The 72,089-nt window shown below is 41.2% G+C and overlaps 2 protein-coding genes across 2 annotated transcripts; both read right to left on the bottom strand.

The window, feature by feature from the left end:
- Positions 1–6,253: 6,253 nt before the first annotated feature.
- Positions 6,254–33,568, bottom strand: LOC115170908 (nuclear body protein SP140-like). The gene is made up of 15 exons (XM_029727279.1): positions 33,007–33,568; positions 25,528–25,702; positions 25,097–25,327; positions 24,771–24,890; positions 23,158–23,291; positions 15,027–15,074; positions 14,409–14,457; positions 14,103–14,213; positions 13,239–13,378; positions 12,991–13,059; positions 9,110–9,237; positions 8,791–8,908; positions 8,563–8,637; positions 6,917–7,060; positions 6,254–6,703 (listed from the first exon to the last, which is right to left on the bottom strand). Exons 1-15 carry the CDS (start codon positions 33,148–33,150, stop codon positions 6,590–6,592), a joined length of 1,800 nt encoding a protein of 599 aa, XP_029583139.1. The 5' UTR covers positions 33,151–33,568; the 3' UTR covers positions 6,254–6,589.
- Positions 33,569–50,177: 16,609 nt separating this feature from the next.
- On the bottom strand, positions 50,178–64,393 carry LOC115170909 (membrane-spanning 4-domains subfamily A member 4A). Its single transcript, XM_029727280.1, has 7 exons — positions 64,092–64,393; positions 63,872–63,988; positions 63,391–63,447; positions 62,932–63,093; positions 62,493–62,615; positions 56,443–56,532; positions 50,178–50,859 (listed from the first exon to the last, which is right to left on the bottom strand). Exons 1-7 carry the CDS (start codon positions 64,260–64,262, stop codon positions 50,764–50,766), a joined length of 816 nt encoding a protein of 271 aa, XP_029583140.1. The 5' UTR covers positions 64,263–64,393; the 3' UTR covers positions 50,178–50,763.
- Between the last annotated feature and the right edge of the window lie 7,696 nt (positions 64,394–72,089).

A 72,089-nucleotide genomic window follows, 5' to 3' on the forward strand; every position in this document is an offset into this window, starting at 1 on the left:
AGTATAGTGTGCATCATAAAATAAAGATGAGCATTCAAGTACCCGCTGCATTTTGGTCCACTTCCTACGACGGCCGTTACACTGCCGAATCGAGGCAAAGGTAAGAAGCTCTGGATTAACAATCTAATGTTAGCTAAATGTAGTTTTAAATTGACACAATACATGTTATCAAAGGTGTCAGCTAGAGATGACATGCAGGAACGTACAGGGATTTGTAGTTTTGCATAATGTCTACTTTGATGCCAATTGGAATTTTCGAATCAGAGTAAATAGAGACAAATATATTGATAAGTCACCTTGTCCGAGAGAGATTTACATGGTTATCAAAATGTCATGCCAGGTTAAGCCTACATGAAACACAAGCCTTATTTTAAGTGTTTCTAAAATCCCCAATGGGGAAAAAATGAATGGCGGAAAAACGATTCGACCCCTTTCCCTGTTTGACCGCTAGGTTTTATGGGTATTGTGATATCTTCACTGTGGGGCTCTATAGCCTATGCTCCAAAATGCCATGTGGTTCAAGGAGAAAACTGAAATTTTGCCAAGGCAGAAATGAGTGGCCAACAGCAGTGGAGGCATTAATTCTGCCCTAATGACAATCACCAAATGTCACTACACTTTTAGTTGTTTTTGTGTAACAGATGTCTCTTTCCATTCACCACTTTTTGGAGGCTGGAAGTATGTTGATAGTGGATGAACGTATAAAAAGAGGTAGGCCTACCAGTAGCAGTGCTTGGGTAAAATATAAACTAGTTCATATGCCTTGACACAGTGAGATAAAGGCCTAAGGCCAGGACAATAAGAAGACAGTGGCAGAATCAACTCAACCACACATTTGTTTCATTACAAAATCGGAGAGCACAATCTGTTCAATGAAGTCCACAAAACATATTGCATGCAACAAACAAAATGTTTCGGACTACTAAACAACTACTGATTTAGAACCTCTGAGAGTTACCACAAGTTGCAAAGGAAACAGGAGCTGCTATATGCATGCTGTAAGGCAGTAGTTAACTTGTTCTTTAAAAAATAGCATTGTATTTGTTCAAACACAATTCTCTCCATCAGTTTACTAAGAACAGGTAGCAAACTGATTGGGCTGCTGTTAGAGCCAGCAAAGGGTGCTTTACTATTTGTAGGTAGTTGAATAACTTTAGCTTCTTCCATGCCTGTGGACACACTCATTTAGGTTTTGGTTAAAGATGAGGCAAATAGGGGTGGCAATATAGTCCGCTAGCATTCTCAATAGTTTCCCATCTAGGTTGTCTATACCTGCTGGCTCATCATCATTAACCTCTCTGGGCCAGTGGGACGCTTGCGTCCCACCCTAATCAACAGCCAGTGGAATCGCGTCGCGCAAAACCTCATAAATGCTATAACTTCAATTTCTCAAACATATGACTATTTTACACCGTTTTATAGATACACCTCTCCTGAATCGAACCACGTTGTCCGATTTCAAAAAGGCTTTACAGCAAAAGCAAAACATTAGATTATGTCAGCAGAGTACCCAGCCAGAAATAATCACACAGCCATTTTCAAAGCAACTAGCATGCATCACAAATACCCAAAACACAGCTAAATGCAGCACTAACCTTTGACAACCTTCATCAGATGACTCCTAGGACATCATGTTACACAACACATGCATTTTTTGTTCGATAAAGTTCATATTTATATATAAAAACAGCATTTTACATCGGCGCATGACGTTCAGAAAATCTTTTGCCTCAAATGCTTCCGGTTTATTAGCGCTACAATTTACAAAATTACTATTCGAAAAACATTGTTAAAATGTAATATTGTCATTCAAAGACTTATAGATTAACATGTCTTGAATGCCATCTCTTTGCCAGATTTAAAAATAAATTTACTGGGAAATCACACTTTGCAATAAACGACGTGGTATGCCCAGAAAAAAAGTCTAGGCTATAAATGTTGGAGCCATCTTGGAACGATCAACCATCAAAAATACTATTGTAAATAATCCCTTACCTTTGATTATCTTTATCAGAAGGCACTTCTAGGAATCCCAGGTCCATAACAAATGTAGTTTTGTTCAAAAAAGTTCATAATTTATGTCCCAGTAGTGTTAGCGCGCTATGAAGGCTAGTGAAAATGTACCGTGTGAGTCTGACTTGTCATCAGGAATGAGCAAAAAATATATATTTAAGTTCGTTCAAACATGTCAAATGTTGTATAACATAAATCTTTAGGGGCTTTTTCAACCAGGGCTTCAATAATATTCCATTGGGACGGTTGCATTGTCTTTCAAAACGTTTCGAAAAGGGAGAGTACCCATGGGCGCCGACGTCACAATGGTAATGGCCCATCCCCTGTGACCAAGATAAACAGGCTCTCTTTCAGTCTTTTTTGATAGTAGGAGACTCAAACCACTTTGTAAAGACTGGGGACATCTAGTGGAAGCCATAGGAAGTGCTAAATGATCCACAAGCCCCTGTGTGTTTCAATGGCAAATGTTTGAAGTGATATCCACACATCAGATTTCAGTTTCCTGTCAGGATTTGTCTCAGGGTTTTGCCTGCCAAATGAGTTCTGTTATACTCACAGATACCATTCAAACAGTTTTAGAAACTTTAGGGTGTTTTCTATCCAAAGCCAATAATGATATGCATATTCTAGTTACTGGGCAGGAGTAGTAACCAGATTAAATCGGGTACGTTTTTTTATCCGGCCGTGTCAATACTGCCCCCTAGCCCTAACAGGTTTGAATAACAACCGTGCTTCCCCCTCTTCCACACTAACTTTACCAAATTCAAACAGCAATCCTTCTCTTTCATTATTAATCTTCAATACACAAGTATGATGGTTCACTGGTCAATGTTGTCATTTCACTAATAAGTTTGTCCACTTTACTGGTGAAATGGTCATTGAAATGATTGGCTATATCATAAGATTGTGTTATAAATTACCCATCAACTTCAATGAATGATGGAGAGGAAATGGGTTTTCTGCCCATAAAATAATTTATTTGAACCATAGACATTTTCAATTCAGGGTGCTCTAGCAGATATCACATTATCTGATATAATAATAAAATAATAATAATAATGAGTTATTACCAGGTTATGGCTACTTGGTGATCACTAGCACTGCTCGCCTGGCTACACGTTGTGGTGACTGAAATGGCTGGCGCCTACCCATCAAAAACGCAACATTTTCTGGTCATGGTTGTCAATATTATTTTCAGAAAAAGGTGCAAAACGTAATCAAAGCGCATGTCCCTATCTTTTTTTTCAAGATATGGCGTATTTAAACAGGCGGAAGACAATTTTTTATAAATAACATTTTAGTTTACGATTTTTTTGTAATTTGATATGGGTCAACATCTGTTTGTTCGTAGGCATAAAATTGAGCGAATGGTGCGCAGGTCCACTGAGTTGCAAACCAAGTGGATGGGTCTAGCTCATTACTTAGCAGCTAATGGTGATTTGTAGATCTGACACAGTTGCTACCTCAGATTGAGCCCAGCGAGTGTATTGAAAGAGGTATGCAGTACCTGCAGATGGCCATGGCGAAGAGCAAGAGAGCAAGTTTTTTTTCTTCAGAAAAAACACTAACCCTAACCCAAGGTCTAGCCCTTAAAATAGTTAGGTAAAGTGCATTCGGAAAAGTATTCAAGACCCCTTGACGTTTTCTACATTTTCTTAAGCTACAGCCATATTCTAAAATGGATTAAATACATTCACTGCAGCCACCCTGCCCCCCAGCCCCGCTCACCCCGTTATCCACAACCTCCCATTACACCCCAGGTTCCAGGAACTCCACGACCCTGACCACCCCATCTGCAGCATCCACCCCCAGCCTGATCAGAAGCCCCAGGAAGTGGGCGGGAAGCACCAATGTGACCAGACCATTAGAACTAGACAGGACCTCTGCTATCCAGACCACTGAGAGGGTTGCTACTCTTCTAAGTAGCCTGACAGAGGCCCTTCTGGCTGTGGCTCTCAACACCAGTTCCACACAAAGGTGGTAATCCAGCTGTCTGGTTGGTGGCAGTGCCTCTGCTTCCCCTGGACTCTCCTCATTTTCCTCCTCTGTCTTCCAGTCACAGTGCTGTCCATGCTCCAAGAGAGAAAGAACTCCCAGACTCACCACAATCAGCATGGCCCTTACAAACGCCCTCTGACGTCCCATGAAGCTCCAGCATCTACCTACCCCTCCTCCTCATATGTCCTCCTTGTTTTTTCTCCCCTGGATGGAGAACGATCTGTCTCTGTTTCCTCTGCCATTGCTTATTTTTCATTAGCAATACTTTTTTATTTAATGGCCTAAACTGTACAGTCAATGTGTGAGTTCGAGCTGATCATTTGTCAAGTTGGTGTCCAATGTTGGTCACTACATTTCAAAGTGTGTTGCATTCTGGAGTAAAAAATAACCAAACTTGCGCCAACATGTCCACAGCATAAACCTTACAAAACTCATGTGATCTTAGGTCATGAAGTTTTGACTGCAAGTTTCTGCAGTTGCATTTTACCAACTTCAGCAATCGCCTGCATTGTGGAAGGATCTATATTCTATAATCATTAAGTTGTTTTTGTTTGACCATGCAAATGAGACCAAATACATGAATGTTATATGAGGCGCTCTCACTGATTAATTGTACAATGCAGGTTTACACACACACACACGATTTCAGTTTGTGAGTGTGTGATAATATACTGAACAAAAATATGAATGCAACATATAAAGTGTTGGTTCCATGTTTCATGAGCTGAAATAAAAGTTCCCAGAAATGTTCCATATGCACAAAAAGCTTATTTCTCTCACATTGTGTGCACAACTTTCTTTACATCCCTGTTAGTGAGCATTTCTCCTTTGCCAAGACAATCCATCCACCTGACAGGTGTGGCATATCAAGAAGCTGATCAAACAGCATGATCATTACACAGGTGGACCTTGTGCTGGGAACAATAAAAGGCCACTCTAAAATGTGCAGTTTTGTCATACAACACAATGCCACAGATATCTCAAGTTTTCAGGGAGCATGCATTGGCACGCTGACTGCAGGAATGTCCACCAGAGCTGTTGCCAGAGAATTGAATGTTAATTTCTCTACCATAAGTAGATTTTCGTTCCAGAAAATTTGGTAGTATGTCCAACCGACCTCACAACAGCAGGCCACGTGTAACCACGCCAGCTAAGGACCTCCACATCTGGCTTCTTCACCTGTGGCATTGTCTGAGACAAGCCACCCGGACAGCTGATGAAACTGTGGGTTTGCACAACTAAAGAATTTCTGCACAAACTGTCAGAAACCGTCTCTGCGTGCACGTAGTCCTCACCAGGGTCTTGACCTGACTAGTTCGGCATCGTAACCGACTTTAGAAGACAAACGCTCAGCTTCGATGGCCACTGGCACGCTGGCAAAGTGTGCTCTTTCATTATAGATTGTAATAGTATTTTCCTGTTTCTCCAGTTTTGCCTTTTGCCTCCAGTACCTTCACTAGCAAATCAGCTCTGGGTGTGCGGTAGATTCTGCTATTATCTACTAGTATTTCTAAAGTTATAGTTCCTGTGAGACAAGACTGAAAAATATGCTATCTCTGTCTGATTATACAATACCAACAACTTACACAGTACGATGGGTTTGGTGGTGGTTTTAGTTGCTAGCCGCCCATGCTGTGTTGAATATCCTGCATGGTCCTCTATTGGACCGCCTTCTCCCGGAGAAATATCATGACGAGCTGCAGACTCCGAGGCTCTTTTGCCCGAAAGCAGTGAAGATGATTCGTCTTCTTCGTCAAAGGACTCGGAGTCTTCACTTTTCACAGTGATGTTCAACGACATTACCGCGTCTACCAAGCGCACTGTCTTGGTTATGGAATCGCTCGACCCCGTCTAAATAGGCTGCCTATTTCTCTCCATCATTAAAAGGGAAAAAGTTTTCATCTTTCAATTAGATATAAAGAAATGTCTACAAGCCCAAAATAAGCCACTATTGCAGTATTTGCATTCTCAGATCTGTGACTTTACAACAAGCTGAAGAGAAATGACAGCATTCTTTACCAAGCATGTATGCGCAACACTGCTGCGCAGCTCTGGGCAGGGATTCGCTGCTTGCAATTGTTGTGATGTTACCAGCGTGAGCATGCCCTGTATGAAGGCAGAGACCCAAAGCAGACGCTGACCTAACTGTCCTGAAGACATTGCTGCTGCTCTGTCTGATGACATTCTCCTCAACAGAACCACATTCTGGTAGGCTACACACAGTCAAACAAGTAGACCTATGTTGTACAATGTTTTGGAAATTCATGAGTTTATTTTCGACAGAATCCCTGGACATGAATCTAGTGAGGCCTAACCAAAAGTAAGAACCTAGAAGGTGAGGAATTCTAAGGCTCTTGTATGAGAAGTTAGCAAAGCAACATTTTCTGTGTGAAATGCAATGTTATTATTATCACACACCCATTTTGACTGCTAGAATGAATGAAAGAAATTAATGAAAGGACTAGATGGATAATAATGTACATGCAAATCTGTATGAAGGCTGTATACAAAGACCAGGGCATGGTGAATATTCCCTGTTGTCTCATAGTGAGATAACAGTACAGACTTGATGAAGGCTCTACTGGCTGTTGGATGCAGTTGGATGCTGAAGTTGGATGCTGAATGTACTCTTGAACTCTCTCTCAAATAGAACCTTCAATCTTTCGCCCATCCCACGGAACTCTGCATTATCCTTCATTAAAAAAAGACAGACACATTTCTTTAGAAAACATAATAAACTAGAAATGCAATTAACACAACTCATTTAGCCTAATTTATATTTGTTATGGGTTAAACAAAGATACATTGTTAAAATGTTATACATGCATTAGCACAATTCCAAGATTTGTTTAAAAAAATGTTGCCCTGAGTCTTCACATGGGATACTGCACTAGTACAGTCTTACCCTGTTAAATGTGGCACAGTTGGTGAAGATAAGCAACACATCAGACACAAAGTGTTGCACTGTTTGGTAGAGATTCTGCTGCAGCTTCTCCACAACTATGTCCAGCCATATAGGGGTCTTTATCACACTGGAGTAGTTTCTCACCTGGCAATTGAACATACAGTTGAAGTCGGAAGTTTACATACACATAGGTTGGAGTCATTAATACTCGTTTTTCAACCACTCCACAAATTTCTTGTTATTAACAAACTATAGTTTTGGCAAGTCGGTTAGCACATCTACTTTGTGCATGACAAGTAATTTTTCCAACAATTGTTTACAGACAGATTATTTCACTTATAATTCACTGTATCACAATTCCAGTGGGTCAGAGGTTTACATACACTAAGTTGACTGTGCCTTTAAACAGCTTGGAAAATTCAAAAAAATTATGTAATAACTTTAGAAGCTTCTGATAGGCTAATTGACATTTGAGTCAATTGGAGGTGTACCTGTGGATGTATTTCAAGGCCTACCTTAAAAATCAGTGCCTCTTTGCTTGACATAATAGGAAAATCTAAAGAAATCCCCAAAAAAATTGTAGACCTCCACAAGTCTGGTTCATCCTTGGGAGCAAATTTCCAACTGCCTGAAGGTAACACGTTCATCTGTACAAACAATAGTACGCAAGTATAAACACCATGGGACCATGCAGCCGCCATAACTGTCAGCAAGGAGACGCGTTCTGTCTCCTAGAGATGAACGTACTTTGGTGCGAAAAGTGCAAATCAATCCCAGAACAACAGCAAAGGACCTTGTGTAGATGCTGGAGGAAACCGGTACAAAAGTATCTATATCCACAGTAAAATGAGTCCTATATCGGCATAACCTGAAAGGCCGCTCAGCAAGGAAGAAGCCACTGCTCCATAACCGCCATAAAAAAGCCAGACAACGGTTTGCAACTGCACATGGGGACAAAGATCATACTTTTTGGAGGAATGTTCTCTGGTCTGATGAAACAAAAATAGAACTGTTTGGCCATAATGACCATCGTTATGTTTGGAGAAAAAAGGGGGAAGCTTGCAAGCCGAAGAACACCATCCCAACCGTGAAGCATGGAGTGGCAGGATCATGTTGTGGGGGGTGCTTTGCTGCAGGAGGGACTGGTGCACTTCACAAAATAGATGGCATCATGAGGTAGGAAAATTATGTGGATATATTGAAGCAACATCTCAAGACATTAGTCAGGAAGATAAAGCTTGGTTGCAAATGTGTCTTCCAAATGGATAATGACCCCAAGCATACTTCCAAAGTTGTGGGAAAATTGCTTAAGGACAACAAAGTCAAGGTATTGGAATGGCCATCACAAAGCCATGACCTTAATCCCATAGAAAAATTTAAAAAGCGTGTTTGAGCAAGGAGGCCTACAAACTGACTCAGAAATAAATCATTCTCTACTATTATTCTGACATTTCACATTCTTAAAATAAAGTGGTGATCCTGACTGACCTAAGACAGGGAATTTTTACTTGGACTAAATGTCAAGAATTGTGAAAAACTGAGTTTAAATGGATTTGGCTAAGGTGTATGTAAACTTCCGACTTCAACTGTATATGTGAACTTTGAAACACAGAGAGAGAGTGAGAGAGAGAACCAAGCAAACTTACATGGATGCAAGGATCTGCCACAAAGATTTGGTCCTTGTCCGCATTGTACAGACACAGCAGGAGGTACTGGCATTCCTATCAGAGTAAACACCTTTGTGACTGGTCAAAGATTGTTTACACTTAATTCTGAATAATTATTTAATGTGAAGTATATATTGATGCTTATACTGGACAGGCAATTGGAAGCAGTTGGCCCAATGGTAGAAGTCATTAATTCAGGCTCCTCACCAGTAGGTGGTCAGAGATTCGGCAGGTTAAGGCTTCCTGGTAGGTCATTTGTTTGGGGTAGCGCCACGACTGACTGGCCCTCAGTACACAGAATGTACACACCCACGGACAATCATCCCTGTGATTTTACACACACACACACACACAAACAAACAAACAAACAAACAAACAAACAAACAAACAAACACAAACAAACATTTCAATAGTGCACAAATAAGCTGACAGCTACGTTTACCTACAGTACACAGAACAAGCAGACCTCTCTTGTATCAATCTCTTTCTCTCACTCTGTCTCTCATCAACCCTCAACTCTTCTCACCCCATCATGGCATCATCCACATTAGGAAGATGACATCTCTGATGGAAGGAGCGAGGACACTCATCACAGCATATCAAGTTGCCCTGGCTTCTACAGATGAAGCAGTCGTCATCGTTATCCTGATCATGCTGCCAAGACAGAGAAGAGAGGAAGGTGAGAAGGAATTGGTTAACAATCAAGCACCAACTGTCTGTTTGTGTGTTAACGAATATCGTACGGATTGGTTTCCCAAACCCTTGGGTGTAAAACAAGGACATGCCTTATCACCAACTCTGTTTGCTATGTTTATTTATGATTTGGCAAAAATAAACGAAACAGTTAACTGGAGTAAGATATGATGATGAAATGCTGATTATATTATTTTGATGGCAGAAACTGAACAAAACCTGTGGAAAATGTTACTACGTGCAGTCAATTGGTTTTCAATTTTGTGGTGGTGAAGACATTCTTGAGTTTACTAGCAATTATAAATATTTGGGTCTTATTTTGATTAATATAAGACCTTTCAATACAGCACATCTGCCCTGGCTGACTCAGCATGTAGAGCTTTTGGGGGATTTATAGGAAAAACAAAAACACTCAAAGATATTGGTTATGCCACATATTCCAAACTTTATCAGACGTGTGTCCTGTTGTGGATTATTCAGCAGGAGTGTGAGTTGCTAAGAGGTATCTCAAAGCAGTACTTATTTTGTAGGTGTCCACAAATTTGCGCCTATACTGGCAATAACTGGGGACATGGACTGGGAACCCTGTGAAGTGAGATGGAAGGCGTGCATGGTGAGACTTTGGAATAGACTGTTGGATATGCCTATTGCCGGGAATGTTTTTCAATTGGATCTCTTCACAGGAGGAGCCTGGGAAACCAAAATGTCGGACCTTTTCCAGCAGTCTGACTTTTAACATTTGTACGAAGACCAAATTAAGGGAGATATAGTCACTAAAAACAACTGATTTGCATTTGATAACGCAATATGAAAATAAATGGGTGAGGGAGATTCAGGCTAGGGTCTATTTTTCTCCATTTCCCCCTGACTGACTTGCCCAAAATATACTGCCTGCTGCTCAGGCCCTGAAGCCAGGATATGCATATAATTGGTACCACTGGAAAGAAAACACTCGACGAAGAGGACGCGCACCTGCTAATATCGTTTTCCTATTGAACATACTTCTTTCCGTATGAAATACTATAGTTCATTTACATTTTAGGGTACCTGAGGATTAAATAGAAACGGATTTTGATTTCTTTTAACAAAGCTCAGCGGTAGCTTTTTGGATTCCTTTCTCTGCATGTTGAACGAGTGGATTACTCAAATCGATGGTGCCAACTAAACAGACTTTTTGGGATATAAAGAAGGGTTTTATCTAATAAAAAGACACTACATGTTGAGGCTGGGACCCTTTGGATCACAAATCAGAGGAAGACTTTCAAAAAGTAAGTGAATATTTCATCGCTATTTGTGAATTTCTGAAACCTTTGCTGGTGGAAAAATATTTTGATGTGGGGCACCGTCGGACAGTGTAAATCGGACAGTGCAGTTAGATTAACAAGAATTTAAGCTTTTAACCGATATAAGACACTTATGTTCCTAAATGTTTAATATTCATAATTTTTATGATTATATATTTGAATTCCGCGCCCTCCAGTTTCACCAGAAATTGCCTAGCCTTAAGAAGTTTCATAAACCAATAAACCTTTTATTTGATTGTGTGAGTTTGTGTCTGAGAGATACAGTATATTATGTACAACCTACCTAAAAGCAAGAGATCGTTATGTGTAAGATCAGGGATATTGCCCCTGCGTATTGAAACAGATCGGGATAATGGTAAAATGGATGAGGAAAAACGCTGTAACTATTGTGACCTCAAAGAAATGGAGAATAACATTAATTTGATCATCTATTGCACTTCCTACCCCGATATATACAGTGAAGGGAAAAAAGTATTTGATCCCCTGCTGATTTTGTACGTTTGCCCACTGATCATTTCTTTGTCGGTCTATAATTTTAATGGTAGGTTTATTTGAGCAGTGAGAGACCGAATAACAACAAAAAAATCCAGAAAAGCACATGTCAAAAATGTTATAAATTGATTTGCATTTTAATGAGGGAAATAAGTATTTGACCCCCTCTCAATCAGAAAGATTTCTGGCTCCCAGGTGTCTTTTATACAGGTAACGAGCTGAGATTAGGAGCACACTCTTAAAGGGAGTGCTCCTAATCTCAGTTTGTTACCTGTATAAAAGACGCCTGTCCACAGAAGCAATCAATCAGATTCCAAACTCTCCACCATGGCCAAGACCAAAGAGCTCTCCAAGGATGTCAGGGACAAGATTGTAGACCTACACAAGGCTGGAATGGGCTACAAGACCATCGCCAAGCAGCTTGGTGAGAAGGTGACAACAGTTGGTGCGATTATTCGCAAATGGAAGAAACACAAAAGAACTGTCAATCTCCCTCGGCCTGGGGCTCCACGCAAGATCTCACCTCGTGGAGTTGCAATGATCATGAGAACGGTGAGGAATCAGCCCAGCACTACACTGGAGGATCTTGTCAATGATCTCAAGGCAGCTGGGACCATAGTCACCAAGAAAACAATTGGTAACACACTACGCCGTGAAGGACTGAAATCCTGCAGCGCCCGCAAGGTCCCCCTGCTCAAGAAAGCACATATACATGCCCGTCTGAAGTTTGCCAATGAACATCTGAATGATTCAGAGGACAACTGGGTGAAAGTGTTGTGGTCAGATGAGACCAAAATGGAGCTCTTTGGCATCAACTTAACTTGCCGTGTTTGGAGGAGGAGGAATGCTGCCTATGACCCCAAGAACACCATCTCCACTGTCAAACATGGAGGGGGAAACATTATGCTTTAGGGGTGTTTTTCTGCTAAGGGGACAGGACAACTTCATCGCATCAAAGGGACGATGGACAGGGCCATGTACCGTAAAATCTTGGGTGAGAACCTCCTTCCCTCAGCCAGGGCATTGAAAATGGGTCGTGGATGGGTATTCCAGCATGACGATGACCCAAAACACACGGCCAAGGCAACAAAAGAGTGGCTCAAGAAGAAGCACATTAAGGTCCTGGAGTGACCTAGCCAGTCTCCAGACCTTAATCTCATAAAAAATCTGTGGAGGGAGCTGAAGGCTCGAGTTGCCATACATCAGCCTCGAAACCTTAATGACTTGGAGAAGATTTTTCCCTCACTGTACATTTTTCTTTATTCCAGAAAGCCCACCAGATATACCCTGGCAATATGTGGCTGAGTGATGAGGAGAAACTGAAATGTTTTTTTTGTACATTGTGTATTTCTGTTTGCTGAATTTTTTGATAAAGCCTGGAATAAAAGAAAAGGGCGACCAGTAATTACATTCTGTAAGTATTTAGCTCCTATATAGCAAAGTGCATGTATGAATATAAATTGTTAGACAGCCCTACAGACAATCTTCTCTGATCTCACACAAATCTTCTCTTTGTGCGAGATCAGGTTGAAACACCTTCTGTTGAATTTTTCTGTATTTATTTTTTATTATTTTTACTGTTCTAGGATTATTATTATTATTATTGCTTGGATAACCTTATCTACAATTATGTACTGATTTCTTTTTCATTATTTAGGCGGTGCACACTGCGCAGAACACCAGAAGAATTATCACTGTGAATCATTGTAATGTTTGTTTATGTGTCATTTAATCCTGTAAGGGATGAGTTGCCAACTGATGATTTGACACAAATGTCATTCATTCATTCCCTATACAGTGATGTTAAGAAACATCTTGGAATTTCATTATTACAACTGAAGCATTCGTTTAACCAATGCGATTGGCTGATTGGTAAGTGGGTGCCACCATGTTCCTGAGGATCGAGGGGGAAACTTACCCTGTCTTTGGCCGTGGAGCTGCACAGGTTGCACTTACACAGGAGAGAGTGGATAACCAAGATCTTTCTCTGAAAATGAGAAACAAACAAAGACCTTTTTGAAGAAGAGAAATGTTTTCATCACAGGTCCTTAAAGACCTTGCAGACTATCTTAAACCATTCCTTGTACAGTAGGTTGGTAAGTGCCAAACACACATTCATTTCCCCTCATCTCTCTTCCTCTCTCTCTCTTCTCTTTCCCTCTGTACCTCAATGAGGAGGCTGAGTGGTTTCCCATCCCACTGGATGTCTTTCTTCCAGGAGGGATCTTCCAGAGCTGACTCCCCCTTCACAAACTCCACCGGGGTCATCCAGCGCTGGTCCGTACGGATGCTCTTTCCACACAACCCTGTGTGGAAACAGAGAAGATAGGGGCAGAAGGACAAGCTCAAATGAAACCCTATTATAACCCTAGTATAAATCCAATACGGCGCATTACAGCTGACCAGAGTGACAGGGGGCTATGGTAAAATAACGTAGCATATTATTGATAATAGCTGAAAGTGTGTCATTTACTTTACATTATTACGTTTATTTTCGCAGGGACATTTTCAGTTGAAGTGCTGGTTTTAGCCATTCGGCAAACTTTCTACCGTAGTCCCTGGGCAGTACAGACAATGAGCACATACAGAGCAGAGAGCAACATATGACAACTAACACTTAGTACGCAGACAGAAAGAGCAATAACACAATAAGCAACCACACAAAAGACAGAAAATGAACAAACTATCTACACACCTCAGAAACTACAGACAGGTTGTGTGTTGCACAGTTACGTGTGTCTGAAGGCAGTGAGTTCCAGACGTGGGAGACTCTCAGAGTGAAAGCCGTCTGACTGAAGGTGCTTTTCCTGAAGGGAACTATACAGTCACCTCTCATGGCAGACCTTGTGGATCTGCTGAAATGGGTTTTCTGCTTGATAAAAGCACTACGTGGGGGCAGTATTTGAGGTGCAGCCAGAGAAAGAGGGTTGCCAACATGTAAAAGTGTCTCGAGTACCTTCAATAGTTTCAAAGACATGACAATAGCTATAGAATGTTGTTTATTAAACCTTCTGAGAACAAAATTTGTACCTGATGCAAACCGATTATTATGTAGCATTCCATTTTTGGCTCCACAGGTGACTTTGAAGACTTCCCACTCAGCTTCTTCTTCCTCCTCATCAACGTCATCCTGCTTAGATTCTGAAGTAAAGATAAACAAAGAGGTTTAGGGAAAGATGGTTTATTCTATAAGTGTGAAGGGTCAGGCCTGTGTTATTCACAAAACCTTATAGCAACAAAAACACAGAGTTAGAGAGACAACACCATCCCCTTTACCAGATAGTCATGTCTAAAGGATTGAGAAAGATTCCATTTAGTTGTGATTGGTGTACATACCAGTGATTGAGCCTGCTGATTGATTGGAGGGAAACAGTGCTCTCTTGGCCTAGATAGGAGAAAAGGGACAGACCAGTTTTCCATATACCAGTCACAAAATAGACTCTTCTTTATCTAATATGGTAAGAACATGGACAACCAAAATGATCATTGGTCAAAGTATGATCACGCACAAGAAATATAAATTCATGCCCGTATAAACATCACAAAATCAACGGCTAAGGCTAAGCTGTTGTCAAGTTCAGATGTTGCAATAAAACTGATTCATGACTAACAATCATAAACAACATGTACTCAGATGCTATGACGATGCAGCACTTTCTATGCATTTTCAATGATCCCACATGTTCCTATGCCCAGTATGGTATAAGGTTGTACTTACAGAAACTGAATTACCATGATATGTTACCATTTTATTCATTCGTAAGGGACCTCCGAACAGTTATTCAGTTATTAGAAAGTATTTTTTACATAGAATGATGTGGGTGAACTGTTATATAGATATACAGTATGGTGTAGATGTACTAAGCATTTGAGAGCATTTGTACAACTAAATAGTCAAATGAAGTTTGGCTGTTAATCCAGAGGATGTGGTATATTGAAAGATTGGTCTCCTACCTGTGCACTCTTTCTTCTTTTAAAGTCTGGTGAAGTTAAATGACCTTCCTGAGGTGGGATGGTGATGGGAGGGGGTAGAGAAAGGGGGACAGACATTGGTTTTTATTGTTGAGTGACTGAATGGAACATCAGTGAAATACCTGTACATTTAGTTTCTTTACAGAAAAACAAAAATGTGTAGCTACAGTTTGTTGCTCTGTCTGGCCAAAATGTTCTGGTATATGTAATGATAAACCGATATGCTGTGGTAAGAGTAGGGGAGACCGGGGTTGGTTGCCTCACGGGTTGGTTGTCACAGTGCTAATAACTAGCAACCTAAATGGAGCTGTGTGAATTCTTCTAAATAACTCATCCACCTGGTCACTTCATGTCAGCATGACAAAAAACATTGAGGTGAGGAGAATGTATGTTTTTTATAAGTACAAGTAAAAAAATACATGCGTGATATTTTCTTTGTAAATGTTAATATTATGGGAGTATCCATGAACACGTACGTTTGATGAAAAGAGGAAAATTTAAACATATTTCTGAGTCCCTAGGTCAAGCCACGAGTTAACTAGCATCTTAAAATATTGAGTCATATCCCAGTTTACCTATTTACTTGTGGCCCTGCCTACACCAAATGACTTTTTTTTAAAAAGCATTATATGAGCAAAACATATTCCACTTTATTTGGAATGGCAAGCCAGGCAAAATTAAACAGGCCTATTTATATAATGAATATGAATGATTAAATATTAAAGCCTTGCACATCTCACTAAAGGCTTCAGTCATAAAAAAGTTGAACTGAAATCCGAACTGGTTTTCCAGCAGATTAGTAAGAATGGCTCACCCCATGTAAAAATTTTTTTCCCTTTTTCCCTTTATTCAGATTACAACTTCTCACTTTCGGTTATTTGAAAATAAAATAATCTCCAGAATATCACTATTTTTAAAACAGGCTATAGAAAGCTGGTTGCAATTTCAGTTTTATGCATCAGAAAAGACAGAACAAATATTAGAACAAATATTACGGTTAAACTCAAATATACTAATTGATTTTAAAAATATATATATAATCTTCGTTAATGACATCAGAAATATGACTGTTGGAGTTATGTCACATATGTAGATAACAAAAATATATGGAAATGTCTGCTATATCCAAAATTACAACCAACTGATTGCCACATTACCACAAAAGTGGAAGGGGAAGAAGGTAAGGAACTTGTCTGTCGGACCTATATTAAAGACCAACATTTGTTAAAGAAAATTGTGATTTAAAAAAAGTATATCAGTTTTATTTAAGGACCAAAAAAATGAAAGCTGCGCCATGCAGGTCGCAAAATAGTTAGGAAGAGATTTTCAATATGCCGATTCCATGGTGGTTTATGAACTGATACACAAAACAACACTGGGTTAAAACGTTTCAGTTTTTCCATTTAATTATTATACAAAATTCTTGCAACCAGTAGAATGTTATGTATATGAGGGGTACAAGCAATCCCAGTTCTGCAGATTTTGCTGCGAAGAGATAGTTAGCCTAGTGGTTAAGAGCCCTTGTTGATGTGCCCGTGAGCAAGGCACTTAACCCCAATTGCTCCTGTAAATCGCTCTGAATTACAGCATCAGTTAAATCACGTAAATGTAGCTTGTTTTTGGTCGCAAATGTAGGAATGGCTGAAGAATTACAACATTTACCTGGAACTAACTCTGCAAATAGCACTGCTGGGTGACTTGAAGAGCCATAGTCAATCGATCAATAATATAATAATAATTTTAGGAATCTTTAATTTACCATCTGTAGAAACTATGAAAATAGAAAGGTTCAGAACGTTTGTGAAACATTACAGCATAGTTGAAAAATGTATGGAAATTAGAGATAGATGAAAGGGTTGAGGGTAGCTGAAGTGTCGGACTAAAAACGAATAAATAAAGATAACTCATGTAAAATACACTGTGTCTGTAAAATGTATATAGTATGTATTAGCTGAAAGTAGAAGCCTAAGTATTGTTGTCCATTATTTTACTCCAATTAGGGGAGGGGTGGAAGGATTGGGGTAAAATGATAAAGAAGGAAACAAATATAATATACACTGCTCAAAAAAATAAAGGGAACACTTAAACAACACAATGTAACTCCAAGTCAATCACACTTCTGTGAAATCAAACTGTCCACTTAGGAAGCAACACTGATTGACAATAAATTTCACATGCTGTTGTGCAAATGGAATAGACAACAGGTGGAAATTATAGGCAATTAGCAAGACACCCCCAATAAAGGAGTGGTTCTACAGGTGGGGACCACAGACCACTTCTCAGTTCCTATGCTTCCTCGCTGATGTTTTGGTGACTTTTGAATGCTGGCGGTGCTTTTACTCTAGTGGTAGCATGAGACAGAGTCTACAACCCACACAAGTGGCTCAGGTAGTGCAGCTCATCCAGGATGGCACATCAATGCGAGCTGTGGCAAGAAGGTTTGCTGTGTCTGTCAGTGTAGTGTCCAGCGCATGGAGGCGCTACCAGGAGACAGGCCAGTACATCAGGAGATGTGGAGGAGGCCGTAGGAGGGCAACAACCCAGCAGCAGGACCGCTACCTCCGCCTTTGTGCAAGGAGGAGCAGGAGGAGCACTGCCAGAGCCCTGCAAAATGACCTCCAGCAGGCCACAAATGTGCATGTGTCTGCTCAAACGGTCAGAAACAGACTCCATGAGGGTGGTATGAGGGCCCGACGACCACAGGTGGGGGTTGTGCTTACAGCCCAACACCGTGCAGGACGTTTGGCATTTGCCAGAGAACACCAAGATTGGCAAATTCGCCACTGGCGCCCTGTGCTCATCACAGATGAAAGCAGGTTCACACTGAGCACGTGACAGACGTGACAGAGTCTGGAGACGCCGTGGAGAACGTTCTGCTACCTGCAACATCCTCCAGCATGACCGGTTTGGCGGTGGGTCAGTCATGGTGTGGGGTGGCATTTCTTTGGGGGGCCGCACAGCCCTCCATGTGCTCGCCAGAGGTAGCCTGACTGCCATTAGGTACCGAGATGAGATCCTCAGACCCCTTGTGAGACCATATGCTGGTGCGGTTGGCCCTGGGTTCCTCCTAATGCAAGACAATGCTAGACCTCATGTGGCTGGAGTGTGTCAGCAGTTCCTGCAAGAGGAAGGCATTGATGTTATGGACTGGCCCGCCCGTTCCCCAGACCTGAATCCAATTGAGCACATCTGGGACATCATGTCTCGCTCCATCCACCAACGCCACGTTGCACCACAGACTGTCCAAGAGTTGGCGGATGCTTTAGTCCAGGTCTGGGAGGAGATCCCTCAGGAGACCATCCGTCACCTCATCAGGAGCATGCCCAGGCGTTGTAGGGAGATCATACAGGCACGTGGAGGCCACACACACTACTGAGCCTCATTTTGACTTGTTTTAAGGGCATTACATCAAAGTTGGATCAGCCTGTAGTGTAGTTTTCCACTTTAATTTTGAGTGTGACTCCAAATCCAGACCTCCATGGGTTGATAAATTGGATTTCCATTGATTATTTTTGTGTGATTTTGTTGTCAGCACATTCAACTATGTAAAGAAAAAAGTATTTAATAAGATTATTTCTTTCATTCAGATCTAGGATGTGTTGTTTAAGTGTTCCCATTATTTTTTTGAGCAGTATATATATATATATGGGGGATTGAAAATTATGCAAACAATTACATTGATAGAACCAACAATCTGCAATATTAAAGCTGATCTACCCCCTACAAAAATAAATAAACTGTATAAAAATGTTCTAGCCAATAGTTCTGAAAGTAGGCTAATGAGCCAAACGGCTAATGGTCCCCGAAAATTGCATTCTAGATCACATTTGTGCAGATATGTGCACCACGTCATTGCTCTCTCGCTCGCTTGCGCTGCTGTGTGTTCATCCAGCTAGCTGTCACTCAAATGGAAAGGGGCTGAAGCTCATTGGGCATAACTCTAATTGCTAGGGGGCTGGCCCACATGGGGGAAATTGTAGTGAAAATGGCACCGCACAGCTCCCAGTACACAGTCATTTTCAAACTAGGGATTTCATGGCTAATTAAATAAGACAGTCATTCTGCTCATAGATTATGCATGTATGAACTACACATTGACACATCCAGCCCAAAGGAGGTAAAAAAAAAAAAAAGGCTTACTAGTCGCCAACGTTCCGGAGCAGGTCTTTAATTATCATTAAGGGGATAGCTGGGGATGGTTGTCACATGGAATGTAGGGTTGGCTGTCACTATCATCATTGCCACTGCCAGTACACAATAAATCCCAAGCTATTTTGTGCTTGTGCTATAAAGAGGTCACTTCTTTGCCTCTCTCTCACACACATATTTTTCCTGTCACACACCCACACACAGACACGTGTGTTCAAACACACAAATAGACACACATTTACTAAAAATGTCATCTTATTCTTAAGGCATAAAATGCAGAATTTTGTTAGGAATATTGTTTGATCAAACAAAGGCTATTTCTAAGAATCTGTTTGCAACATTGCTTCACTTCTTGTTACAAAAGCAATAAGCAACAAGCAAGCATTGTGACAACCCACCCCATGCTATGTGACATCAACCCCACGATGGGGCTGGTTGTCACAAGTGGACAGAGTGTGTTTGAAGGCTTATAAAATAAAATAACATGTTATTTGTCACGCTAACAGGGTTAGACTAACAGTGAAATGCTTACTTATGGGTCCTTTTCCAACAATGCAGAGTTAAAGATAACGAGGTAACTGAGGTAGCTACGTACTGTAGGTAGGGGTATTGTGACTAGGCAACAGGATAGATAATTAACAGTAGCAGCAGCATATGTGGTGAGTGTGAAAGTGTGTGTGTGTGAGTGGTGTTAGTATGCATGTGTGTGCATGTTATGTGTGTTGGTGTCAGGGATTGACATGAATTCAAAGCACACACATAATTGACACTGCCGGACTGCACACGCGACCTGAATGCAGTTAGTAAACCCTACAGGGTCTAACCCCTAAGTATGGCCTATAAAGGAAAGTGTGCCTCTTTGAGCTGTCATTGTGACTCTTCAGACAGTCACAAATTTAATAGGTCTATTTACAATTCACTACATACGCATCTCTGTCACAGACATGAAGTCTGTTAACAATTCAGAGAGGCATGAGGGAAAAGGCTATCTTCTCCTGTCCTAGAGCCTAGGCTACTTTCCTATCCAGTCCCAATCCCACTGAAACCCCAAATCCTGACTCATGTCACGCATGATAAATCCTAACTTTATTCTGCAATATATAGGTTGCATTGTGAAAGCACGTCTCTTGCCTACGCATATCAAAATACTGCTATAACATTTCCCCCGCTTCTCTGCGCTGTCTCGTACTAGCTGCCCATATGAGAGATAGAGAATGTGTGATCAACAAACGATATGAGAGTAGATATGGATAATAAGATACCTTGATATTTAAACTATTTGCACTCTTCTCTTCCCCGTTATTCATAAGCTGATCTGGTATCTTTATAATCATCAACTAGACTTTGCCAAAATATTCTGACATTTGTTGATTATTAAGTTATCTAGCAAGTTTAGCAACTTCGGTCATTGGAATTGTCATTTGACTGCCGTTTGTATGATTTGACAACGCTATAGTCGGGGTGTGCTCTGTGCGTCCTGAACGCGCTCTGTGTCGAGATAGCCTACTGCTGAAATGCATGAATTATGAATTAATTGAGGAACATGATAACGCTCAGAATTTATTAACGGCCTGTTTTGCAAATCACAACAATGTTATTGGTGATCAAAGATCATTCTATCAAGGCGTCACTACAGATCCGGGTTCGATCCTGGGTTGTGTCGCAGCCGGCCGCTTGACCGGGAGACCCATAAGAAAAGGCGCACAATTGGCCCAGCTGGGTTAGGGCAGGGTTTGGCCAGCTGGGATGTCCTTGTCCCATCGCGTTCTAGCGACTCCTTGTGGCGGCCAATCGCATGCACGCTTACTTCAGGTCACCAGCTGTACGGTGTTTCCTTCGACACGTTGGTGCGTCTGGCTACCGGGTTAAGCGAGCAGTGTGTCAAGAAGCAGTGTGGCTTGGCGGGTCGTGTTTTGGAGGACGCATGGCTCTCGACTTTTGCCTCTCCAGAGTCAGTGCAGCAATTCCAGCTATGGGACAAGACGGTAACTACCAATTGGATGTCACGAAATTGGAGATAAACAAATATATAATGAAAAAATAATTATAAGTTCATTCTATCATTACTAAATATCAGTTTAATTTGCTCTGAATTCTTTACATAGTGGTGCAGCGCCCCTCTTATTTGGGGAGAACCCTGGCATAGTGACCATATCTTTTAAAACGCTTTAAATGGGCACTTCCGGTTGTTAAGGAATTTCCCGGGACTCTGGATAATAATGAATTATTCCTGGTATTGAGACTTGGTATATTCTCGGGAAAATATGAATCCCAAGTGGGTGTATGTAGTGTGTGTTTTTATGTATGTGTCGGGGAGTCAGTGTAAGTATGTGTGAATGTGTGCGTAGAGTCCAGGCTGTGTGCATAGAGTCAGTGCAAGAGAGTTATTGCAAAAAAGGGTCAATGCAGGTAGTCTGGCTAGCCATTTGATTAGCTTTTTAGCAGTCTTGTTTAGAGGTCTTATGGACTGGGGATAGAAGCTGTTCAGGGTCCTGTTGGTTCCAGACTTGGTGCATTGGTACCGCTTACAGTGCAGTAGCAGAATGAACAGTCTATGACTTGGGTGGCTGGAGTCTTTTACATTTCTTGGGCCTTCCTCTGACACTGCCTGGTATAGAGGTCCTGGACGGCAGTGAGCTTGGCCCCGGTGATGTACTGGGCCATACACACTACCCTATGTAGCGCCTTGCTGTTGGATGCCAAGCAGTTGCCATACCAAGCGATGATGCAGCCAGTCAAGATGCTCTCAATGGTGCAGCTGTATAGCTTTTTGAGGATCTGAGGGCCCATGACAAATATTTTCAGCCTCCTCAGGGTGAGGAGGCATTGTCGTGCCCTCTTCATGACTGTGTTGGTGTGTTTGGACCATGATAGATCCTTAGTGATGTGGACACCGAGGAACTTGAAGTTCAGGACCGGCTCCACTTCCGCCCTGTCGATGTGAATGGGGTGTGCTCGGCCCTCCGTTTCCTGTAGTCCACGATCAGTTCCTTTGTCTTGCTGACGTTGAGGGAGAGGTTTTTGTCCTAGCACTACACTGTCAGGTCTCTGACCTCCTCCCTTTAGGTTTTCAACGTCGTCGGCCTATTACCGTCGTGTCGTCGGCAAACTTAATGATGGTGTTGGAGTCGCGAGTGGCCACGCAGTCGTAGGTAAACAGGGAGTACAGGAGGGGACTAAGCACACACCCCTTACGTGCCCTGGTTTTGAGGGTCAGTGTGGCAGATGTGTTGTTGCCTACCCTCACCACCTGGGTGCGTCGGTCAGGAAGACCAACATCCAGTTGCAGAGGGAGGTGTTCAGTCCCAGGGCACTTAGCTTAGCGATGAGCTTTGAGGGCACTATGGTGTTGAACTCTGAGCTGTAGTCAATGAATAGCATTCTCAAGTAGGTGTTCCTTTTGTCCAAGTGGGAAAGAGCAGTGTGGAGTACAATAGAGATTGCGTCATCTGTGGATGAAGGGTCAGGGAGAGGTTGAAAATGTCAGTGAAGACACTTGCCAGCTGGTCAGTGCATGCTCTGAGTGCGCATCCTGGTAATCCATCTGGCCCTGCAGCCTTGTGAATGTTAACTTGTTTAAAGGTCTTACAGTGACTCCATCTTGTAATTAGATATGAAGATAAAAAGGGTCAGCCCCCATTTCAACCCAAGACCTCGGTGTTTCTCCTAAATTTGAAAAGATATACTGGTGCTGAGAAATACACACAAGAGTAAAATATGTGACAACCAACGCCAGTCTCCCCTATATGATATTGTATATGATACAGACCTTTTTATATATATCCCAGAGTGTAGTGTATGGAAACATTGTCCAAATGACATAGGCCTGATTAGAGTATGAAAAGTGACTAAGCTGTTCAACTTTTCTGTGTTTTATTTGATGATTTTAAATTTATTGTGTCCACGTCTGGTTGAATTGTGTTTTTAAATGGTCAAATAAATTAAATCAAAATATATGCTGTACCTGGATCAGTTTTCCTAGAGTGGTGCCTCTACAGCGGATACTGTACTTCCAGTTCTTACTGCTCTTCTTCCCCCCAAACTCCTCAAAGCCACTTGGGATGAACCATCGACCCTGGACCAGAATGCACCTCTCCCCTGAAACAAACCAATGAGGAAGTCAGATGTCAACCAACAACCCTGGACCACAATTCTCCTCTCCCCTGGGACAAACCAATGAGGAAATCAGACATCAACCAGCAAATCTGAACCACAATGCACCTCTCCCCTGAGACAAACCAATGAGGAAGTCAGACATCATACACACCACCACAAATTAAAACCATGCAAAGTCAAATAGACCGTAGTACACATGTGCCTGACTGTGATTGAAACCTGGGTTTCCTGCAGAGAACATTTATTTTAAGTGCTGATGGGTAAAAAATAAAAGCTGTCCTTGAAGCCTTTAGTCATAAGTCACACGTAGTCGACATATATTTAGGACACCTCATGAGTTGTCCTAACCTGTTAAGAGTTACAAGCGGGTGTCTTGATAATAGAAAAATGCAGCGAGTCTGGTTCCTGCACCACATGCAATTACTTTGGAGTGGTTAAAATAATGTTTTGATATTTCTATATGATTAATCCATAAATAATCTAGACCTAATTGTAACAGTATCTCTTGAGCTTTTGGCAATGATTTCAACAGGCCTATTTCACAATTATATGCCTACGTTTTTCTTTTGATTCTTTATTTCCCTACATCATGTTATTTCAGTTATCCAACATCACTTTGCTAAAAAGATATGTTAAAATTGGGCATGCCTATAAATTGGGCAATTGACGGCTTGGGCTTACGTTGACTTTGTGTTCAATGAAAATGATAGACCTTTCAAACGTTGTATGCAACATTGAAGGCAAGATTGTCTGCAAGTGACTTGATGCCTCCTGTGGCAAAGAGATTCAGAGTTGTTAAATGGGAGTGACAAGTGTGTTGAAATAAAGGTAATCTTGTAAAAAACTCCACTTTAAACAACCATCAGAATTGGTTAAAGAACAATATGCATGCCAACATATTAGAGTAGGCAACAGTGGAGGCTGCTGAGGGGAGGACGGCTCATAATAATGGCTGAACGGCACGAATGGAATGGCATCAGATGGAAACCATGTGTTTGATGTATTTGATTCCATTCCACTCCAGCCATTACCACGAGCCAGTTCTCCCCAATTAAGGTGCCACCAACCTCCTGTGGTTGGCAAAGTGATCGTGCCAGGTAAAAATAATATCCAACTTTTTACCATTGCGACATTTTATGTAGGCTACAGTCACATTCACCATGGTTGCATGTTACCTATAGAGTTCACAGCTGGTAATGCCTCCTCGCGATTGGTTATTCCCCATTTGCCATGTCAATGAGCCTCATCACTATCTTTCCTTTGTGGTACCTCAAACTGTAATGATTACCAGCTGAGATAAAAATGTATGAGTTGATTTTACTCCTGGCTCAGAATTTGTGTCCAAAAATGGATGTAGCAACTGCAGATTGCCACTTTTAAGGTCTCAGGCAAGGATATTTGGGCAAAACACATCCACCATTACACACAAACACATCATATAAAGTCCTTGTTATGACCTACCTTTGGCCAGCTTGTCCCTGTTGAGCATGCCTTCTTTGTCCCCACAGGTGACTGGGAGCTGGGTCTTGTAGAAGGGCCAGGTCCAGATGTCATCTTTCTCCTTCTTACTGAAAGGAGATGCTGCATGGGGACACGTTGGGGACAGTCATTAAGATGTGACTTGATATTGATATTTCACCCCCGTAAAAAACAAACTTACTACCTATGCTATGAATTCAGGAGTCAAAATTTACTCAAGAAAATGTCTGTTTGAAGTTATAGGTACTTTAGACTTCCCTACTCAAGGCCTCCTCTTTCCCCCAGGGAACATGAAGCCGGGGACTCACAGTATTTGGGCCTCTGGACTTTCCTCTTCTGACTGGGGTTGGACTGGGTGGACGTGCTGGGCTGCTCCTCCTTAGCACTCTCACTTCTCTTTTCCTGGTTCCTCTTTTTCCTTCTTGTCTTCTTCTCCTCCTCCTCCTCTTCTCCTTCCGCTGAACCCTTCTTCTTCTTATCCTCCTCCTCCTCTTCCTTCTCCACCTTCTCTGGCAGTTTCTCATAGAATGTGAATGACCCTACAAGGGATTGGTGTAAAAAATGATTATTATTACAAATTAGACAGGGCTTTGAACGTCAACTTCAAAGTATCCACCATTGTGACTACATTTATATTATACTAGGAGTTAGAATTATATATAGATATTAGGCTATCCATACAATTGCCATAATAATACCATAATAATACAATAATAAGAGTGAAGACTCCAGAACTGACCTTCCAGCAGGCGGTTTCGGAGCAGGCGTAACGTGGGGTACTGCTGCAGGAGGTGGTCCCTGAACACACAGTTCCAGAACACCTTGATGCTGTCGGGCCTCTCTGCCTCCACCCAGTCCAACACCTGGTACACACCCTTCTCCCTCAGCTCCTTACTCCTACACCGAATCAGCTTCTGCAGGAGGGGTCAAATACAACACCATGGTCCAATTTATAGGGGTTAACAATTTGTGGCTGGAGTAGAGTGCTAGATTTGATTCTCTAGAAGCAACTACCATCCCAATCAGTTCCTTTTTACAGACAGAAATTCATGGGCACACGTCAGGCATTACTAATCAATGATCATCAACTCCGAAGTCCACTCTTACAATAACATTCAAAGACCTGTTATTTATATTGTTTGTACCCAGCTACTAATAGGACAGTGAATGGTCTTAGTGTACACAGAACACTCTTAGAATTAGTGTTGACTCGATGAACCCTGGAGATCATCATGGAATCTTTCGCGGATAAACCGGGAAATGGTTACAATCTTTTTTCCACCATTCATTTTTCCCATAATTCTTTAAAAACACTTACAATAAGGGTTGTGTTTCATGTAGGCTTACCCTGGCGTGACGTTTTGATAACCGTGTAAATCTCTCTAGGACAAAGTAACTTTTAACAATATATTCGCCTGTATTTACCCCCCCCCAAAAATGAAACGCTATTTAGCTGCTAATGTGGTTATCATAAAGAACCACAAATACCATGATGATCTGAATCGAGGCATAGGTAAGAATCTCTGGATTAACTATCTAATGTTAGCTAAATGTAGTCATGAATAAATTATCTACATTTCTTTAAATTGACAATTCTGTGAAATATATTGTGCAAGTTTAAAATTGACACATTACCTGTTAGCAAAGGTGTCAGCTAGAAATGACATGCAGGAGCTTGCAGGGATTTGTAGTCTTGCAGGATGTCTACTTTGACGCTAATTAGCACTTTCGAATCTGAGCGTAAATAGAACCGAATATATTGATAAAAGTCACCTTCTCCGAGAGAGATTTACAGCAGTCCTCCAGAGGAATTAATGGAATTACTATACAGTAATACAGTATTTCAGGACAAAATTAAATGTATTTAAGTATTTTTTGTAGTAGTGGAGAAAGTAACATTAACATTCAAAAACCAAATAGTTTAAGGAAAATGTTTTTATATTTATCTTATGTTTAGCTCACATTATATAATTTTAAAGTATGCAATAAACTCGTAAAAAATGTATGTATTTTTTACAATGGAAGAGCACCAAGATGGCTGCACGGTGGCTTCAATACAGCACCCACTTTCAGTCATCCAGGGTTTATACACATCATTGACCTTTACACAGGGGTTCCTCGAAGACCCTCGATGACCCTTTTCAGAGCGGTTCCTCAAGGAACCTTTTTCAACCGGCAAGGTTCCGCTGGTGTGGCAACCCAAAAGGTTCTTCCAGGAACATTTACTTGCAAAATAGGAGGAAGAATTTTACCAAAGAATTCTGTATTCTGTATTCTACAATTTATTTTGTTACAAGGTTGGATCAGGGTTTTATTTGGTAGAGTACTACTGTACAGTACAGTAAGGTGTACAGTAGAGTTTAAATCAGTAGAGTACAGTACAGTACAGTTTAGTTCAGTAGAGTACATTAGAGTAAATTATTGAACAATACAGTACATTATACTGAACTCTACTATGCTGTACTCTAATGTACTGAACTATACTTATTTTATTTACCATACTGTGCTCTACTGTATTGTACTGTACTCTCCTGTATTGTACTGTACTCTCCTGTATTGTACTGTACTCTCCTGTATTGTACTGTACTCTCCAGTCCGGACTGGACAAAATCTGAACCAATTATATACATTTTTGTTTGGGCCAAATATAGTCCGGACCAAATATGAACCAATCATACATGTCTATGTTTGAGCTAAATCAAGGCCTGTCGGGACAGGACCAAATCTGAACCAAACATAGACGTCTATGATTGGTTCAGATTTGGTCCAAACATCTACGCCCGTGGATGTTGAAATCAAGGCCGCTCCGGACCACACCAAAAAAAGACATTAAAAAATGAAGTCCGGACAAGAATGAAAAAAGACGTCGGCATTGGTCCGTCATTTTCCCCCAGACATGCCACTATGCAAATCTTATGCCATTAGTAACCCTAACATGTAATCCATATTGATTTTTATATTTTATTTTGAAAAGCATGTAAAAAAGTAGGTTTTAATCTCAGTCACAATTGTGACTGATGGGAACATGCAGTGCTCTGACTATAATAAAATTAAAACATATTTATCACTATTCCTCAGCCGCAATATCTATACACAGTGCATTCAGAAAGTATTCAGACCCCTTGACTTTTGTTACGTTACAGCCTTATTCTAAAATGTATTCAATTGTTGTTTTCCCCTCATCAATCTACACACAATACCCCATAATGACAAAGCAAAAACAGTTCTTAGACGTAAAAATATGTAATATCACATTTACATAAATATTCAGAGCCTTTACTCAGTACTTTGTTGAAGCACCTTTGGCAGCGATTACAGCCTTGAGTCTTCTTTGGTATGACGCTACAAGCTTGGCACACCTGTATTTGCGGAGTTTCTCCCATTCTTCTCTGCAGATCCTCTCAAGCTCTGTCAGGTTGAATGGGGAGCGTGGTTGCACAGCTATTTTCAGGTCTCTCCAGAGACATTTGATCAAGTCCGGGCTCTGGCTTGGCCACTCAAGGACATTCAGAAAATTGTCCTGAAGCCACTCCTGCGTTGTCTTGGCTGTGTGCTTAGGGTCATTGTCCTGTTGGAAGATGAACCTTTGCCCCAGTCTGAGGTTCTGAGCACTCCGTTCCTTTTTCCCTCGATCCAGACTAGTCTCCACATCCCTGCTGATGAAAAACATTCCCACAGAATGATGATGCCACCACCATGCTTCACTGTAGGGATGGTGCCAGATTTCCTCCAGACGTGACACTTGGCATTGTACTTCAGCCCACTTACCCACACACCTAAACCCAATTACTCACACACCCCAGCCCCATTAACCCTATGCCCTAACCCTAACACCCACATGCCAGCACCCTAATATTGATACAATCAAGTACCAGTACACCAATATCCTAGCCCTAAATGCCCTATTTACTAATCATAGACCCCAGTTCCTTTGCCAATACACCTCATCCCTGTTACCCACTTTCCTTAGGCCTGTATTCCCCAAGTCACCAACAGTAACCTACAGGTAACTGCCAAAATAAAGGAAACAACAATAAAATGTCTTAGAACAGCTTCAGTGCATCTTGGCATACATTTTTACAAGTGTATGGAAATCTATTGGAGGGATGTGACACCATTCCTCCACGAGAAATTCCATCATTTGGTGTTTTGTTGATGCTGGTGGAAAACACTGTCTCAGGCACCGCTCCAGAATCTTGAGATCTGGTGACTGAGACGGCCATGGCATATGGTTGTCATTGTTTTCACGCTCATCAAACCATTCAGTGACCAGTCTTGCCCTGTTGATAGGGGCAATGTCATCCTGGAAGAGACCACTCCCATCAGGTGAGAAAGTTCTCTCACGTCACCCCACTCCTCCGCTCTCTCCACTGGCTTCCAGTTGAAGCTCGCATCCGCTACAAGTCCATGGTGCTTGCCTACGGAGCTGTGAGGGGAACGGCACCTCCGTACCTTCAGGCTCTGATCAGGCCCTACACCCAAACAAGGGCACTGCGTTCATCCACCTCTGGCCTGCTCGCCTCCCTACCTCTGAGGAAGCACAGTTCCCGCTCAGCCCAGTCAAAACTGTTCGCTGCTCTGGCACCCCAATGGTGGAACAAGCTCCCTCACGACGCCAGGACAGCGGAGTCAATCACCACCTTCCGGAGACACCTGAAACCCCACCTCTTTAAGGAATACCTTGGATAGGATAAAGTAATCCTTCTAACCCCCCCCCAAAAGATCTAGATGCACTATTGTAAAGTGGTTGTTCCACTGGATATCATAAGGTGAATGCACCAATTTGTAAGTCGCTCTGGATAAGAGCGTCTGCTAAATGACTTAAATGTAAATGTAAATGTAAATGACTTATCATAGATTGAAGGTGATCACTCAGAATGGCTGTGTATTTATTAGTGTTAACCTTGCCCTCTAAGGTATTGAGTAAACCAAAACCATGCCAGGAAAATGCACCCCACACCACAACAGAGCCGCCAGAACTCTAATTTTATGTTTCCTTTATTTTTTCAGTTACCTGTATATCCAGCTATTCTCTGCACACCCCAACCCTGTTATTTGCATATCTTAGTCATGTGACCTTTGACCTGTATACACTTATCATTTCATAGATAAACCCATAGTACAGTGGTATAGCACCAATTAGTCAACTAAGCCTGATGACTCATAAACTGTAAAGCAGGTCTACCCCTGCACAGTAGGGCAGTAGCTACAAACAGTTGAAGTAGGAAGATTACATACACTTAGGTTAGAGTCATTAATACTCGTTTTTCAACCACTCCACAAATTTCTTGTTAACAAACTATAGTTTTGTCAAGTTGGTTAGGACATCTACTTTGTGCATGACACAAGTCATTTTTCCAACAATTGCTTAGAGACAGATTATTTCACTTATAATTCACTGTATCACAATTCCAGTGGGTCAGAAGTTTACGTACACTAAGTTGACTGTGCATTTAAACAGCTTGGAAAATTCCAGAAAATTATGTCATGGCTTTAGAAGCTTCTGATAGGCTAATTGACATAATTTGAGTCAATTGGAGGCGCACCTGTAGATGTATTTTAAGGCCTACCTTCAAACTCATTGCTTCTTTGCTTGACATCATGGGAAAATCAAAAGAAATCAGCCAAGACCTCAGAATTTTTTTTAGACCTCCACAAGTCTGGTTCATCCTTGGGAGCAATTTCCAAACGCCTGAAGGTACCACGTTCATCTGTACAAACAATAGTACGCAAGTATAAACACCATGAGACCACGCAGCCGTCATACCGCTCAGGAAGGAGACGTGTTCCGTTTTCTAGAGATGAATGTATTTCGGTGCGAAAAGTGCAAAAATATCCCAGAACAACAGCAAAGGACCTTGTGAAGATGCTGGAGGAAACAGGTACAAAAGTATCTATATCCACAGTAAAACGAGTCCTATATCGACATAACCTGAAAGGCCGTTCAGCAAGGAAGAAGCCACTGCTCCAAAACCGCCATAAAAAAGCCAGACTTTGGATGCAACTGCACATGGGGACAAATATCAAACTTTTTGGAGAAATGTTCTCTGGCCTGATGAAACAAAAATAGAACTGTTTGGCCATAATGACCATCATTATGTTTGGAGGAAAAAGGGGGATGCTTGCAAGCCGAAGAACACCATCCCAACCGTGAAGCACGGGGTGGCAGCATCATGTTATGGGGGTGCTTTGCTGCAGGAGGGGCTGGTGCCCTTCACAAAATAGATGGCATCATGAGGGTAGAAAATTATGTGAAGCAACATCTCAAGACATCAGTCAGGAAGAACAACAAAGTCAAGGTATTGGAATGGCCATCACAAAGCCTTGACCTCAATCCTATAGAAAATGTGTGGGTAGAACTGAAAAAGCGTGTGCAAGCAAGGCCTACAAACCTGACTCAGTTACACCAGCTCTGTCAGGAGGAATGGGCCAAAATTCACCCAACTTATTGTGGGAAGCTTGTGGAAGGCTACCCAAAAAGTGTGACCCAAGTTAAACAATTTAAAGGCAATGCTACTAAATACTAATTGAGTGTATGTAAAATTCTGACCCAATGGGAATGTGATGAAAAAAATATCTGAAATAAATCATTCTCTCTACACTTATTCTGACATTTCACATTCTTAAAATAAAGTGGTGATCCTAACTGACCTAAGACAGGGACTCTTTACTAAGATTAAATGTCAGGAATTGTGAAAAACTGAGTTTAAATGTAGTTGGCTAAGGTGTATGTAAACTTCCAACTTCAACTGTATGAGGACACAGAGGTATGAAATGTTTGTTTAGTGTCTCTTACACAATGGTAGACCATATGTGAGTTTTGCTGAATAGTCACAAGGGTCCCTGGTTTATCAGAGTATTGGGACATAGCCACAGGTGTAAACCTGGTTCATATGGGTATTTGTGCTGAGATATGCAGGCCTAGATATGGAACTCAGTCGGGGTCTCAACTTACTGTTGAGAGTTAGAATAGTAGAATAGTACACAAGATGCAATTTCGAAACTTGGTTGTGCATCAGCAGATTTCCTTGTTATGTCACTCACTGACAGTCACTCAATTAGCCCGTGTCACATAATTAGCTTTTAAAACTGCAAAAACTTCTCCCCACCACATGGCAAAATGTGTAGAATTGCAGGAAATTTGCTGTAAAACTGCAACAACAAAAACGTTATATTAAGCAAACGTATTTGTTTATTTTGTTAATAAAATACTTTTTCTGCTAACAGATCCCGCTGTACATATTCAATTATAGTTTTTAATCCCGGTGCTGAGTTAATGTGAGTTAATAACTAACAAACACTTTTTTACAACACGTTTAACATAGGCCAGGCCCTGCTGTTGACTCATATCACAGCAATAATGCCTTGCATTACACCTGGGAAGAAAACACTTCAATTGGCTCAACTTACCCCATGGCCATTGGCTCAATTTACCAGAAGGCAAACATTTATATATCAGCCCACACAGCTACAAGGATGCACTTTTCTGCTAGGTTTAGGAACTCATATTGAAGCTTACAGAGACCCCAACTAATGTGCTGTACAGAACAATCTTGTAATGATCTACTTTGGTTTAGATACAAGTATCATGATCTCTCTAACACAATGAATGTATTTGACTTGGTGAAAATCAGTTTTTTGGACATAACTTGCTTGCCACTTTTGGTTTCTTCCTTCACAGACTCCATCAGATGATGACCTCTTCCTAAATATTTGGTCAAATCTTGCACCAATCCCTTGTAATTACAGTAAAATACTGTGAAATACAAACCCTCACCTCAATAAATGTAATTAATTCATCCAATCATTTCAATGATGGTAGCATTTACTTTTTTTTACAGTATAGACCTAATACAGTCAATTTTACGGTAATGTACTGTGTCATTACACAGTACTTGCTATGATACTGTATTTATATTACAGTAGGTGTACTTTAATATTAAATACAGATTTTTATTTGCCACCGAGCTGCCAATAAATGACGTCAAATTCATAATGATCCCTTTAAAGTAAACGTATTGAAAATTACGGCACGTATGTAAACTAGACCCTTAAACATTAAACAAAATATCTAAACATTTCAACAATTCATTTGTTTTTTTAGCTTACAAAAGTAGGCTTACAAAAGTTGTTTTTCGGTATTGTGACCGATGGGATTAAATGTAACCTTTGAGTGGGTGGGTATGTCTATAGAAATGTTGGGGTCTCTACTGCTCACCTTGTACATTTCTTCCGGAATGAGGTGGTGGTCTCGGAGCTGGTTAAGAAAGGTGTGTGGTTGCTCCATGCACGACATTTCTGTCCTACTACAGCGGAAAAACCGCAGTAACTGCTCATCTGTCAAAAAATCCAACGGGTCCATTGGCGCCGATCGCAACTGCAGTTCACCTCTTCAATTCAGTTTCTTTGTTGAAAAGAAATGCTATATTTACCAGGTGACTGAATATTATTAACAGTTCAATAATTAACGAACCTGTTCATATTGGGTTGCACATATAGATTCAGAAATTAAAGTATGATTTTAGGCTATTTACATTTCAATTCAGGCCCAGGGTGGATAGATTCATTCAGACTATAGACGCGCAAAAGCAATCGAGACGAAAATACTCTACATTCCAGTTTGGACGATGGACGTAATCAAAAAGTTTTCAGCTGTAGACCTACAACATGTTGTTATTGTTATTTTCGAAAAAACAACAACAAATAGATCTCCCGCCAGCACGGAAGGCCACTTCAAATTACTTTTAGAAAGTGAAAGTGAAAGTGCACATATGACTGTAGCGTACTGGCCACTCTGCCGCCCTACGCGAGAGGACTACATTTCAGCCCCTTACGAGAATAGTCCCAGTAAGCAAAATTACGTTAAAAAGACGTCTACAATACGTATTTTTCCAGACGCTGAAGACAATTTCTGAAAGGTGAAAATAGTATTTTCCAGATGTTGAAATCAGGTTCATTTTCGGTTCTGATTGAAAGCTGAAAATACATCATTTATAGACCTCTACGTTTGGGCCAAATCAAGACTGGCCCAGACCAGACAAAATCTGAACCAAACAGACGCCTATGATTAGTTCAGATTTGGTCCAGAGTGGACCAAAAACCAACATCCGTGGATATGGAAATCAAGACCTGTTCAGATGGCACCAAAAAAGACATATGAGATGACCAAAAGGCATCAGTGTCAGTCAATGCTGTGAACCTGATTTCCACAATAAAAATCATCTGGACAATATCTCACAATACGATTAGACTAACATTTCGTTTTTAACAGCGGAGATTTGTATAAACCGTACTGTCTCTCTAAGATTTGCAACATTGTTTCAATATTCAAATCCAATTTCCAACTGTCCAAATCAAATCCAAATCAAATGTTATTGGTCACATACACATGGTTAGCAGATGTTAATGCGAGTGTAGCGAAATGCTTGTGCTTCTAGTTCCAACAGTGCAGTAATATCTAACAAGTAATCTAACAATTCACCCTACATCCAGCTAATACACACACATCTAAAGGGGTGAATGAGAATATTTACATATATATATTTGGATGAGCGATGGCCGAGAGGCAAGGCAAGGTGAAATAGATGGTATAAAATACAGTATATACACGTGATATGAGTAATGTAAGATATGTAAACATTATTAAAGTGGCAATATTTAAAGTGGCAATACTTAAAGTTTTCACTATATATTTTACCTCTTGGGGATGTCATTCGAAAACATAATGTTAACTTTCACTGCTATGCGGATGACACACAGCTGTACATTTCAATGAAACATGGTGAAGCCCCAAAATTGCCCTCGCTGGTAGCCTGTGTTTCAGACATAAGGAAGTGGATGGCTGCAAACTTTCTACTTTTAAACTCGGACAAAACAGAGATGCTTGTTCTAGGTCCCAAGAAACAAAGAGATCTTCTGTTGAATCTGACAATTCATCTTGATGGTTTTACAGTCGTCTCAAATAAAACTGTGAAGGACCTCGGCGTTACTCTGGACCCTGATCTCTCTTTTTAAGAACATATCAAGACTGTTTCAAGAACAGCTTTTTTCAATTCAATTGCAAAAATCTGAATTTTCTGTGCAAAAATGATGCAGAAAAATTAATCCATGCTTTTGTTACTTCTAGGTTAGACTACTGCAATGCTCTACTTTCCGGCTACCCGGATAAAGCACTAAATAAACTTCAGTTTATTACTCCAGTGCTAGCCTCCCTACACTGGCTTCCTGTTAAGGCAAGGGCTGATTTCAAGGTTTTACTGCTAACCTACAAAGTATTACATGGGCTTGCTCCTACCTATCTTTCCGATTTGGTCCTGCCGTACATACCTACACGTACGCTACGGCCACAAGACGCAGGCCTCCTAATTGTCCCTAGAATTTCTAAGCAAACAGCTGGAGGCAGGACATTCTCCTATAGAGCTCCATTTTTATGGAATGGTCTGCCTACCCATGTGAGAGACGCAGACTCAGTCTCAACCTTTAAGTCTTTATTGAAGACTCATCTCTTCAGTAGGTCCTATGATTGAGTGTAGTCTGGCCCAGGAGTGTGAAGGTGAACGGAAAGGCACTGGAGCAACGAACCGCCCTTGCTGTCCCTGCCTGGCCGGTTCCCCTCTCTCCACTGGGATTCTCTGCCTCTAACCCTATTACAGGGGCTGAGTAACTGGCTTACTGGTGCTCTTCCATGCCGTCCCTAGGAGGGGTGCGTCACTTGAGTGGGTTGAGTCACTGACGTGGTCTTCCTGTCTGGGTTGGCGCCCACCCATGATTGTGCCGTGGCGGAGATCTTTGTGGGCTATACTCGGCCTTGTCTCAGGATGGTAAGTTGGTGTTTGAAGATATCCCTCTAGTGGTGTGGGGGCTGTGCTTTGGCAAAGTGGGTGGGGTTATATCCTGCCTGTTTGGCCCTGTCCGGGGGTATCACCGGATGGGACCACAGTGTCTCCTGACCCCTCCTGTCTCAGCCTCCAGTATTTATGCTGCAGTAGTTTATGTGTCGGGGGGCAAGGGTCAGTCTGTTATATCTGGAGTATTTATCCTGTCTTATCCAGTGTCCTGTGTGAATTTAAGTATGCTCTCTCTAATTCTCTCTTTCTTTCTCTCTTTCTTTCTTTCTCTCTCTCGGAGGACCTGAGCCCTAGGACCATGCCTCAGGACTACCTGGCATGATGACTCCTTGTTGTCCCCAGTGCACCTGGCCGTGCTGCTGCTCCAGTTTCAACTGTTCTGCCTGCGGATATGGAACCCTGACCTGTTCACTGTGATTACTATTATTTGACCATGCTGATCATTTATGAACATTTGAACATCTTGGCCATGTTCTGTTTTAATCTCTACCCGTCACAGCCAGAAGAGGACTGGCCACCCCTCATAGCCTGGTTCCTCTCTAGGTTTCTTTATATGTTTTGGCCTTTCTAGGGAGTTTTTCCTAGCCACCATGCTTCTACACCTGCATTGCTTGCTGTTTGGGGTTTTAGGCTGGGTTTCTGTACAGCACTTTGATATATCAGCTGATGTAAGAAGGGCTATATAAATACATTTGATTTGATTTGACTAGTGATCCATTTATTAAAGTGGCCAGTCATTTGGTCGCAATGTAGACAGCAGCCTGTATGAGTTAGAGATAGCTGTTTAGCAGACTGATGGCCTTGAGTTAGAAGCTGCTTTTCAGTCTCTCGGTCCCAGCTTTGATGCACCTGTACTGACTTCCCCCCTTCCCCCTTCTGGATGGTAGCGGTGTGAGCAGGCAGTGGCTCGGGTTGTTGTTGTCCTTGAATATCAGGCTCTCTCTCGGTCCCTATGTCTCGGTGTGTGTCCAGGCTCCAGGGTGGGTGGTGTCAGGTCTGGGATTTCACACTTAGAGAATCATGCACCTGTACTGACGTATGTATGTATGTATGTATGTATGTATGTATGTATGTATGTATGTATGTATGTATGTATGTATGTATGTATGTATGTATGTATGTATGTATGTATGTATGTATGTATGTATTTATATATATATATATATACACTGCTCAAAAAAATAAAGGGAACACTTAAACAACACAATGTAACTCCAAGTCAATCACACTTCTGTGAAATCAAACTGTCCACTTAGGAAGCAACACTGATTGACAATAAATGTCACATGCTGTTGTGCAAATGGAATAGACAACAGGTGGAAATTATAGGCAATAAGCAAGACACCCCCAATAAAGGAGTGGTTCTGCAGGTGGAGACCACAGACCACTTCTCAGTTCCTATGCTTCCTGGCTGATGTTTTGGTCACTTTTGAATGCTGGCGGTGCTTTCACTCTAGTGGTATCATGAGACGGAGTCTACAACCCACACAAGTGGCTCAGGTAGTGCAGCTCATCCAGGGTGGCACATCAATGTGAGCTGTGGCAAGAAGGTTTGCTGTGTCTGTCAGCGTAGTGTCCAGAGCATGAAGTCGCTACCAGGAGACAGGCCAGTACATCAGGAGACGTGGAGGAGGCCGTAGGAGGGCAACAACCCAGCAGCAGGACCGCTACCTCTGCCTTTGTGCAAGGAGGAGCAGGAGGAGCACTGCCAGAGCCCTGCAAAATGACCCCCAGCAGGCCACAAATGTGCATGTGTCTGCTCAAACGGTCAGAAACAGACTCCATGAGGGTGGTATGAGGACCCGACGTCCACAGGTGGGGGTTGTGCTTACAGCCCAACACCGTGCAGGATGTTTGGCATTTGCCAGAGAACACCAAGATTGGCAAATTCGCCACTGGCGCCCTGTGCTCGTCACAGATGAAGCAGGTTCACACTGAGCAGATGTGACAGACGTGACAGAGTCTGGAGACGCCGTGGAGAACGTTCTGCTGCCTGCAACATCCTCCAGCATGACCGGTTTGGCGGTGGGTCAGTCATGGTGTGGGGTGGCATTTCTTTGGGGGGCCGCACAGCCCTCCATGTGCTCGCCAGAGGTAGCCTGACTGCCATTAGGTACCGAGATCCTCAGACCCCTTGTGAGACCATATGCTGGTGCGGTTGGCCCTGGGTTCCTCCTAATGCAAGACAATGCTAGACCTCATGTGGCTGGAGTGTGTCAGCAGTTCCTGCAAGAGGAAGGCATTGATGCTATGGACTGGCCCGCCTATTCCCCAGACCTGAATCCAATTGAGCACATCTGGGACATCATGTCTCGCTCCATCCACCAACGCCACGTTGAACCACAGACTGTCCAGGAGTTGGCGGATGCTTTAGTCCAGGTCTGGAAGGAGATCCCTCAGGAGACCATCCGCCACCTCATCAGGAGCATGCCCAGGCGTTGAGGGAGGTCATACAGGCACGTGGAGGCCACACACACTACTGAGCCTCATTTTGACTTGTTTTAAGGACATTACATCAAAGTTGGATCAGCCTGTAGTGTGGTTTTCCACTTTAATTTTGAGTGTGACTCCAAATCCAGACCTCCATGGGTTGATAAATTGGATTTCCATTGATTATTTTTGTGTGATTTTGTTGTCAGCACATTCAACTATGTAAAGATAAAAGTATTTAATAAGATTATTTCATTCATTCAGATCTAGGATGTGTTATTTTAGTGTTCCCTTTATTTTTTGAGCAGTGTATATTGAATTAAATAAATAAATTGTATCTCACCCTTTAACGAATGGGAATCGGTCGTTTTTTCTCTCGCGGAGAAAGGATTTTCAGGGAAAATGGGTCTGTGCGTTTCAAAACAATGCATTATTTTATATGAATACAGCCAGTTTTCAACATAAATATTTAAAATGTTGTTAAAGTGTAGTATTGTGTGTGGTAATGATGTACAGCTGTAGTCCAACAATGTTTATACATCAAACATTCGTGCATGTTTAAATTTTGCGCAGTAAAATTGTTTAAGTTACAATATCACTTCTCATTGTGTACATTTCAAGCTGTCAACAACAATAAAACAACCATCTAAATAATGTTTCTCGGACTAACACACTGTTGAGTTTCCTATTTACTAAAGAACAATCACTAAGACAAAACACAAAAAGTTGTAATATAATCTATATACATGTCATTCTATACTGTAAACAGGTACATTCTGAAAGATTATGATGTTGATGTGATAACACATTTTTTTATTCATCTCTCAATTTAGGATAATACTGTTTATTTTATACTTTACTTAAATTGTATTATTTATCTTGTCTCATACCATGCTAATAATACACTACCAAGCAATGCAAACGGATGTGGAATTAACCTCATAACAGGTATGTGGCTTTTTGGATCAAGAATTGATCAATAATACCAATAGGCTTGATCAGATCCTCTTCCCTATTAAGGCATCATATAATGCACATCATATAATGCACAAAAGTGTACACTTTTGTTTCACAGTAGATTTGTTTAGGACCACCAAATAACCCTTTCAAAAAGAGGCTGGCTTGATTGACTGTGACAGCCCCTACCCTGGAGAGCAGCTCTCCTTTGATCCCCAACCTAGGAAAATCACCTGTTGTTTGGGTATGTTATGTATATATGCCCTCCTATTGTTGAATTATTTAGATAAAAAAACATTGTTTTAAACACCCCTGCAAAGACATACACACACACACACACACACCCACACACACCCCAGGATAGATCAAATGCATACACATGCTTTAACATATACAGATGCACTATCTTGTTTAAATAAACACCTACTAAATAAAGCGTGACAGCTTCAAAGGAATCGATTCACTATATGCAGAAATTAACACTCACTCTAAGTCTCTCACCGTTACCGCCTGCTATAGACCACCCTCTGCCCCCAGCTGTGCTCTGGACACCATATGTGAACTGATTGCCCCCCATCTATCTTCTGAGCTCGTGCTACTAGGTGACCTAAACTGGGACATGCTTTACACCCCAGCCATCCTACAATCTAAGCTTGATGCCCTCAATCTCACACAAATTATCAATGAACTTACCAGGTACCACCCCAAAGCCATAAACACGGGCACCCTCATAGATATCATCCTAACCAACTTGCCCTCTAAATACACCTCTGCTGTTTTCAACCAAGATCTCAGCGATCACTGCCTCATTGCCTGCATCCGCAATGGGTCAGCGGTCAAATGACCTCCACTCATCACTGTCAAACACTCCCTGAATAACTTCAGCAAGCAAGCCTTTCTAATCGACCTGGCCCGGGTATCCTGGAAGGATATTGACCTCATCCCGTCAGTAGAGGACGCCTGGTTATTTTTTTTAAATGCCTTCCTCACCATCTTAAATAAGCATGCCCCATTCAAGAAATTTAGAACCAGGGACAGATATAGCCCTTGGTTCTCTCCAGACCTGACTGCCCTTAACCAACACAAAAACATCCTGTGGCGTTCTGCATTAGCATCGAACAGCCCCCGTGATATGCAACTTTTCAGGGAAGTTAGAAACCAATACACACAGGCAGTTAGAAAAGCCAGGGCTAGCTTTTTCAAGCAGAAATTTGCTTCCTGCAACACAAACTCAAAAACGTTCTGGGACAGAGTAAAGTCCATGAAGAATAAGAACACCTCCTCCCAGCTGCCCACTGCACTGAGGATAGGAAACTCTGTCACCACCGATAAATCTACTAGCATTGAGATTTTCAATAAGCATTTTTCTACGGCTGGCCTTGCTGGCTACCCCTACCGCGGTCAACAGCACTGCACCCCCCACAGCTACTCGCCCAAGCCTTCCCCATTTCTCCTTCTCCCAAATCCAGTCAGCTGATGTTCTGAAAGAGCTGAAAAATCTGGACCCCTACAAATCAGCCGGGCTAGACAATCTGGACCCTTTCTTTCTAAAATTATCTGCCGAAATTGTTGCAACCCCTATTACTAGCCTGTTCAACCTCTCTTTCGTGTCGTCTGAGATTTCCAAAGATTGGAAAGCAGCTGCGGTCATCCCCCTCTTCAAAGGGGTGGACACTCTTGACCCAAACTGCTACAGACCTATATCTATCCTACCCTGCCTTTCTAAGGTCTTCGAAAGCCAAGTCAACAAACAGATCACCGACCATTTCGAATCCCACCGCACCTTCTTCACTATGCAATCTGGTTTCAGAGCTGGTCATGGGTTCACCTCAGCCACGCTCAAGGTCCTAAACGATATCGTAACCGCCATCAATAAGAAACAATACTGTGCAGCCGTATTCATTGACCAGGCCAAGGCTTTCGACTCTGTCAATCACCACATCCTCTTCGGCAGACTCAATAGCCTTAGTTTCTCAAATGATTGCCTCGTCTGGTTCACCAACTACTTCTCTGATAGAGTTCAATGTGTCAAATCGGATGGCCTGTTGTCGGGGCCTCTGGCAGTCTCTATGGGGGTGCCACAGGGTTCAATTCTTGGGCCAACTCTTTTCTCTGTATACATCAGTGATGTCGCTCTTGCTGCTGGTGTGTCTCTGATCCAGCTCTACGCAGACGACACCATTCTGTATACTTCTGTCCCTTCTTTGGACACTGTGTTAACAACCCTCCAGACGAGCTTCAATGCCATACAACTCTCCTTCCGTGGCCTCCAACTGCTCTTAAATACAAGTAAAACTAAATGCATGCTCTTCAACCGATCGCTGCCTGTACCTGCCCGCCCATTCAGCATCAATACTCTGGACGGTTCTGACTTTGAATATGTGGACAACTACAAATACCTAGGTGTCTGGTTAGACTGTAAACTCTCCTTCCAGACTCACATCAAACATCTCCAATCCAAAGTTAAATCTAGAATTGGCTTCCTATTTTGCAACAAAGCATCCTTCACTAATGCTGCCAAACATACCCTCTTAAAACTGACCATCCTATCGATCCTCGACTTTGGCGATGTCATTTACAAAATAGCCTCCAATACCCTACTCAATAAACTGGATGCAGTCTATCACAGTGCCATCCGTTTTGTCACCAAAGCCCCATATACTACCCACCACTGCGACCTGTACGCTCTCGTTGGCTCCCCCTTTATCTCAGCTCACTGGTCACCATAGCAGCACCCACCTGTAGCACGCGCTCCAGCAGGTATATCTCTCTGGTCACCCCCAAAGCCAATTCCTCCTTTGGCCGTCTCTCCTTCCAGTTCTCTGCTACCAATGACTGGAATGAACTACAAACATCTCTGAAACTGGAAACACTTATCTCCCTCACTAGCTTTAAGCACCAGCTGTCAGAGCAGCTCACAGATCACTGCACCTGTACATAGCCCATCTATAATTTAGCCCAAACAACTACCTCTTCCCCTACGGTATTTATTTATGTATTTATTTTGCTCCTTTGCACCCCATTATTTCTATTTCTACTTTGCACTTTCTTCCACTACAAATCTACCATTCCAGTGTTTTACTTGCTATATTGTATTTCCTTTGCCACTATGGCCTTTTTTGCCTTTACCTCCCTTATCTCACCTCATTTGCTCACATTGTATATGTACTTATTTTTGTACTGTATTATTGACTGTATGTTTGTTTTACTCCATGTGTAACTCTGTGTTGTTGTATGTGTCGAACTGCTTTGCTTTATCTTGGCCAGGTCGCAATTGTAAATGAGAACTTGTTCTCAACTTGCCTACCTGGTTAAATAAAGGTGAAATAAAAAAAATAAAAAAAATAAACAGTGTCGAAAGTAGGATAAATGGCAGGGTTTTTGTGTGTGTGAATGGTTGTGTTGGTGATTAGGACTCCCAATTGAAGGCAGGTGTGTTGAGTTGCCTTTGATTGGGAGTCCTATATAGGAGTGTGTGTTTTTCTTTGGGGTTGTGGGTAATTGTTTCTTGTTTAGTGTGGTTGCACCTGACAGGACTGTTGGCTGTCAGTTTCCTTGTTTTTGTTCTTGTATAGTGTTCGTTCTAATTAAATTGAAGGATGAATACTAACTCTGCTGCATTTTGGTCCATTTCTGAAGACAGCTGTGACAGTAAGCAAGAAATATATTGAAAACATTCTGTTTGAGCTTAAAACGGATCAGAACGAAAATATTGAATTTACTTATGGTAAAACGATTGTAAAACTCCACTTTAGACCCACCAAAACCTCTCCACATATCTAATATATTATTAGTATTATATATATATATATATATATATATATATATCCAACCACAATTTAATAACAACATATCGGTGCGAGAATTTTACAATCTCTTCCTGGCTACCGGGAGGCATCTAAAAGATCTCTCTTTACCTATTGACAGAAATGCTTTTGCAGAGGGTTACACATTGTATGCTTTCAATTTATCCCCTGATGATGACACCTCAGGAAATCTGTCTGTGGTGTCCCAAGGTAACCTCAGGCTGGAAATGCGTTTCCGTACACCTTTAGCTTGTACAGTTAGTATGATTGTTTATGCATGCTCTGATTCAATCTTGGAAGTGAATGCCCGAAGACAAGTCTTAGTGCATAATTAGTAAGATATTAACGATCGTTGAGCAAAAACATGAATACCCAAGAGCTAGAAGGTATCATGATCCGCATGATTGGAGAACAATTTTGTGGAGTCTGGGCTTGTGATGAACTAGCTATTGAGAAATGGAAGGAGCGATCGGCCATGTTTATTGTCAATACCCATCCTAAACAAATGCCGGGTGAACATTGGCTAGCTGTGACATTAAAAGATGAAAGAGGAAGAAAAATCGCAACTTCTTTTGATTCCTACGGCTTACCCCCCGGATTTTTACATTTCCCCACATCTATTTTTAAGCAAGTCCATCATATGAGGACCCTTGACAAAATCCCCCTGAAAGATAAACTCTCCTTTATCATTCCAAGTAGCGGCCCCCTTTGAGTCTTTTATCTTGTTCATAATGCATCTAACATTTTTCCTGTTACGTGCCGGAACATGTGTCAACATGTCATGCATAACATTATCTTCAACATGCATTTGATCTTCAACCGGTAAGATCACCGGTCCAGGCATTACAGGGGCATGGCTCTCTTTAGGCGCATCATCTTTTAAAGGGTCCGGTAGGGAAAGCGATAAATGGTTAGTTTCTCTCTCACCTTGTTTTACCAAGGCCAAATACCCTTGCAAGAGGTTTGTGCATTTTTGGACCTTATCATAGGGGTTCAATCCTTTTCTGTTCAAAAGATCCTTCATGGCCATATCCAAATCATTTTCCGCTGTTTGTCTGATATTTTCAGGACCCTGTAATTGCTGTTTAAGTCTATCCAACTCTTGTTGAGGCACCAAGTACATTTTATTTGCCATCACACTCTGTGTTCAACCCCCATGTCTGGCAGCAATAAGGCTGGTGATGAAGGGCAAGGCTATACTTAGTAAAGGTAGAAGAAAACCCCCAGACTGTTGTATGGTGTGTCTTTTCTTTTGAAGACTGGCCCTTTTATTGGCAATGAGTTTGATCGCGGTCTTTTGTCTTTTTAATTTTTTTAATTGGGTCAGGGTGAGTGGAATGCGGCCTTTGAGAAGATTCAAAGCAATCTCACATAGGGATAATATGAGATCTGAAGAACAGTGATCCAAGATGGCCTTCCGTTCTTTAGGGGTAGCCCCAACTAGGCTTCTCAAGAGCGATAGGTTTCTTTTTAAACGCAGAGACATATCGGTTACTTTTTAGGAATGTAAACGGGTTGGCCACTCCCACGGAAACAATCCTGTTCAGAGCCTCGGGTGTTCTGGAGTATTTGATTTTAAATCCACGATTAAATAAGAAAATGGCGCTTTGGTAGCGTCCTCATAGCTTTCCATAAAGTAGGATTTCCTTCCAGGGTACATCTGCTGAGCTAGTGTTAATTTGTAGTTTGTCTCTAGGGTCTTTGAACAAAACCATGTAATTGGCGTTCAAACTAATGGTACGGCTGTTTTTACCTTGGTGAAACACATTTTGTACCAAGTAAAGCACGGACCGGTTTCGATGATGAGTATATTGTGTAAAAGCTTGTGCAATTTCAGGATGTTCGCTATCGGCAAATAGCATATCGTCCAAAACCAGCAAATTGTTTTTATGAGGAGGTAAAAGTTCATCATCAGACAGGCATGCGGGTATTCCTTCAACAAACTTGATTTTTATTTTCTTCAACAGCTCATCATACAAAGGTTGATAACATGAATAACACCACACAATATTGTCAGGTTTCTGAGATAATACATGTTCAGAATTCTCTAAAATACTTTATGCAAAACACGTTTTACCGCTATTGGATGGTCCTGCGATTAAGGCTGAAAATGGTAGTTGCAACCTGGGATCAAAACCTACAGCAACCATTATATCTTAAGGGTTAAGACACACGGGGCTTGTAACATAAGTCAGTAACCAAAGGGAAAGGTGGTCCCGTCAAGTAAAAGCAATCTCTTGTCATAGACTACCCGGAATCTTTTAGTAAGTGGGGCTGTCAGGCGTGTGCGTACTTGTGCTGAAGTCAGGTGCAGGAGAGCAGAGAATTGTGAACAGGCGCACACTTTATTTCGGCAGGAGCGAATATACAGACAGACACAGCTGCGTCCAAAAAACCTCCAACCAACAAGGCAAAGTGTAAAACTCGCAAAAACAGTCACAACCATCAAATGTATACAAACAGGCTTCGTGAAATAACACGAGAGAAAACGCACACAAGCCTAGTGCGTACAAAAACACGTACCACACAAACAATCTAACACAAAGACATGAGGGGGAAAAGAGGAATAAATACATGTAGTGTGATTGGGGAACGAAAACCAGGTGTGCAGGGAACAAGACAAAACAAATGAATAGATGAAAAATGGAGCGGCGATGGCTAGAAAGCCGGTGGCGTCAACCGCCGAACTAACAAGGAGAGGAGCCGACTTCGGCGAAGTCGTGACAGGGGCATTCCTTTTTATCCCTAACAATCTTTTTGTAGGAGTTAAAAATGTCCAATTCACTATTCCGGTCGTTTATGAACCCCTCGACCAAGCGTGTGATTGATTCCAAGTTTACACGCGGGGCATTTTCATAGTTTTGAGTCACGCCTTTGATACAGTTGTGTAGTCTATCGCCCGCCCTGCTGATCATGCTCTATCTGAACTACATTATGCTTTCATTATTTTGCATAAAATCTTTATTGACCTTCAATTATTACTGAATACGTGTAAAACAAAGTATATGTTGTTTTCTAGAGTGTATAAAAAATATTCTAATGATTGAATTTGTATCAGCATAGACGTTAAGCTGACTTTTAAAAAACATATGAGTTAGTTAATTAAGATGCTGAATATAAAAAGAGGCTTCTTCTATAGAAATAGGTCAGGCCTCTTGCTTAATAGTACAAAGCAGATCATTCAATCTATGTTCTTACTGGTTCTAGACTATGTTGAAATAATCTATATGAATGCAGCTGGCCCTTCATTAAAGCCTTTAGATGCATTTGACCAAAGAGCACTTTGTTTTCTTATGGGTGCTGGTTCAGTACACATCCCTACATTCTCTATCCTAAAGTAGGCTGCCCGTCTTTGAGGTCACGTAGGTCAATTCATTGCTCTCTTTGTAAAGCTCTTTTACATACTGTAAACTCCCTCTGTTGCTAACATGTACAATAACCATTAGACGTACGAGTCAGAGTTATCACACACAGTGTCAGGGATTGCTAACTCTGGAAATTCTTTTGGTCTGTACAGAGTTAGGTAAATCGGCTCTTTGCCTCTTACATGTGGAATAATCTCCAAGCTTCTCTAAACGATGATGTTTTGGTGTCTCTAGGTTAATCTCTAGACTGCTGAATGAGGCCTGTTACAACTTACTTACAAAACCTTTAAAGGAGTTTGTGAAACCATTCAGTCATGGATGTAAGTAAACATATTTCATACGTATTGCTTGTTACAGAAGACTACTGTTGTACATTGAATAGCCATTCATCCCCGTTACACCTTAATGTGATGGTTTTCTATATCTGTACATGTTTATAATCCACATAGTGTGAATAGTCGTTTCCTTAAAGTTATTACCCCCTAAACCTGAATCTGAAATGACCTTTTATGATCTTTCATTATGCAAACATTTGTTTATTAGATTATATTTCTCATTAAGAATAATGTTGCTTTAATTCTATATGGGTCATGCTTTGCTTTGGTCATGTGTTCTCTTATGGGTCAATGATTTTAATTACAATATAGCAATTATGTTCTCAGCTCAATTACTTAGAAGGGCGTGTGGTCCCACCCCTCCTGTGTGTTCCCAGGTACATATTTGGGAGCCCATATACATTCAGTATGTAAGGCTTACTAGTTATGGCAAATGTTAGGAAGACCTGTTGGTTGTAACAAAAACAAAACAAAAATTAAATAAAAAAAATAGCAAAGTTTTATACTTTGACCCCATACATTTTATTTGGGTCTTTTTCATTCACCCTGTTTCTTGGCTCCAGCCATTGGAAGCTCGGTGCATGTACAAAGAAAAAGAACGCAATTCAACCATTGATGGATGGTGACAAAAATAATGACATTGCAAGTAGTCATGTTAAGGTTTTCAATGTTTTATTGGTGGCGTTTTATGGATTTGCATGTGGCTGTGCATTATATGATGCCCGAATAGGGAAGAGGATCTGATCAAGCCTATTGGTATTCTTGATCAATTCTTGATCCAAAAAGACACACACCTGTTTTGAGGTTAATTCCACATCCGTTTGCAGTGCTTGGTAATGTATTATTAGCATGGTATGAGACAAGATAAATAATACAATTTAAGTAAAGTATAAAATAGACAGTATTATCCTAAATTGAGAGATGAATAAAAAAATGTGTTATCACATCAACATCAAAATCTTTTAGAATGTACCTGTTTTCAGTATAGAATGACATGTATAAAGATTATATTACAACTTTTTGTGTTTGTCTTAATGATTGTTCTTTAGTAAATAGGAAACTCAACGGTGTGTTAGTCCGAGAAACATTAATTAGATGGTTGTTTCATGCTTGTGAAACCTTGAAATGTACACAATGAGAGGTGATATTGTAACAACAGTTTTGAATGGGTAATTGTATCAAATATATATCATTGTATGTTTGAATTAGAGCTCATTTAAAATGTTTTCATCACTGCCTGGTAAACACATTCTTGTAAGTTGGCGCTACTGTACGTGATTATATGGGGCTGCTGTACAGATCATTTTTTCCTGAGTTCCCAGTTGCCTTGAACTCCCTGAAGTCAAGTTTTCGCAGTTCCGAGGTAACTGTTTTGAGCGCGGCACAAATCATGCTTCATTGACAGCATGGCCAATGTTGCATGTTTATTTTAAACTTGGAAAAGAGACCCTTAATCCCAGATTTGGTTCCACACAGCCACTGCACTGAATAGCAGGCTAGTGATTGCTTTGCAATGCTTGCAGTTAGCCACTGACTCCTTCCAAACTACTCATTGTTCAATTTGCGATTTCCAACTTGTTGTGTAATGTTTATATCCTATGGCCGATGAGCACCGATACGTTTAAGAAATAATTTCTCTTCATATGACAAGGATTAAAAATATTTGCCAGTAGATTGTCGACTTGATTCATGATGATGACTGCTAGCTAAGATTTTGAAAGTATGATTTTGACATGATCAGTCCAATCAATGCTACTGTAGATATAACGTGATTTGACATCCTTTTACCTGTGGCCATGACCTTGAGCCTTCTTGGATGGGCACTTCTAGTGTAACTCTATGGCAGAACCCAAGGGGCTTGAATTTTCAAGCTCTACCCTTAGACTTGGCAGTGACGTTGTGCCCCCATGAGTGACAGAACACTGAGCTAATCACGGCGCAGCGAGAGAACATTACCAACACCTACGCTCCGTATATTCCCGCTGGCTGCCTCACCACCACAGAAAGCATTGAGCTTAGGTGGCTGGAGTCTAACAATTTTCCGGGCCTTCCTGATTTGGGATGGGGTCGTCTGACATGATTGTGTTCAAGTGCTTTTGAAATCTGAACAATTCTTCATTATAATGTCAGTTAGCTTGCTTAACATTGACAGTATGTCAAAAACATATTTGTTGTAATCTTTTGGTTGAAAGTGGGTAAAAGGTCAGTGGAGAAACATCTCAACTCGGAAAAACAACATTTCATCATTTTATCAGAGTTTGCCACTTGTAATTCTGACTTGGAGGATCATTCAAGTGGAATTTCTAGGAGGTTCCGATAACTCTGATGCAGCATAAGGCGATGGGTCAGGTCATAGGTTAGGTTTAAACGTAGATTCAGCGAGATGACGTAGATGCACAAAGTAAACAGTTGTAGCACACGAGGTTGGTGGCACCTTAATTGGTGAGGAAGGATTCGTGGCAATGGCTGGAGCGAATAGGTGGAATGGTCTCCATGTGTTTGATGCCATTCCATTTGCTCCATTCCGCGAAATTATTATGAGTCATCCTCCCCTCAGCAGCCTCCACTGAGTTGTATTGGGTACATTTCCGCAACAACCAGTAGCGTTGAAGGCGAGACTAAACTTCTCCACTCTTTTGATCTGGTAGCTTCCACAGTGAAGCAGCGTGAAGCACACCTGTGCACATGCTCGGATACTCTGTGTGACTGTGTGAGAACAACGTCTTGCGTCTCACTCATCTCAATCTGCGGTGCTGCAACATCATCACGCTTAGTCTACCTTTAAATTAGTGTGACCGGCCAGTTTCAGAAGCTTGAAAACTCCATTAGAAAAGAAATCTTGAAAACCCCATTCGATTTTTGCCCAAAATGTGGCAAAATGGGGCCTCCCACTCCTCTTTCTATTCTGGTTAGAGACAGTTTGCGCTGTTCTGTGAAGGGAGTTGTATACAGCGTTGTATGAGATCTTCAGTTTCTTGGCAATTTCTCGCATGGAATAGCCTTCATTTCTCAGAACAAGAATAGACTGATGAGTTTCAAAAGAAGGTTCTTTGTTTCTGGCCATTTTGAGCCTGTAATCGATCCCACTAATGCAGATGCTCCAGATACTCAACTAGTCTAAAGAAGGCCAGTTTTCAGCTGTGCTAACATAATTGCAAAGGATTTTCTAATGATCAATTAGCCTTTTAAAAGGATAAACTTGCATTAGCTAGTGTGCCATTGGAACACATGGGTGATGGTTGCTGATAATGGGCCTCTGTACGCCCATGTAGATATTCCATAAAAAGATCTGACGTTTCCAGCTACTTTAGTGATTTACAACATTAACAATGTCTACACTGTATTTCTGATCAATTTGATGTTATTTTAAACGGACCAAAAAATCATAATCTGTGTACACGAGAAGGACTTTTCTAAGTGACCCCAAACTTTTGAACGGTGGTGTATATTTTTTTGTAAACTCAGAATCTCTTTATGTAATAGTTGACTTTGGTTGAAGATCTGATAACATTAGGTATAACAATATGCAAAAATTGAGAAATTCATAAAGGGGGCAAATACTTTTTCACGGCACTGTAGAAGCAACAGTCATTTTTCATACTTTGATCTGGTTTCTTAAAAAGATCATAACATTTCATGAAACACATAGTTTTGACTGTTCATGAACTTTAATGTTGCACAATCTCAAGATAGAAAGGATATAGGCTAATGCCCAATGTAAACATCCACACACCACTCCCTCCTTATAAGGATGTTTTCAGACCCTTCAATCACTTCTCCAAAAATATACACATTTATTTAGGTCTAGCATTACTTTAAAGATCAATATTTACCCGAAATATGAATGTCATTAATTACATTGCATAGAAGATAAAAGTGACTTCAAACCAAAAACAAATTCAGTGAGTTTTATTGTTTCAAGACATTAAGTTAAATATGCATTTGTGTGTTGTTTTGTCATATAGCAGTGGTTGATTTTAGTTGATAAATCTACTATACTTTTATATAAGAAATTCTGATTAAATTATATCAATTAAAGATAGAAATGACAAAAACATGAAGTTATAAATATTATACTGACACATTGCATTACAATACACTATGAATATTTAACTGTCAAATTATTCAGATCAATAATGTGGTGCTAACCGTTGCCTGGCTTGGATCAGAAAAATAGGCCTAGAGAACACAATTTCAACAAGAAAAAGAACAATGTATTCACGGAGGCCCAATTCTCAAGGGATGACAGCAGTGTATTGAGGAGGCAGGTGGTTCTGTTGAAACCCTGTACCCATACCGTCTCCCTCAGGACCCTTTGGGTAGTTCCCAATCTGTAGAAACAACACAGTACATAATAGGACATGTATGACCTTAACTACTGTATAGTTAAGTCCCAAATGGCACCCTATTCCCAATATATAGTGCTCTACTTATGACCAAAGGCCGCACCATATACCCTATATAGTATACTGGGCCAAAGTAGTGCACCATACAGGGATTAGGATGCCGTTTGGGTTGCATCCTATGATAGAAATTCTACAATAAAGAGATGATAACAAAAAAGCTACAGTACACATGCTCAGTATCTATAACTTAAACTGATTACTTACTGGGTTGAGCCTGTAGAGTGCCAATATTGCATGATTATTATATCATTTTTAAGTTTTCTATTCATTTCTATTCATTTTAAATGTTTATTTTGAATTTAGTGGCAGTTAGTTTTCAGACCTTTATTGTTCATTTTTATTTAGTTTAAGTTGTATAAAAATATTTATATTTCATTTTTATATTATTTATTTTTAGTGTTACGGACAGAATCAAATCTAATTTGATTTGATACATGCTTCGTAAACAACAGGTGTCGACTAACAGTGAAACGCTTATTTACGGGGCCTTCCCAACAATGCAGAGAGAGAAATAAAAAAAAATGGTTGAAAAATAATAAAACGAGGAATAAATACACAATGAGTAATGATATCATGGCTATTTACACGGGGTACCAGTACCCTGCATAGAGTCAATGTGCAGGGGTACGAGGTAATTGAGGTAGATATGTGCATATAGGTAGGGGTAAAGTGACTAGGCAACACAATAGATAATAAGCAGTAGCAGCAGCGTATGTGATGAGTCAAAAGAGTTTGTGAAAAAGGGGGTCAATGCAGATAGTTCGGGTAGCTATTTGGTTAACTATTTATCAGTCTTATGGCTTGGGGGTTGAAGCCGTTCAGGGTCCTGTTGGTTCCAGACATGGTGCGTCCGTACCGCTTGCCATGTGGTAACAGAGAGAACAGTTTATGACCTGGGTGGCTGCAGTCTGTATATGTTTAAGGCCTTCATTTATTACCGCCTGGTATAGAGGTCCCGCCAGGTCCCTGCTCTTCTCCTTATAGGCTGCTTCATCGTTGTCAGTGATCAGGCCTACCACCGTTGTGTCGTCAGCAAACTTGATGATGGTGTTGGAGTTGTGCATGGCCACGCAGTTGTGGGTGAACAGGGAGTACAGGAGGGGACTAAGCACACACCCCTGAGGGGCCCCCGTGTTGAGAGTAAGCATGGCGGATGTGTTGTTCCCTACCCTCACCACCTGGGGCGGCCCGTCTGGAAATCCAGGATCCAGTTGCAGAGGGAGGTGTTCAGTCCCAGAGACCTGAGATTGTATTGCACTATCGTGTTGAATAGAGATTGCATCATCTGTGGATCTATTGGGACGGTTTGCAAATTGGAGTGGGTCCAGGTTGTCTGGGATGATGGTGTTGATTTGAGACATGGTCCACTTTTCAAAGCATTTCATGGCTACAGATATGAGTGCTAAGGGGCAATAGTCATTTAGACAGGTTCGTTTGGCGTTCTTGGGCATAGGGAGTATGGTTGTCTGCTTCAAGGGATGTAGGTATTACAGACTGAGTCAGGGTGATGTTGAAAATGTAATTGAAGACACTTGCCAGCTGGTCAGAACATGCTCTGAGTATGCACCCTGGTAATCCATCTGTGAATCTGTCTTTGAATGTTAACCTGTTTAAAAGGTCTTACTTACAGTCGTCCAGAATAGCCAGTGCTCTCATGCATGGCTCAGTGTTTCTTGCCTTGAAGCGAGCATAAAATAACTTTAGCTAATCTGGTAGGCTTGAGTCACTGGGCAGCTTGCGGCTGGGTTTCCCTTTGTAGTCCATGATAGTTTGCAAGCCCTGCAGAGCGTAGTAAGATTCAATCTCAGTCCTGTATTGATGTTTACCTGTTTGATGACTTGAGGAGGTGGTAGCGGGATTTCTTATAAGCATCCGAATTAGGGTCCCGCTCCTTGAAAGTGGTAGCTCTTGCCTTTAGCTCAGTATGGATGTTGCCTGTAATCCATGGCTTCTGGTTGGTATATGTACGTACAGTCACAGTGGGGACAACCTTGTCGATGCACTTATTAATGAAGCCGGTGACTGATGTGATAAACTCCTCAATGTTATCGATGAATTCCGGAACATATTCCAGTCTGTGCTAGCAAAATCGTCTTGTAGCTTAGCATCCGCTTCATCGGACCACTTTCATATTAAGCTCATCACTGGTACTTCCTGTTTGAGTTTTTGCTTGTAAGCAGGAATCAGAAGGATAGAGTTATGGTCAGATATAGAACAGAGGTTAGGGGCGGTTTATTTGCTTGCCAAAATAGTCTTGTCTTGTCAGGATGCCGGCTCGTTTTGCTTCTCTTGTGCCGTCACTTTCTCTTTTGAGTCCCGGGTCCTAATCTGGAGTAAGCAGAACGTCCAGAGTTTCCAACTTGTAGAAGTAGAAATTGCCATCTAATTCGAGGTTAGTAATCTCTGTTCTGATGTCAAGAAGCTGTTTTCGGTCATAGGAAATGATGACGGAGACATTATGTACAGCAAAAGTTACCATCAATGTAAAAAAAAATGAAACAAATAAGCAGAATTGGTCAGTACCCTGTAAAATGTCTGCTATCCAATGCAGTGCCATCTGGTACCCAGAAATCATGGAGTGGGCGGTTAGGAGCCATTTGGATTGTATAGTTTTTGAGTGCTTTTTGGGATGTCACTTCTTGCGAACGGGGGGAAGTAACACATAATGTGATGGGTCAGGTCATAGGTTTGATTAGCCCTTTTGGGTTCTCGAGTAGCGCAGCGGTCTAAGGCACTGCGTCTCAGTGTTAGACCACAGACACCCTGGTTTGAATCCAGTTGTATCACAACTGGCCGTGATTGGGAGTCCCATAGGGCGGCGCACAATTGGCCCAGCGTCGTCTGGGTTTAGCCGGTGTAGGCCATCATTGTAAATAAGAATTTGTTCTTAACTGACTTGCCTAGTTAAATTAAGGTTAAATAAACATTTTAAAAATCATGACTCCAATTCTGTACATTGGAGTCATTCCATGTCCCTTTTGAATAGCTGAGGTGATTTGGTCAAGTGTAAAATGCTCTGTCTACAAACAATTGATTCTTGATAGCGATGCGGTTTTGGATACCGTGAACACTCAGTTTAATTATCATCCAAAAATAACTGTAGAAATACAAAAGATACACTTACTGTTTTACCACACATTTCCACTGAGGTTTTATGTGTAACACAACCTGTAAACCCCAATGTGCTGTCATTACAATTTTATTTTAAGAAACCTGTTGTACTTAATATGCCAGAGTACACTTACTTGGTGGTTTTGTTGTCAGTACTCACGTGTGGACCCTGTAGTGGGTCCAGATTTTAGTTATATCAACTTGAAATTTCTGAGTAACCCCCCCCACTAAGCCTTCCCAGTGTGCCTTTTCAAGTGAATTGTAGAGCTACCACCCATAACTGTATTTGTTAGTGACAGAGATGTGGTTGTTACATTTTTCATTTTCACTCCTGTGGCCCTCACCAAGTGAGTTGCTAGGCAAATGTTATCATTATATTTAAACTTCATGAAAACACACAAGACCTTATTTTGAAGCCTAGCTTTACCCTATTTCAGTGGCCTGAAATGCATGGTTTACAGGCCACATGAGGCCTTATTTTTAGTCCTAGCTTTACCCTATGTCAGTGGCCTGAAATGCATGGTTTACAGGCCACATCAGGCCTGCAAGTAAGGTTGCAAATTTCCAGTAACATTCCCACAATTCACAGATTTCAACTGAGATTTCTGGAAAACCTGGGAAATGTACCAGAATTTTGCCACCCTACCTGCTAATCAGATTATGGTGACTTGCAATGTGATGTTACAGAGTTACAATATCCAACAGTTTACCCTATTTCAGTGGCCTGAAATGCATGGTTTACAGGCCACATCGGGCCTGCAAGTAAGGTTACAAATTTCCAGTAACATTCCCACAATTCTCAGATTCCAACTGAGGTTTCTGGAAAACCTGGGAAATTTACCAGAATTTTGCCACTCTACCTGCTAATCAGATTATGCTGGCTTGCAATGTGATGTTACAGAGTTACAATATCCAACAGTTTAAAGTTTTAACCGCCTGCAACCTGAATGAATAACTACTGCCAGGGTTAGGAGACAACCTAAGCCATTTAATAAACTGGAACAACCATTTTAGTAATGGTAGCAAAAAATCGAACTAAATGATTGGATTAGTTTAGAAAATGTTATATTATTTGTCTTTGTGTAGCACAAGATGAATCAATCAATCACTCAATATACATGCAAAAACATAGATATTTAAAAAAAATCCTCCCCCCCAAAAATCTACATGCAGTAGAGCATGCTGGGGGGAAAAAAATCACAACTTAAAAAAATAGAGTTGTGTGACCTCATTTAGTTTTGAGTCAGTACCACATTATTATTAAAATATTTATGTAATGACCGACGCTGGAGTCGAGAAGCAGGTACGGAGTGTGGTGTCAAACATTTAATGAGGAACAGACAAGGAACAAGACAGGAACAGCGTCAGCACACAAGTAACAAAACGGCATACGAACATTAATGCAAAAGCGGGAATCAGAGCTGGGGGACAGACAGATATAGGGAAGGAAATAACACAGGTGAAAGGTTTCTTTGTTTCCATTAGCTCAGGAAGTGCAATGCAAAACACCTCCGTGGGAATCTGTGTTATTAAAATGGCGCAGAGTAAGTGTGTCTTTTGCTTTTGTAAAATCATTTTGGGGTGATATGAAAGTACAATTTTCCAAAACCGTATTGCACGCAGTGATTATTAACGAATAGACAGAGAATCGGGAAAGTTTAACACGTTGGCCCTGCTGTGGTCAATTGTTCAAATGAGATCCCGATGGCTGTATGGGCTTGGGTTCTCAAGAGATAAGGTTAGGTTAGGTTAAAATTATAAAGTCACAAATGGCAAAAATCACCAGGGGCTAATCGTTCAGTTGAAAATTGTTGTGTTTTAGTAACTTTGATTAGCAGATAATTCTGTGACTGTTTTTAAGGTTATGGAAAAGTGTTTTATCTAATGATGTATGTAAACCCTGGATTGTATTAGCAATGAAAAGCTTTGAAGTTTAGCTCACATACTATTATTTGAAAGTATGCATTAAGGTGTCTGTAATAGAATAAACATGTCAAAAACGAATGTAGACATTAATAAATACATTTCGATAGCTTACAAAATCTTATTTACATTGGAGGAGGAGTGCCAAGATGGCAACCCCTGTCACTCATACAGGGCTTATACACATTGGTTCTATCACATGCAACTACGTCAACGATTTTAATAGGACGATGCTTAAACTTCAACTCAAACGTTTTCTAAGTTCGGAACCACAGAATTTCATACAGTGACCAATGTTTTGGTGATTACACAATTTGAAATTAAAGTTTCCGCAGTGGAAATGGAAAAAATTACTCCAGAAACTCAGTTACTAGGACACTGGTGAGTGTAGGACACTTTTAATTCAAATTTTAGATAACGAGCAGCCTATTTGATATGGCGACCCTGCAGCTCAACCTCCAAAAGATGTCATACCTCGTTGTTGTTCTGAGGAGGGTAAGGTGCGTTGCTTGTAGTCATGCTGCCATGAGGTCCCGGTATTTGATTCCTAATGACGAACACTTGCTAAAAAACAGACATGTCAATTTTAAGTCCATTTCTAGTAATTAATTATCCAATATACATGTGTCATGACTGCTCAGCGCTCTTACAGTTGCCAGAACATACACTATATATACAAAAGTATGTGGACACCCCTTCAAATTAGTGGATTTGGCTATTTCAGACATACCCACTGCTGTCAGGTGTATAAAATCGAGCACACAGCAATGCAATCTCCATAGACAAACATTGGCAGGAAAATGGCCTTACTGAAGAGCTCAGTGACTTTCAACGTGGCACCGTCATAGGATGCCATCTTTTCAAAAAGTCTGTACATCAAATTTCTGCCCTGCTAGAGCTTCCCCGGTCAACTGTAAGTGCTGCTATTGTGAAGAGGAAACGTCTATGAGCAACAACGGCTCAGCCACGAAGTGGTAGGCCACACAAGCCAAGTGCTGTTCTCGGTTGCAACACTAACCACGAGTTCCAAACTGCCTCTGGAAGAAATGTCAGCACAAGAACTGTTCGTCGGGAGCTTCATGAAATGGTTTCCATGGTCGAGCAGCCTCACACAAGCCTAAGATCATCATGCGCAATGCTAAGGGTCCGTCCCGAATGCATTGTGCCAACTGTAAAGTTTGGTGGATGAGGAATAATGGTCTGAGGCTGTTTTTCATGGTTTGGGGCAGGCTAGGCCCCATACTTCCAGTGAAGGGAAATCTTAACGTGACAGCACACAATGACATTCTAGACGATTCTGTGCTTCCAACTTTGTGGGAACAGTTTGGGCAAGGCCCTTTCCTGTTTCAGCAAGACAACGCCCCCGTGCACAAAGCGAAGTCCATACAGAAGAACTTGTCTGGCCTTCACAGAGCCCTGACCTCAACCACACCAAACACCTTTGGGATGAACTCGGACTGTGAGCCATGGCCTAATCACCCAACAGCAGTGCCCGACCTCTCTAATGCTCTGTGGTTGAATGGAAGCAAGTCCCCGCAGCAATGTTCCAGCATCTAGTGGAAAGCCTTCCCAGGATAGTGGAGGCTGTTATAGCAGCAAAAAGGGGACCAACTTCATATTAATGTCCATGATTTTGGTCATGTGTACTTAACTTTGCTTTATATTTATAATGTTTTCAATATAGTAAGACTTACAATGGGGTCTGAAATTATTGACACCCTTGATAAAGATTAGTAAAAATGACTCATCTATAATGTATGCTCAAAACAATGGAGAAATTCTATTATTTTATGCTAATACAAATGCAAAGTGATAGAGATACTTTTTTCTCTCAAAAAGGTAGTGGTTAAAATTATTGACACCACTGTTGCCAATACCTTTCAATATCTCACCTTGTGAAGATAACGACACTGAGCCTTTTACTAAAATGTCCTGGTACTGGTGTCATGACAATTTGCTTTGGAAAATCTCAGATTTCTAAGGAGTCAATGTCACCAGGTGAGTGAATGGTAGCAAATAGACTCACTCTTTACGAGCCTCAAACTTAGCAATAGTGGTTACCTTGAATGAATGAATGTTGACTGTCCAGTCGTGGCCAAAAGTTTTGAGAATGACACAAATATTAATTTCCACAAAGTTTGTTGCTGCAGTGTCTTTAGATATTTTTGTCAGATGTTACTATGGACTACTGAAGTATAATTACAAGCATTTCATAAGTGTCAAAGGCTTTTATTGACAATTAAATGTAGTTTCAAGACCTCTGCAATCCACCCTGGCATGCTGTCAATCAACTTCTGGGCCACTTCCTGACTGATGGCAGCCCATTCTTGCATAATCAATGCTTGGAGTTTGTCAGAATTTGTGGGTTTTTGTTTGTCCACCCGCCTCTTGAGTATTGACCACAAGTTCTCAATAGGATTAAGGCCTGGGGAGTTTCCTGGCCATGGACCCAAAATATCGATGTTTTGTTCCCCGAGCCACTTAGTTATCATTTTTGCCTTATAGCAAGGTGCTCCATCATGCTGGAAAAGGCATTGTTCGTCACCAAACTGTTCCTGGATGGTTGGGAGAAGTTGCTCTCGGAGGATTCATTGCTGTGTTCTTAGGCAAAATTGTGAGTGAGCCCACTCCCTTGGCTGAGAAGCAACCCCACACATGAATGGTCTCAGGATGCTTTACTGTTGGCATGACACAGAACTGATGGTAGCGCTCACCTTGTCTTCTCCGGACAAGCTTTTTTCCGGCTGCACCAAACAATCGGAAAGGGGATTCATCAGAAAAAATTACTTTACCCCAGTCCTCAGCAGTCCAATCCCTGTACCATTTGCAGAATATCAGTCTGTCCCTGATGTTTTTCCTGGAGAGAAGTGGCTTCTTTGCTGCCCTTCTTGACACCAGGCCATCCTCCAAAAATCTTCGCCTCACTGTACGTGCAGATGCACTCACACCTGCCTGCTGCCATTCCTGAGCAAGCTCTGTACTGGTGGTGTCCCAATCCCGCAGCTGAATGAACTTTAGGAGACGGTCCTGGTGCTTGCTGGACTTTCTAGGGCGCCCTGAAGCCTTCTTCACAACAATTGAACCATGCTCCCTGAAGTTCGTGATGATCCGATAAATGGTTGATTTAGGTGCAATCTTACTGGCAGCAATACCTGTGAAGCCCTTTTTGTGAAAAGCAATGATGACGGCACGTGTTTCCTTGCAGGTAACCATGAAGAACAATGATTCCAAGCACCACCCTCCTTTAGAAGCTTCCAGTCTGTTATTCAAACTCAATCAGCATGACAGAGTGATCTCTAGCCTTGTCCTCGTCAACACTCACACCTGTGTTAACGAGAGAATCACTGACATTATGTCAGCTGGTCCTTTTGTGGCAGGGCTGAAATGCAGTGGAAATGTTTTTGGGGGATTCAGTTTATTTGCAGGGCAAAGAGGAATTTTGCAATTAATTGCAATTCATCTGATCACTCTCCATAACATTCTGGAGTATATGCAATTTGCCATCATACAAACTGAGGCAGCAGACTTTGTGAAAATTAATATTTGTGTCATTCTCAAAACTTTTGGCTACGACTGTAGTAATCCTTTGTATCTTGTTTGGCATTCATTTCGTTTTCTTGCATTAGTTTGTGTTGATTTGATTGCGGTAGAAACTGTAAGCTCTCTCACCATCCACACACACCACACGTTCAAAGACCTGTGTCTTTATAGATCACCTGATGTGTGTTTACCACCACCATTTGTCTGCCCCTAGTGGTCGGGAGTGTAATTGCCCGAATAATACCATAAAGTACACCCAAACACACCGGCCCCTAATTGCGAACAAAAATTACCCAATAAAGTGAAATGCGAGTGAATCTTCCTTCACTTCTTCTGTGGGTCAGAGTTCATCACAGGTCCCTCTGTACCCTCTTGGAGTAGCCAGATCTTGGTAACAGGTCTGTCCAGTTCTCCTGTTCTAGTTTATGTCTCACAGACCGGACCAGACCCTTCTTGTCAGGGTAGGTTTCCAACACCTTTCCCATCAGCCACGACCCTCTTGGTGACCAGCTCAATATACGACCCCTTATGCTTTCTATCACCGTTTATTCTATCTCCAAAACTGTTGCGCCAACACCTGGGATAACGACATACACCAATCTCTATCACAGCAACGGCAAGGATGGATGGCTTTTACTATTTTCTACATTGCAGAATAATAGTGAAGACCTCAAAACTATGTAATAACACATATGGAATCATGTAGTATCCAAAAAAGTGTTAAACAAATCAAAACATGTTTTATATTTTAGATTCTTCAAAGTAGCCACCATTTGCTTTGATGACCGCATTGCACACCCTTGGCAAACTCTCAACCAGCTTCACCTGGAATGCTTTTCAAACAACCTTGAAGGAGATCCCACATATGCTGAGCACTTGTTGGCGGCTTTTCCTTCATTCTGTGGTCCAACTCCTCCCAAACCATCTCAATTGGGGTGTGGTCAGGTGACTGTGAAGGCCAGGTCATCTGATGCAGCACTCCATCACTCTCCTTCTTGGTCAAATAGCCCTTACACAGCCTGGAGGTGTGTTGGCTCATTGTCCTGTTGAAAAACAAATGATAGTCCCACTAAGAGCAAACCAGATGAGATGGCGAATCGCTGCAGAATGTTGTTGTAGCCATACTGGTTAAGTGTGCCTTGAATTCTAAATAAATCACTGACAGTGTCACCAGAATAGCACCATCACACCACCTCCATACTTCATGGTGGGAACCACACAAGCAGAGATCATCCGTTTACCTACTCTACGTCTCACAAAGACACAGCGGTTGCAACCAAAAATCGAATATTTGGACACATCAGACCAAAGGACAGATTTCCACCAGTCTAATGTCCGTTGCTCGTGTTTCTTGGCCCAAGCAAGTCTCTTCTTCTTATTGGTGTCCTTTAGTAGTGGTTTCTTTGCAGCAATTCGACCATGAAGGCCTGAGTCACACAGTCTCCAATGAGCAGTTGATGTTGAGATGTGTCTGTTACCTGAACTCTGTGAAGCATTTATTTGGGCTGCAATTTCTGAGGCTGGTAACTAATAAACTTATCCTCTGCAGCAGAGGTAACTCTGGGTCTTCCTTTCCTGTAGAGGTCCTCATGAGAGCCAGTTTCATCATAGCGCTTGATGGTTTTTGTGACTGCACTGCACTAACTGATTGGCTCAAATGTATTAAGAAGTAAAGAAATTCCACAAATGAATTTTTAACAAGGCACACCTGTTAATTGAAATGCATTCCAGGTGACTACCTCATGAAGCTGGTTGAGAGAATGCCAAGGGCGTGCAAAGCTGTCATCAAGGCAAACGGTGGCTACTTTGAAAAATCTTAAATATAAAATATATTTTGATTTGTTTAACACTTTTTTGGTTATTACATGAATCCATATGTGTTATTAAATACATTGTAAAAAATAGTAAAAATAAAGAAAAATCCTGAAATGAGTCTGTGTGTCCAAACTTTTGGCTTGTACTGTGCATCTTCTGTTCATGCTGGGAGAGCTGCTCCCATGAATCATAAACCCTTTCTAGGCTTGAGCTCACAGCCGCTGGCAGGAAATTGTCATAACAAAAGCAAGAACTGTGAGGTCTCCCACCATCCACACACGCCATATGTTCAAACACATGTGTCTTTATACATCACCCTGTGTGATTACCACCACCATTTGTCATCCCCTAGTGGTCAGGAGTGTAATTGCCCAAATAATACCATAATAAAAGATACACCCAAATTGGCTCTTACACTGGGTAAAGTTCATGATGCATTTGACCTTAACAAGGGGCCCAGGACCAGTGGAAGAAAATTATCCCCATAGCATCAAAGATCCACCACCATATTTTACAGTAGGTATGGGGTTATTTTCTGCTGTTGCGTTCTCATTTCGATGCCAAACTGTGGTCAATGAGCTATTTTCATGTCATCCAACAAATGTAAACGCCTGGAGATTACTAAATGGCATTGGCACTTGGATTGAACACTGTGATTTGGTCAGATGACATGAACATGGAGCTCTGTCACCACACACACCAGTGGTGGGTTTGACGTTGAAATAAGAATACATTAAGCAGAAAAGAACCCCATAAAATAAGTGCAGACGAAGGATATCAATGATCTGGAAGGATTCTGTACGGATGAATGGTCTAAGATCCCTCCCAATGGGGTCTCCAAATCATAAAACATTTTAGAAAACGTGTCAGTGCTGTTATCCTTGCACAGTGAGGTATTGAAAACAGGGGTGTCATTAATATTGACCCATACCTGTTTGAAATAAAAAATATTACTTGTTAAGCAAAAACTCTTTCTCTGAGCAATTGTATTAATACACATTTTTGGGCGCATACGATGTATCTCAGTATTGTATTATTTATTTTAAACAGTCATTTTTGCTCATTTTTGTCAAGTGTGTCATTAATTTCGGACCACACTGTATATGGAACTAGATTTCTGTCTAAATGTTGTACAACATTTTGACAGAAATCTATGTCCAAAGACTCACCTCAGGGGTTGAACGGCAGCACAGGCAGACAGCTCTGCAGGCGAATGACGAGACACAGATGGACACTATAAACTCCAGCAAGGAGAAAACAGCCAAAACACCTGATATTCCATGGGACCTGACCTATAGACAGAGAAGAACAGGAAACAGCAGTTAACTAGACTACACCGCCATTTTGGAGCAATTATGTACAATTAAACTTTGACTCCTGTTTCACTGTGGGCTAACAAGAAGTATAATTGAACTCAATAGCATCTAATTCACTATTGCTTGCATGTTCGAGATGTCACATATATACTCCAAATGGGGTACAATTTAAACAAATAAAAAACATTAAACAATATGTACATTAGTCTAGTAATAGGATTATAGATGATAAACACCCCTTTACCGATTTACAAATATCTCCTGACCAAAGGAATAAGCATTTGATATATACCCAATACTGTTGACAGACATAGGATGGAGGGTAGTATGAAGGATAGCCTGGATTGTCACAGTAGTAGTGGTAAAAGATCCCAGCACTGTCTAAAGAATGCAGAATGGTGCCAGTAAGAGCAGTAACCGTGGCGACAACATTCATTCCAAGGGAGCCTTTTACCTGAGGGACAGAGAGCAGAAATAGGACATGGGAATGAATGATTGGTTGTGAAGAATGAAATGCAATAATAAATACATTGTGTTGACAATCATTATTGCACGTCTTTATTAAAGGGGCAATTCACAGTTGCTGAATTGCCAGTGCCCACCCCACTGCTTGTGTTGTGGGAGGAAAACAAACAGGTTGAATGAAAACATGAGGGCCTATATGTAAAGTAGATTCTATGTTTTGAAATAGAGTGGAACTTTATAAATCAAAAGCCTAAACTTTATTGAGGCAAAAATAGTTGATACTGACCAGACATTTGTCCAGTTTGTTGTCAGCGGCAACAGTTAGAGAGCCTGCAACTACATACTGAGAAGGAACAAGGAAGAGATTATACAAGCCTACGTATCAAATGGCACCCTATTCTCTACATAGTACACTACTAAAGTAGTGCACTATATAGGGAGTAGGGTACCATGTGGGACAAACATATTTCTACAGTATGACCAAAAGTTCAAAATCAAGTTTATTTACTCCCACATAGAAGTCAACAGAAACTGAAATGCATGAGTGTATAAACGACCTAGCCAAATACATGTACATTGATAAAAGTAATTTGTTAAGTCATTCATTATACATTAAAGCTTTTATATATATTTTTTTGCACATACTGTATTGTTTTTAATGCATTTCTTTTAATTATATGACATGATTCAATTATTAGGATGTTTTGTTTGCATCACAACAGACAGGAAATGTAAGAAATTATTATTAGACAGAGCAGCTCACTCACAATGATAGACCCCCAGACAAATATTCCACTAAGTACTCCAATATTGTCTACTTGTGGTCCTGCAGTCATCACGATTCCTGTCAACAGCATCATCAAACCAATCATGATCTGTATGGTCTGTGAGAGAAAAACAAAGCAGGAAATTCATTTTTCCCCACTTCCAATACGTTCAACCAAAATGAAAAATAATTTTCAAATTATGTAAAACGTAAATTCTTACTCCCAGAGCTTTTGGATGCCCTGCCCGGAAACTTCCCAGCACTGAAGAGACCGTCTGTCCCAGACAGTGAGGAGCAGAAGCGACCCCCGCGACCCCCATCCTGTTCCCATCAGGGTAGACATGGGTGATGACCACCACCCCATTAGTGGTGGTTGTTTGAGAGCTGGACATCTTCACAGAGGACAGAAGGATGTTTGTAGTACAGTAAGAGGTGATATGACTGGTCAGCGTTGTATTGTTGAGCCTCCTGCAAAGTTTGTACTCTACCTGGGACTTCCAGATAATACTTTACCTGACAATGTAATGCACAATAGGTGTGTGCATCAGCAAATCATTAGACTTTGAACGCTCACCATTAAATATGGGTGGGTGGTAGGCTTTGTGTGTCTGTGGTTGCTGTATCATCTGTTTAGTTGAATAACTTCCTCATTGCTGAGCGACCTTTAGTTCCTTCTTTATTGTCATAACTTCCAATCTTGGGCTTGAAGTTCCTTGTCTATAGAACACAGGCTATAAAATAAACTCATACACTTCCATGAAAGTTGCATAAGTTTCTTTTTCATGCTACATAGCATGGAAGTGTACACATTTATTTTGTTCTGTGCTGTATAAGTAACCATCTTCAAGGTGTAGTATAATAAAGTAATTTAATTTTACCAAATACTTTGCCCCTCCGTGGGGAGACATCCTGAATTAAAGAAGTAGGTGAAATAACCAGAACAACTGTTTATTAGTGAATGTTGAATTATTGGTGAATGGACGTTAGATAAGCATGACAAACAAAAAAGAGCTTAGTAAAGTGGAGTGTATATAAATGCTGAGATATCATGTCAACATAAGCTCATGTCTATTCCTGCACCCCTCTCTTCCTCTTCTCCCCCCCTCTCTCTCTCATCTTCCTCTCTTCCTCTTCGTCTTTCTTCCTATTTTCCCCTCTCATCCCCTCTCTTCCTCTCCTCTTTCTTTCCAGGTTTTTATAGTTTTGTGTTTTAAAAGTTGTAGAAACATCAAGGATGATCAATGGAAACAGGATGCACCTCAGCTCAATTTCGAGTCTCATAGAAAAGGGTCTGAGTACTTAAGTAAATAAGGTATATCTGTTTTATATTTGTAATAAATTACCTACATTTTGGGTGGCTAGAGTCTTTAACAATTTTCTGGGCCTTCCTGCTTTGGATCGGATGGGGTCATCTGACATGATTGTGTTCAAGTTCTTTTGAAGTCTGAACAATTCATATTAAAGTTAGCTAGCTTGCTTAACATTGACAGTATGGTCAGACTAGCTATATTATCCATAAGTTTGGTCATTGTCAAAACGGATTTGCTGTAATCTTTTGGTTGAAAGTGGGTAAAAGGTCAGTGGAGAAACATCTCAACTCGGGGACGGGGACGGGGGGGACGACCTTTTTATCAGAGTTTCCCACTTGTAATTCCGACTTGGAGGGTCATTGAAGTGGAGTTTTCTAGGAGCTTCCGATAACTCCGACGCAGCATAAAGCGAATGGTCAGGTCATAGTTTAGGTTTAAAGTTAGATTCAGCGAGATGATGTAGACACACAAAGTAAACAGTTGTAGCACAGTTGGTGGCACCTTAATTGGTGAGGAAGGGCTTGTGGTAATGGCTGGAGCGGAATAGGTGGAATGGTCTCCGTGTTTTTGATGCCATTCCATTTTCGCCGTTCCGGGAAATTATGAGCCATCCTCCACTGAGTTGTATTGGGTACATTTCCGCAACAACCAGAAGCGTTGAAGGCGAGACTAAACTTCTCCACTCTTTTGATCTGGTAGCTACCACAGTGAAGCAGCGTGACGTGTACATGCTCGGAGACTGTGTGAACAACTTCTTGCATCGCGCTCATCTAAATCTGTGGTGCTGCAACATCATCATGCTTATTCTACCTTTAAATTAGTGTGACCTGCCAGTTTCAGAAGCTTAAACTCCACTATAAAAAAAGCTTGAAATCCCCATTTGATTTTTGCCCAAAATCTGGAGAAAACTGAACACAAATCATGATGTTTTCAGTATTTTAAATGGGTTTGAATGATAGGGCAACATTTCGATTTCCGCCTAAATAGACATACCAAAACTTTATTTTTCATGAGATGGCCACAAACAATAGCTGGTAATGTAGCATAGTTTTAGAAAGGTCCGCAACTCATCTTTCTGGTAATTTAAATAAATTGCTCAGGTTCCCTTTTAAGGGCTCAAGTACACTACCATTCAAAAGTTTCCCTACAAAAGCCCCCTAGTCGCCTCTTCACTGTTGACGTTGAGACTGGTGTTTTGCGGCAACTATTTAATGACGCTGCAAGTTGAGGACTTGCAAGGCGTCTGTTCCTCAAACTAGACACTCTAATGTACTTGTCCTCTTGGTCATCTATATATATATTAGTACAATCTGTATGTCGCTTCATTGGCTTGGGCTATTTGTTTGAATTCAACACCAGATTGATCTCAGATTGTCAGTCAAGAGTAGCCACTCATTTCAGGGATTTGTGTAGGGCGGGGCCTATATAATTTCTTAATCCGGCCCTGAGTAGGCTGATCTTTTTGCTGCACCACAAAGTCTGTAGCATTCCCTTCAAGACTGACGTCTTGACAGACGTCTTGCATCCGGACAAGCTAAACACCTTCCTTGCATGCTTTGAGGATAACACAGTGCCAGCAACGCGGTCCACTATCAAGGACTTTGGCCTCTCCTTCTCCGTGGCTGATGTGAGAGACATTTAAGCATGCTAACCCTCGCAAGGCTGCCGGCCCAGATGGCATCCCTAGCCGCGTCCTCAGAGCATGCGCAGACAAGCTGGCTGGTGTGTTTACGGACATATTCAATCTCTCCCTATCCCAGTCTGCTGTCCCCACATGTTTCAAGATGGCCACCATTGTTCCTGTACACAATAAAGCAAAGGTACAGTTGAATTCAGAAGTTTACATACACTTAGGTTGGAGTCACTAAAACTCGTTTTTCAACCACTCCACAAAACTATAGCTTTGGCAAGTCGGTTAGGACCGCTACTTTGTGAATGACACAAGTCATTTTTCCAACAATTGTTTAGACAGAATTTCACTTATAATTCACTGTATCACAATTCCAGTGGGTCAGAAGTTTACATGCACTAAGTTGACTGTGCATTTAAACAGCTTGGAAAATTCTACAAAATGTCAGCCTAATTGACATCATTTGAGTCAATTGGAGGTGTACCTGTGGATGTATTTCAAGGCCTACCTTCAAACTCAGTGCCTCTTTGATTGACATCATGGGAAAATCAAAAGGAATCAGCCAAGACCTCAGAAAAATGTAGACCTCCACAAGTCTGCTTCATCCTTGGGAGCAATTTCCAAACGCCTGAAGATAACACGTTCACCTACCCAGAACAACAGCAAATGACCTTGTGAAGATGCTGGCGGAAACGGGAACAAAAGTGTCTATATCCACAGTAAAATGAGTCCTACATCGACAAAATCTGAAAGGCCCCTCAGCAACGAAGAAGGCCACTGCTCCAAAACTGCCATATAAAAGCCAGACTACGGTTTGCAACTGCACATGGGGACAAAGATCGTACTTTTTGGAGAAATGTCCTCTGGTCTGATTAAACAAAAATAGAACTGTTTGGCCATAACGACCATCGCTATGTTTGGAGGAAAAAGTGGGAGGCTTGCAAGCCGAAAATCACCATCTCAACCGTGAAGCACGGGGGGTGGCAGCATCCTGTTGTGGGGGTGCTTTGCTGCAGGAGGGACTGGTGCACTTCACAAAATAGATGGCATCATGAGGGAGGACATCAGTCAGGAAGTTAAAGCTTGGTCGCAAATGGGTCTTCCAAATGGACAATGACCCCAAGCATCCTTCACAAGTTGTGGCAAAATGGCTTAAGGACAACAAAGTCAGTGTTGGAGTGGCCATCACAAAGCCCTGACCTCAATCCTATAGAAAATTTGTAGGCAGAACTGAAAGTGTGTGCGAGCAAGGAGGCCTACAAACCTGACCCAGTTACACCAGCTCTGTCAGGAGGAATGGGACAAAATTCATTTAACTTATTGTGGGACGCTTGTGGAAGGCTACCTGATACGTTTGACCCAAGTTAAACAATTTAAAGGAAATGCTACCAAACACTCAATTAGTGTATGTAAACTTCTGACCCACAGGGAATGTAATGAAAAATAAAAGCTGAAATAAATCATTCTCTCTACTATTATTCTGACATTTCACATTCTTAAAATAAAGTGGTAATCCTAGCTGACCTAATACAGGGAATTTTTACTAGGATTAAATGTCAGGAATTGTGAAACTGAGTTTAAATGTATTTGGCTAAGGTGTATAAACTTCAGACTTCAACTGTAACTGAACTAAATGACTATCACCATGTAGCTCTCACTTCTGTCATCAGGAAGTGCTTTGAGAGACTAGTCAAGGATCATATCACCTCTACCTTACCTGTCATCCTAGACCCACTTCAATTTGCTTTCCGCCCAAATAGAATCAGACGATGCAATCGCCATCACACTGCCCTATCCCACCTGGACAAGAGGAATACCTATGTAAGAATGCTGTTCAATGACTATAGCTCAGCATTCAACACCATAGTACCATGTATTATCATTTGGTTTGGCAACTGCACTGCCTGCAATCGCAAGGCTCTCCAGGGGGTGATGCAGTCTGCCAAACACATCACCGGGGGCAACCTACCTGCCCTCCAGGACTCTTACAGCACCCAATGTCACAGGAAGGCCAAAAAGATCATCAAAGACAACAACCACCCGAGCCACTGCCTGCTCACCCCGCTATCATCCAGAAGGCGAGGTTAGTACAGTTGCATCAAAGCTGGGACCGAGAGACTGAAAAACCATCTCAAGGCCATCAGACTGTTAAATAGCCATCACTAGCACATAGAGGCTGCTGCCTTTATAAACTCGGCAGATTGGTTGATTTCCAGGTTTTTATGCCATGTCTTGAAATATGCAGACAGAGTATTGGGTTTCTATGTCATGCCTTTTTATAGGCTCAGAGATTAAATAGAAAATTATGTTGTGCTCCTATTCCACAGCGATACTATACATTTTTGTAATTTAGCAGACACTTTTCCTAAGTAACTTAGTGCATTCATCGAAAGATAGCTAGGTGAGACAACCACATCACAGTCGTACATTGTAATGGCTGTCGGGAGAGAGAGTAGACCAAGGTGCAGCGGAGTTAGTGTTCATCATGATTTTAATTAACGTAAGAACACTATACAAAAACGACAGCAAAACAGTCCTGTTTAGGAAATAATCTAACAAACAATTACCCACAAAACCGCAACGGAAAAACAGGCACTTACAGTGCCTTGCGAAAGTATTCGGCCCCCTTGAACTTTTCGACCTTTTGCCACATTTCAGGCTTCAAACATAAAGATATAAAACTGTAATTTTTTGTGAAGAATCAACAACAAGTGGGACACAATCATGAAGTGGAACGAAATTTATTGGATATTTCAAACTTTTTTAACAAATAAAAAACTGAAAAATTGGCCGTGCAAAATTATTCAGCCCCTTTACTTTCAGTGCAGCAAACTCTCTCCAGAAGTTCAGTGAGGATCTCTGAATGATCCAATGTTGACCTAAATGACTAATGATGATAAATAGAATCCACCTGTGTGTAATCAAGTCTCCGTATAAATGCACCTGCTCTGTGATAGTCTCAGAGGTCCGTTTAAAGCGCAGAGAGCATCATGAAGAACAAGGAACACACCAGGCAGGTCCAAGATACTGTTGTGGAGAAGTTTAAAGCCGGATTTGGATACAAAAAGATTTCCCAAGCTTTAAACATCCCAAGGAGCACTGTGCAAGCGATAATATTGAAATGGAAGGAGTATCAGACCACTGCAAATCTACGAAGACCCGGCCGTCCCTCTAAACTTTCAGCTCATACAAGGAGAAGACTGATCAGAGATGCAGCCAAGAGGCCCATGATCACTCTGGATGAACTGCAGAGATCTACAGCTGAGGTGGGAGACTCTGTCCATAGGACAACAATCAGTCGAATACTGCACAAATCAGGCCTTTATGGAAGAGTGGCAAGAAGAAAGCCATTTCTTAAAGATATCCATAAAAAGTGTCGTTTAAAGTTTGCCACTAGCCACCTGGGAGACACACCAAACATGTGGAAGAAGGTGCTCTGGTCAGATGAAACCAAAATCAAACTTTTTGGCAACAACGCAAAACGTTATGTTTGGCGTAAAAGCAACACAGATACAGCAACACAAATATTTTATTAAAAAGAATTCATACAAAAGTCAAGAGTTGGCTATAACATGAGTACAAAGTGAGTGTGTAAATGTCTGTATAATTTCCCATCATAAAAATGGATCCCCACATTAACTGTGAGATTGTGTTGAATTGCCTAAATATCTTGAAATAACTTTTATAGAAAGATGGAGTGGGAAACCAAGGTGGTTTTAGTTGTGCAATTTTTACATCCTACTAGGGTGTTTGGTGCAGTATTTATCAAGTAAAAAAATGTGACTTGTTTTATGTAAACAAAGTCTGAGCTGCTGGGCAGCACTGTCTCACCGTCTGTGCCATTGGCTAGATAGTAATAACCGCATCTGTTCATTCCGTGTTAGTGAACAAATTGACATTGTCGAAATCAAAACCCAACCCTCAGCTACATCCTGATGAACTCTTGTCCACAAATCTGAGTTTTGGTCTATACCAAGACCAAAATTAACCTACTTGCACTTTTTAGTCAGGCACTTGAATAAATATCGATGTCACATATGCCATTTTCAAAGAGGTTGGTTGTTCGATTCAGTCCCGCTTTAAAGCTTGAAATGGTCTAATTGACTCAACAACCAAAAATACACATGTATCAAATGTTATCTTTCTTAATGAACCAGAAATTCTGTAGTTATTTCTGGTTGCTCATCAAAGTTAGCTGACTAAATAACTAAGTGATCTTGTTTTGAAGCATATTTCTCATGGCATCTTGGGTATTCCCTGTTTTCATAGTAAAATAATGTTGCAGACTTCATGAAGGCTCTACTGGACGTTGGATGTAGTTAGACGCTGCAGTTGAATGTACACTTGAACTCCTGCTTAAATGGATCTTTCAAACTTTCGCACATCCCACGGAACTCTGTTATCCTTCAAGGGAAAAAAGGACACACACAATTGTATTAAAGTTGCACTATGCAGAAGTTGCTCCTCCATTTCCTGGTTGCTAAAACTAGTAGTTTACCTAAATGTAGTTTATTTGACAAAATAAGATGGTGTAGATAATCATTGTACCGTCTAAATTGCTGTGAAATATATTTTCCATATGCAAAAATATTGTATTTTCAGCTGTTTGACGCTGGTGTACAAAACCGAAAGTAAAAGATGCAAAAACAAAAGGTAATAACGGGAAGCATAGAAATGGAGCACATTGTGTGTGTATGTGTATATATATATATATATATATATATATATATATATATATATATCGCTTCTTACACTTGCTTTCATGTAGAATTATAGATCTATGACTCACATTGTGTCTATGTCCTGTCAATTTCCAAAAAAGTGACATATTGCCACTTTAAAAGGAAACACAATAAAAAAGCTAGAAATGCAATTAACACAACTCATTTAGCCTAATACAGCTTTGTTGTGGTTCAAACAAAAGTACACTTTCAAGTGAAGTTGATGAGCATAACTATAAGATTTCCTTAAGAATTTGTATCAGATTTCAGCCCCAGTCTTCACATTCATACTGCAGTAGTACAGTCTTACCCTGTTAAATGTGGCACAGTTGGTGAAGATAAGCTGCACGTCAGACTCAAAGTGTTGCACTGACTGGTAGAGATTCTGCTGCAGCTTCTCCACAACCCTGTCCAGCCATATAGGGGTCTTTATCACACTGGAGTAGTTTCTCACCTGGCGTTGAAAGGCAGTGATGTATACAGACAGCAAAATAAGTTAATGTTGACACGCATACAAACTCAAGACACTAAAAACCTACACAGGCAAGCATGCATGCA

This window comes from Salmo trutta, chromosome 32, assembly GCF_901001165.1.
Source record: "Salmo trutta chromosome 32, fSalTru1.1, whole genome shotgun sequence".
NCBI lineage: Eukaryota > Metazoa > Chordata > Actinopteri > Salmoniformes > Salmonidae > Salmo > Salmo trutta.

What these genes read in the sequence shown, in the direction of transcription:
- LOC115170908 (XM_029727279.1), bottom strand. Translation starts at nt 33,150, where the DNA reads ATGGACCCGTTGGATTTTTTGACAGATGAGCAGTTACTGCGGTTTTTC. An exon ending in AAAGAAGAAAGAGTGCACAG is followed by an intron (nt 14,458 to 15,026) that starts GTAGGAGACCAA and finishes TCTCCTATCTAG; the next exon opens with GCCAAGAGAGCACTGTTTCC. An exon ending in CACTCAGCCTCCTCATTGAG is followed by an intron (nt 13,060 to 13,238) that starts GTACAGAGGGAA and finishes TCTCATTTTCAG; the next exon opens with AGAAAGATCTTGGTTATCCA.
- LOC115170909 (XM_029727280.1), bottom strand. Translation starts at nt 64,262, where the DNA reads ATGTCCAGCTCTCAAACAACCACCACTAATGGGGTGGTGGTCATCACC. An exon ending in GGCATCCAAAAGCTCTGGGA is followed by an intron (nt 63,989 to 64,091) that starts GTAAGAATTTAC and finishes TTTCTCTCACAG; the next exon opens with ACCATACAGATCATGATTGG. An exon ending in TTGTCTGGGGGTCTATCATT is followed by an intron (nt 63,448 to 63,871) that starts GTGAGTGAGCTG and finishes GTTCCTTCTCAG; the next exon opens with TATGTAGTTGCAGGCTCTCT.